Here is a 63,555-nt window from a genome sequence, read left to right on the forward strand (position 1 = left end):
AGTATATTTTTTGAGATTCTTGGTGGACTATTAACCTTATTTGTGATATTATTTTGATCGTTTTGCATATTTGCTTGTACACATATAAAATTACTTGTAGAAGGTTCAAATTCATTACTGGTTTAAAATTGTAAATGTAATTCAGTATTTGTTTTAGATTGTAAATGCTGCTGTATGTCAGTTGTATCATTTATTTCTGTATTTGCATTATTTATTTTTGTATTTGCATCATTTATTTCTGTATTTGCATTATTTATTTCTGTATTTGCATCATTTATTTCTGTATTTGCATCATTTATTTCTGTACCTACCTTTTCTACAATTTGATTACTACCTGTAACTATCTGCATATTACATATATTTACACTAGATACTGCATTATGTTTCAGTCTTCGACGATTTTGAGTATAAATATAATCTTCAGGCAAAAAATGCAAGTGACATACTCTGTATTTTCTTGATCCTTCTGATGAGACATTTAAAATTGTACTATTATTTACAGCTTCTTTCCACTTTTCTGATAATATTGGACTCTTGGGGAAAAAATGACCAGGAGTCCTTGAATTTGATTTACAGCCTGGTACAATGCAGATCCATTCAACTTTTACCATCATTAAAATTAAAAACTGCAAAGTAAAAGTAAAAAAAACTTAAAAATATGAATGCATTTTGTTGTTAGTATGATGCATCATGCATAAAATGGAGTACACCCTTTGTGTATTTTTATTATCTCTAACAATTAATGTAATGTGTGCAGAGTATATAATCCTACATATTCTCATTATATAGGATATAAAATCCTGTATAATGTTATTTACATAAATTAATAAGTTACTCGTAAAATTAATATTAAATGTATAGGTTCTTGTTTTATAAAATTGTAGGTAAATATTCAAGCTAAAGAACCTGAGTTGGAAGTCAATTGTTCAATTGTTTATCATTCTCATAACACAATACAAACGTTTCGACCTTTGGTTTAGGTCTTTTTCAATGTAATAACATTTAAAAAACGTCATTATTCGCAAATACAATATTCATTATAACAAGAGTTTTTTTTATTTAATAATTGAGCGGTGTAAACTTATTATCTGACTATATTCTCATTCGGGCATGGCAGGAAATTGAATTATATAAGATTTGAACACATATGAAATTAGAAGTTAAATTAATAAATTAAAAATTAGATAAAAGAGAAAAATTAATTAACATACCATATCGATGGTGTTGTGTGTCAAAAGACTACAACGAGATATTTTAATTTAGCAACGCTATTGTTTAAAGAATTAGCAAATAAAACTTTCAATTCGAAACACGTTCTTAGAAAGACGAATAAGGTATTTAAAATTAACAAAGATATTGACCAATGCTATTCTTTAAACAAGTAATTAAACGCTGAGGCGTTAACCGTATGAGGAAACGATCGGCGGATTGCCTCACAAACAAGCGAAGCAGATCAGCATTCAAGGAAAAGCAGACGTTGCTAACCTAGATACTGATCTGTATAAAAGAAGGTGACTCCATTGTCACCACGGGTTTTTTAAGTTTGATCTAAACACGAGCTGCACGTCGGTATCGCGAACTCCGAGTTTGTATTTTACGCGATCGTAGCGACTGTGAGGAAGCCGTTAAATAAAGTGTACGCGAGTGCTAAGTGAATAAAGATATTTTATTTCTCATTGAACATCGTTCAATAATTATCTCCCTTGGATCAACCCCCTTGGCCCTACACGACGGATCCCGAATCCTGCGTTGGCCCGCGACGAGATCTTTGAGTCACGGGCACGGCGTAACAATTTTGGTGGCAGCGGTGGGATCCGTCTTCTTCACCGTAGTCCGGTTGTTGGTGGACACCCTGGTGGCCTGGGCACGGCAGCAGGACCAAGACGATCAACCCAAGGGAACAGCGTGGCCGAAAACAACGCAGAAACTAGAAGTGCGAAAAGTGAAAGTGAGAAGAGAAAATAAAACCTCCACGAGGAAGCGGTCCAGTCAAGGCAGTTCGAGAAATAAGCAGCTGAGAAAGTCCGACGGAGCACAACGACCAAGCAGAGTCAGCAAAATCCGAGCAAGGGCCACTGCACAGCGAGAACGAGACGTGACCTACCTCACCACGAAGCACTGGGCAGCGAGCAACGCAACACCATGCGAGCGAGCGTATTAATGTAAGTCGAAATAAAGACACATTAGTAAAATAAGAGCGAATGTCCGAAAGACGCGAAGGACACGGTTTTTCATATTGGCTAGGCAGTAATCCGAGTCAAAACGACCCCAGTTTACAACCGAATCAATCCTGGTTGTTAAGCGACCAAGGACGACGCGCAATAAACACCTTGAGTAACCCCGAGAGGGAACCGCGCGAAACACCGCGAGAATTCGTAGTAAACGATAGAGACGAAAGCGTCGCGAACGTCGACGAAAACGTTGAAACAACGCGAGAATATTCTTTCCGCGAATTAGATAACAGCTTAATATCCGGAGTAAGCGAGGATTCGCGCCAGGATAGGCCTACAACCACGAGGCCATTGAGTAGAATATCGGAGCGCACTGAGACTGCATTGACTACGTACGATAGTAGTATTTTTGATCCGCGAGAATTAAACAACGAAATAACAATGGCACAACCGCCAAACGACGTAACCGCACGAATTGAGGACGGAGAGCCTCCGCGGCGACAGATCAACATAGACGGGAATGTGACCAATGCCACAAACGACATACAAGAGAATTTAATAGAGACACAGATCGGAGTGCTAGCAGACGCGATAAACGAGATGCGAGCGCAAACGCAAGTGCTGCAAGAACATTTACACCAACAGATACTTAACTTGCACGAACGATTTAACGCACAAATATACGGTATACAAGGGCAGCAACAAGGATCAACTAGTAACCGTGAACTAAATAACGCGTCACGTGGAGCGATGAACGCACCAGAAGTAAACGTATCGTACGGCCAAGGCCCCGCTGACGTAAGGAATAGGCCAACCCATTCTAACAATTATATGCAGTTGAAAGAAGCCCGAAGCCTAATACCGGAAATCGACGGGACAGCACCAAATAGAATACAGGAGTTTTTAAGTGCTAGTACCTACGCGATGGAAAGCATAGATCCAACAGAGGAGCTACAATTACTCAAGGCTATACTGTGCACAAAACTGAAAGGGAAAATCTTACTTGATTTCCAAACGAGAAATATTCAATCGTTCGCCCAATTAAAATAGGAAATAAAAAGGGGTTATACTACACATAAGAGTGTTACGCACCTACAATTAGAGTTTAATACCCTGAAGCAAAAACAAGGTGAAAGTGCTCAAAACTTTGGTTCGAGAATGGACCAACTCGCTATGAAACTCTATGAATCAATGATAGAGGGAAAAACTCACACGATTATGGAGAAAAACACTATTAAAAACACCGTACAAAACTTGGCGTTACAAAATTTCCAGATAGGATTACAAGATAATATTAAAACTATTGTACGCGCAAGGAACTACGGAACGCTACAAGAGGCTATTGCTGTGGCAACGGCTGAGGAAAAATTACAAGGATCAAGCCCAGCGTTAAATAAATATAATGCCTATTATAAAACTACGAATAAAGCGCGGGAAAAGACACCGCAATGTGCAAAGTGCGGAAAATGGGGGCATATCGGGCGTGAGTGCCGTACAAGTTTTGCGAACCGATTCAGTTTACCGAAGGCTGACGGACACAGAGTAAACGCATTAGAAAAATATTGCAAATATTGCAAAAAGCCCGGACACTTTCAGGAGGAGTGCTGGCAATTAAACGGTCGACCCGAAAAAGGGAATGCGAAAGAGAACGCGCAACATAAAACAGTTAAAGAGAATAAGGCAAAGAAGGCCGACAACGACGAAGAAGATGACGCAGCAAACAAGAAAAAGACACGGCCCATAAAAGCGTTGTTAGCACATACAGATAAGACAGCTAAAATACACGCAAATCTAGATTTAATCGCGTTACCAATAGTGGAAGCGAAAAACGAACACGCAACAATGCTTGTGGATACTGGAGCTACACTAACTCTGATTAAAATAAAAAGTCTATTAGAAGAAACACCCGTATATGACGAAACGGTAACATTAGTCGGTGCCACGGGACAGAAAGCTGACACGTTAGGCGTGATAAAAGCGCATATAACATTAAAAGATAAAACAATAATGCATAAAATGCATGTAGTAAAAGACGACTTTCCGATAGGATACGAAGGTATTCTAGGAGCGGACTTTTTAAACAAATACGTCACGAAATGGGACTATCCCATAAAGAAATTGACGGTCGAGGGAACGACATTCAAACTATTTCAGCATAACAACATAAAACTAGCTCCCAGAAGCGAGACAATAATTAAAGCATCAACAAGCAAAAATGCGCTGGGAATAGTGCATGCAATGGAAACACAACCAGGGGTGATCATCGGTAGTTGCATAGTGGAAGCAGAGGACTACTGTTGCCCGGTTAGTGTCATTAATACCACGGACAAGGAAATAGACTTTCAAATGCCCTTCGTGAACATTGAAAAATTCGAGGAACTAAAAGAGGAAGTACACACGATTGGAACTGTTAAGGAAGAAACAACTCCAAGGTCACGTGAAAACAAGGTCAAAAATCTTTTAAGAATAGACCATTTGAATGAAGAAAAGAAAAAAGCAATACTGGAAATAAGCGAAAATTATTGCGATATTTTTCATCTCGACGGAGAACCACTGTCTAGCACACAGGCGATGAAACATGAGATCGCCACGCGAGCCGGAGCAGCGCCCGCGAATACGAGACCTTATCGGCTGCCGGAGAAACATAAGGAGGAGGTGAGCCGACAAGTGACAGAAATGCTAAATAACAAAATAATAAGGCCAAGTTCGAGTCAGTGGAACGCGCCACTTTTAGTAGTGCCTAAAAAACCAGATGCATCAGGAAAAGCCAAATTACGAGTTGTAGATTTTAGAAAACTGAACGACTTAACGATCGGAGATTCTTTCCCGTTACCAAACATTACTGACATATTAGATCAGTTGGGAAATTCAAAATATTTTACAACGTTAGATTTGGCATCTGGTTACCATCAAATTCCAATGGCGGAAAAAGACAGAGAAAAAACAGCATTTTCGACGCCGTATGGACACTACGAGTTCAACAGAATGCCGTTCGGACTTAAAAATGCTCCAGCGACATTTCAAAGATTAATGAATACAATATTGGCCGGAATTCAAGGTTTACGATGTCTAGTATATTTAGACGATATTGTCATTTACGGCACTAGTCTAGAAGACCATAATCGCCGCTTAACAGAAGTATTCGACAGAATTCGCGAAAATAATTTAAAATTACAGCCGGACAAGTGTGAATTTCTTCGAAAAGAAGTAGTTTACTTAGGCCACATAATAACAGAGGGAGGCATTAAACCTGACCCTGGAAAGATCCAAGCGGTAAAAAATTTTCCAACACCGAAAAAAGTAAAAGATATACAGTCATTCATTGGATTAGCCGGATATTATCGAAAATTCATAGAAAATTTTTCTAAAATAGTGAAACCTCTCACTAAATTGACAAAAAAAGGAGTAAAATTTGAATGGACGCAAGAGCAAGAAAACGCGTTCGAAAATCTAAAAAAGCAAGTTAATTACTGCACCGGTATTAAATTACCCTGATTTTAATAATGAATTTATAGTCACGACAGACGCATCTGATTTTGCGATAGGCGCAATATTATCTCAAGGAAAAATAGGACAAGATCGTCCAATAGCGTACGCTAGCCGACTTCTCTCAAAGGCGGAACAAAATTATAATACGACCGAAAAAGAATTACTGGCGATAGTATGGGCGGTCAAACATTTTCGTCCGTATATATATGGTACAAAGTTCAAGATCATAACCGACCATAAACCACTAGTATGGTTATTTAATGTAACCGACCCAGGCTCACGATTAATTCGATGGAGATTAAAATTGGAAGAATACGACTATGAGATCGTACATAAGGCCGGGAAGAGCAATACAAATGCTGACGCGTTAAGTCGCAACGTCGCGCACGGCATACACACGGTCGACGGAGAGAGAGAAAGCGAAGAAGAGGAAGAAGAAGAAGAGGAAGATAAGAAGGAAGAAAGAAAGATATATACAGAGGAAGAGAAACAACAAATATTATATGAATATCACGATGCACCGATCGGCGGGCATCAAGGAATCCAGCGCACTATCAAGCGCATACGATTAACGCATAATTGGAAAGGATTGACGAAAGACGTCGAGAAATACATCGCAAAATGCGAATATTGTCAAAAAAATAAATTAAAAATAAGGAATAAAGATATTTTATTTCTCATTGAACATCGTTCAATAATTATCTCCCTTGGATCAACCCCCTTGGCCCTACACGACGGATCCCGAATCCTGCGTTGGCCCGCGACGAGATCTTTGAGTCACGGGCACGCACAGTGGGCTAGGGTATCGAAAAAAGTGGCCATAATTTGAAACTTAATTAGATTGTTGCCAAAAATTATATTCAGTAATTTTTTGGCTCGATGATCACGAATATGAAGTCAGATATACAAAATTTAAAATGGCGAATTCAATATGGCGGACCAAATTACAAAAAATAGTCGTATTTTAATATTAACTCGTTTTTATGAGTTTTTGGGGTTGCAGAACACAAATTTAAGGTTCAAAATTACAAAATTGAAAATGGTGTATCAAACATTATTAACCAAGGTGCAAAAAATAATTGTATTTTAAATTGCTTTCTATTTATTTGTTTCTGCCGATCGGGTTTCAATATAGCACATCTAAAATTCAATAATTTATCCGAATTGCATACCAATTCATTTATAGTCCTTCTTCATACTAATTATAATGATTTTAAGATAAAAAATTATACATTTCTTGATAGATACAATATGCTTTATTTTATTGAATTCAAATGAAAAGACATATCGTTACGCCTGTGATTAGTCTACAAAATTGTAGTTACCAGAGTTTACCACGTGGAGGTAACAGTGCGATTTAAAACTCCTTTGGGGTGCTTTTTGGAATGAGTCCCCTTGCCTCTCATTTTTTGGGGTGCTTGATTATAGTGAGTCCCCTTGCCTCTCACTTTTTGGGGTGCTTGATTATAGTGAGTCCCCTTGCCTCTCACTCTTTGAGGTGCTTGATTATAGTGAGGCCCTTTACCTCTCACTTTTGTTAGGATATTTGATTATCAAGAGTTCCCTTGCCTCTCATTAATTATTCTTCGTCAGATAATTCTGTTTCATTCAAAAAATATACAACTTCAGAAAATCCGTTATCTTCACTTTCATTATTATTATCTGTAGAAGCACTAATATTTGGTTCTTTTTGAGGAATTTCAAAGAGTTCAACTACATTAGGCGGAAATGGCAGATGATTTTGTTTTTTAATCCGTTTGTCAAGATGGATACTTGAAATAACTACATCAGAGGAGTCCATCGCTCTAAGAAAAACATCTTCCAAATTTGCTTGGCGATTATGTTTTCTAGCATGACGTAGTCTGAAATTTTTATAATCCTTATTCCGAGCTTCTGATGCCTCTTCCCCAAGTGTTCCAACTGGTAAAACACTCATAGATATTATTTGACTTCCATGAATTAAAATTTTATGTATGGTAGATGGCATAGGGTACCAAGGATAACAACTATTATAAAGCTTAGCTGTGGAAGTACATAATTTCTTAAAACGTTGTTCATTAATTGGAAGATGACAAGACAAAGCAATTAAAATTGTTTTAAAATTTGAAATTAATTGCCGATTGAGTCCTATATAATCAGCAAAAAGATCAGTATTACTAAAAGCTCGACGAGCTGTGTTGCCATCATTACTAGTCCCACTTCCTCCCCATTTGGGTTTGTCGACTTTAAGTCCAAACTTTTCCCACATAACTGCTTGTATTATTTTTTTTCTTTCAGCAAATTTTTTTTTATTTTCTTCGGATCTTACTTGCCATTGCTTAAAAGTTATTCTATAAGAAATATGCAAGCAACATTCAAAAAATCGAATCCAAGCATGTAAAGGACTAATTCCGTACTGCAAGGAGTTTGGTTCAGGCACAAAAGATTCTCGAGTGATATTTTCTAGATTATTAAAATTTTTTGGAGTTGCATGACATATGGGACAAGTTTGCATGGATTTGGTGTTGGTGATAATATTTAAAATTTTGCCATCTATCAATGTTAAAAGTAACGAAAAATGAATCTTGACGTTACATTTTTCTACTAACTCCTCGAAAATCTCCAAACTTTGGATTTGATTTTCGATATTTTCTTTTTGTTTCAGAATAACTTCAGGTGATTCTTTTACATATTCTATTTTCACCGGGCGACAAAATCTATTCGATTGAGGAGTTCGATTATTCCATAAAATAACCCCAGTTGAAGTTGATAATCGGAGCGGAATAAGGGTGGTCACAAATAAACTTTCATCGCTTATATTTGCCGACTCTTTGTATTTTTGTTGATAAGTTGAATGACCGGTACTACCATCAAAACCCCAACTACAAGTTAGCACAGCTTCGATTTCTGTGCAATTATATTGTCGCGCAGTATGAACCACTACTTCAGCTTGCAAGTTTAAAATTCTTTTAGCAGTATGGTTAAGAAGATTTTGAAGTTTTACTTCAACTACATTTTCATTTATTAATATTGTTTCTTTTTCTGGTCTACACAATGCTTTAACATTTCTTACAGCATCATAAGATGGCCAGATATCTGCTCCTGAAGATTTTGATTCCAAACGCATATTTATGTATGTATTTTTTGTTATAGAGTTGTCTATGATAAAAGATAATGCTTCCTCAGGAGTTTTCTTGATGATAGAAGGTACTGTAGCAGCTAATATTTTTCGCATTTTTGTGGGACGTGTTGGTGTTTTCAAACCTTCACTCAGAATCGCATGTAAATCTTTCTGTCCTGACAGCCTAGCAGCATATTTACCTGCCATCAAAATTCTTAATGGATCATGTTGGTATCGAGCACTTATTACAGCAACCTCTCGTCGCTGAGACCGTAAAGATTTTTCAGCGAACAGCTTACTTGGACGACCACGATTTGAAGAAGAACACGATTTTTGTGCAATAGTTTCCAGAGCAGGAACTTTAAATATTCCTTTCAACCATTTCGAATTTTTGTTTCTGAATCGATCATTATTTCTATTACATGTTGCGTATCTTTCATTTCTTCTTGTCCTGAGAGCCGAAACAGCGCTACTAACACGTTTCAAATCCTCTGACTTTACTTTTGTAATGTCAAGATTCATTTTGTCAAAAATATATTTAACACCTAAATCCCTGTGATCATCATCAGGAATTTGATCTAGAATTTCCTCTTTTGTAAAAGAAGCCATAATAAATCTCTCATTAATCTTAACAGTCACTTAAGGCACTTTAAATATGACAAAATGTGTTAAAAATCGAATTTGAGACACAATCCTAAACTGAAACTGAGATAGTAACTGTAAATAAAATTTTACATAAAATACTCTTTATTGTAAAGTTAATTACAGTCAAGTTGCACAAGAGCCAGCAAGAAAAAAACTGAAACTGAAAACGGGCTCTCTTTTATAATCCGATCGGTTGTCTTGGTAATGCATAACAAAGAGTCGCTATTTTGTTAAAAATATTTGCGAATCGGAAGTACGCTATCGACAGTGCGCTCTGTCGAAACATCTTAAGGTCGCGGTAACCTTGAACAAGCTTACAATATACAAACAGTTTGATAATATTGATGTATCTTAAAATACTGTAAAAAATTTATTGCAAAAAATCTCATTCTAGCCGGAGTTTGAATCTGGACCTCATAATTAGTACTATTGTACTAATTTATAAATTTTGGAGAAGTATATGAAAATGAGCAAAAATGAGCAGGATTTTCTTAAAATATGTGTAAATGCGCATCTAATGATGCCTTACTTTCAGTAATATCTGCTGTTATCGCTTGTTATCGGATTTCGAAAAAGCTTTTATAGCTGCAAAACTACAGTATATTCGAAGATAATGAAGTACTATTTTACTATCAATTTATTGCCAAAGTTCTAATCTGTGATTTTAAAAGTAGCTTACATCTTAAAATAACAAAAAAATTAACAGGTATTTTATTCTTAGATGTATAACAAACTTAAGAATTTTCTTTGCAAAGAGAATTGATGATACAAAAACTATCTTTTAAAAATTCAAATGGCTGCTGCATGGACGGTAAATATCACTCAATTATCACAAAACATTGAAAAAAGTTGTAAGAAGAGCTGTATATTATAATAGAATACTTTTCCATGCTACTTTCCAAAATTGAATTTTGGCCATTTTTTTAGATTCGCCATCCCACTGTGGCACGGCGTAACAATTTTGGTGGCAGCGGTGGGATATACTCCATTCGAGCTAGTATACGGGCACCGCGCAACACTCCCTACGGCTCTGATGCAGCCAGCAAAGAACACGTACACGTACGATGATTACATAGCAGAATTAAAAGAAAAAATGCGCGCGGCACACCAAGTAGCAAAAGCTCATGCACAGGAAGAAAAAATAAAAGCGAAACAAACATACGATAAGAAGACTAAAGAAAATAGTTTTAGGGCAGGAGACAAAGTGCTGCTATACGACGAGGCTTTGCGACGAGGCAGGTCGAAAAAATTAGATGCGTTATGGAGAGGTCCGTACTTAAGGGGGAACACCAGGGTGACGGCCGAAAAAAAAGGCTATTTTCGTGAATTTTTTTTTCATTATCTAATAGTTTGTTTAATTTATAAACTATATATGTTAAAAGTACATACTTATATTATGTTACAAAAAAAATTTCATAAAATAATATTCATATTTATAATAACTATGATGATTGATGTGCACCTCGTCTGAAAAAACATGGGTGCACGGGCGCTCGTGCTGCATCTGAACGAGAGCTCTGAAATAAATTTTTTAAATTGTGATTTAAAGTATATGAATGTAGTTTTAGTTGCACGTACGGATTTTTTGATAAAATAATTTTTGACAAAATGGCACTGTTTAAAAAAAAAGTTTTCGATTTTTCAACAAAAATTCGTTACTTCTTTAATTGTTTTTCAAAAACTAATAATCCGATTGAAAAATCCGTACGTGCAACTGAAGACAATTTTGTTGTAAACATTCTGTCCAAATTTCAAGTTATTCGGATAAAAATTGGCCGAGATATGAGAGCGCCCAGTTACGAAAACGTGGTTTCGAGAAAAACGCATTTAAAGTTTTACAACTAATTGGTTCATATAAAACGATAAAATTTTGTAACGAACCAAAGTGCGTCCAATCCGGGTGCATATGAAGTGCCTTCTGAAGCAATAGAACTCAAGCACGTAGACAACAAAAGAATACCGGTAAAACTCCCTACAGACAGATCAAGGGGACTGCCGAATCTTTTTAGGTAGCGCGCGGCCGGTTCTACTAGCGGCATCTGACCAAGTTCTACTCTATGACATATTTACTATAGTTCCGTTACGAATTTCACCATAATATTATAGGGACATATTTTTAAGACTCCAAACATCACAAAAATGCAAAAAAAAAAAAATCGATTTTTTGAAACCGTCACCGTGGTGTTCCCCCTTAATAATTAAAAAGAATTCGGACGTAAATTATACAATAAAAGCAGCCAGAAAAAGCTTGGTCGTACATGCTAACAGATTAAAATTATTCATAGAAGAATAAACAATGCTATCAATACAGGATAATAATAATAACATATAATAATAAAAACACTCACTTATAAACCACCCCAATCCGTCCACATCTGCACAAAGTCATCCTCCTCAAGTAACACCAACGGAGGAGATTCCCGTCGAACAGTATAGGGAACTACCGTCGCGACCGGCTTCTCCACAGAGGTGGGAGGCTTGGGATTATTCGTAAAGCTAGGGGGCAAATCCCCCTCGAATTGTGCACCGCGCAGCTTGAACACGCGAGTTATAATTGGGAAACGCACGGCCAACACACGCCGTGTTTCGGAAGCTACGTCTAACGAGACTACGTACGAGTACGAAGGCATGGTCAAACACATAATGAATAACTTTCTTTCGGTAGCTTCGCGACAGGTAGAATAAAAAATGCTGCGCCTGCAGAAGATAATAAAATAAAGAGAATTTCGCTCGTAGGTATCTCGCGCTAAGCGGAACGTTGACTTCAGCGACGTAACCCGAAACGGGCCTGCCGGTGAGAATAGAGAGATTTTCGCAGGAACCCGGACTGTACTATGAAGAAATAGGCGATTTAAATTTAATAGATTCAAGTTGGAAATTAGTAATTAAGCTAGAAGCATCGTCACTAGGCCAACGCCACGACCAAATAAAAAACTGGATCAAATTAGCGGAATCCGCGCAGAAAACAATTCATCCGACGCGAGAGGAAAGTAGCAAATTCGCGAACCTTTTGTCAATAATTAAAAAAGACGAGAATAAATTAGGCTTGTTAATAAATAGAATAAGTAGAATCTACGGGGACACAGCGGACAAAAGACGCGGTTTGATAAATGGCTTAGGCACAGTAGCGAAGTCATTGTTCGGTACCATGGATGCCGACGATGAAAAACAAATTAACGAACAATTAGCATTAATACGAAATAACGAAAAAATGATTACACATATTACGCAAAATCAACTAAAGGTACTAAATACCACGATAGCGCACATTGGTGACGTAGAGGAAACCATCGAACAGAATAATAAAAGATTATATAACTTAGATGCACGAATTTGGAATGGCACATTGTTAGTTATTAAGAGCGAAGAAATAAATGAATATTACACCATTATTAGTAGGATGTTAACAGACTTACAACGCGACGTACAAGACGCCTATGATTTTATAACGTACGCAGGACACGGAATGTTGAATCCGAGAGTAACCCCAACAGAACAAATTCTTAACGAACTGCGAGCGATTACGCCAAAATTACCTCAGGGAACGCACTTTCCCTTCGTTTTAGAAAATAGCGGTTGGCATCTAATGGAGCAAGTTGTTACTGTAACTGCGTTTGTAGCAAATAATACTGTGTATTGTATAATAAAATTTCCATTGGTATCCTATCCTAGATACAAATTAATAAAGGTAATTCCTCTACCTATCTTTAATCACGGAACACTATTTACGTTTACCGAAGTAAACCAGCATATAATAGCTGTCAATCTAGAACTAGCTTCCTATGTAACTCTATCCGAACAAAATGTAGATAAATGTAAAATAATCGGAAAACAGTATATTTGTAAGTCAAATAGTCCAGTATATAACATAAATCAGAGAGCACTGTGCGAAGTGCAATTATATGCGAAGCTGGCTAAGAAAAACACGTGCGACATAAGATTCATAAGATCGAATCAAACGATTTGGATTGCTCTAAACACGGAAAACGCGTGGCTATACTCCGCGAATAAAGAACAGGAAATAACGGTACAATGCGAAAATCTTGAAGATGTACAAGTAGTAATAAGCCGCACAGGTAGAATAACATTAACAAAAAATTGTAAAATAATTACGACGGACATGACCATTAAAGCCTTTTCGAAAATGCGGGATACAAGCATTCAAGCCTTTTTACCGCAATTTAATTTAACATTAATAAAAGAGACGGCCACAAAGAAAGACAACGAAATAATAATGCGGCCGATAAAATTAAAGAAAATTATTCAAAATCCTAGTGAACTTATGGAATTAGGAGAAAAGGCAAAAGATATTTATAACGAACTAAAAGACAGTGAGACGATACAATTTAATAAACCAACGTTTATATATCCTATGGTCACAAGTTCAGTAGCCGTCATAATTATTATAATAAGCATAACAATAGGCGTAATCCTAGTGTTAATTAAGAAAAGAAATAAAAAATTAAATACATAAACTTATAAGAGATGCGAAAACTCCGTACCTTCGTTTTCTTTTCTAACGGGGGGAAGGATGTTGTGTGTCAAAAGACTACAACGAGATATTTTAATTTAGCAACGCTATTGTTTAAAGAATTAGCAAATAAAACTTTCAATTCGAAACACGTTCTTAGAAAGACGAATAAGGTATTTAAAATTAACAAAGATATTGACCAATGCTATTCTTTAAACAAGTAATTAAACGCTGAGGCGTTAACCGTATGAGGAAACGATCGGCGGATTGCCTCACAAACAAGCGAAGCAGATCAGCATTCAAGGAAAAGCAGACGTTGCTAACCTAGATACTGATCTGTATAAAAGAAGGTGACTCGATTGTCACCACGGGTTTTTTAAGTTTGATCTAAGCACGAGCTGCACGTCGGTATCGCGAACTCCGAGTTTGTATTTTACGCGATCGTAGCGACTGTGAGGAAGCCGTTAAATAAAGTGTACGCGAGTGCTAAGTGAATAAAGATATTTTATTTCTCATTGAACATCGTTCAATAATTATCTCCCTTGAATCAACCCCCTTGGCCCTACACGACGGATCCCGAATCCTGCGTTGGCCCGCGACGAGATCTTTGAGTCACGGGCACGGCGTAACAATGGTCAATGATTAAAGTTACTTGAGTTATAAGACGGAAACGATTGCATCACGAAAGACTTTTTCCTGTTCCGAGACGCATGAGAAAGTTTTTTTCTACAATTTGATGTTATTATATTATTCCTAATTTCATATGAGAATAATAAACAATTGAGCAATTGACTTCCAGCTCAGGTTCTTTAGCTTGAAAAGTTACTCTTAATTGTTAACTAATTAACTAGTAATTTATTAGTTATTATTATATATATATATATATATATATATATATATAAAAGTCTAATTTACCAGTAATTTCACAGTCGATGTCTTTAATGCAGCTACGGTGGTTTCGCTGACGAACGGATTGAACTTAATCTAGTGAGAATTTTCTTTTATAATAGAGATAATACAACTTTATAACAGATACGTAGTATACGTAGGACGTAACCGTTAATTGTGACAGAATAGGTTATCTAAGATGGCTGTTAACGATATAACTGCCACCTGGGCGAATATACGAAAATGAACTAACGTAGTCTGAAACCTCATATAGGAGTTGACCACGCATGATCTTTCATTTATAACTTTAGAGAAATATTTAGAGATAATTTTTGACTGTTTCTTGTCCTTTCTCACTGCCTTTTGCCTATAATTTTTAATAAATAAACTACTTTGCTTTGATTTTCTCTTTTTATCTAATATTTTGGTCTTTCGAGCCGGATTCGGCAGGCAGCTGGAAGGATGAGAGTCAGTCACATTGAAAATCGGTTAAAGCAACAGCTCACTCTCAAAGAGTTAATTGTTAATTCAGTTGATAACCTCTCAAAAATAGGATATTCAAATATTACCTCTTATCGAGTACACACTCGTTTATCAGCTCTAAAAGAATCTTAGGAGAAATTCTCTGTAATTCACAAAGCTATTAATTTATCTATGAAAAAAGTCAGTAGTTATACTATGCCGGTTCTAACCCAGGGGCAATGAGGGGGGTGCGGGTGAAGAGGGGAAGAGGGGTATCAGATAACAGTGGAGGGGGTAATGACGTCATCGTTTTGGAGGAGAGGGGGTAATTTAGGAGTGGTGGGGGGTATCAGATAACAATAATTCCTGGAAGTGGGGGATTTCCGGGATTCCCGGAAGAGATAAGATAAGGATTGTTAATACAAACATGAGTCGTCGAGAGATAAGGATTCCTGGAAGAGATAGGGATTCCGAGAACTGTTTAGATCCTTTGGTTTTTCTCTGCGCATCAAAGTGGAGCGCCATGTTGTCGGAATGTATCATTGTTAAAGGATTCCGAGAACTGTTTAGATCCTTTGGTTTTTCTCTGCGCATCAAAGTGGAGCGCCATGTTGTCGGAATGCATCATCGCAATGTTTATAGTATGCAGGTTCGTGCAGGTTTACGGATTGCATCATCGCTGTATTTTAGAACAAAAGCCCATAGCAACAGGCAGCCACGTCAGCATTTTCGGCGCCATGTTGTCAGATTTCAATTTTGTATACAACAAGCGGGTATATAAAGCGAGTGAAAAAGAATAGGAACCATCAGTCGTTCGAAATCATTGAAAAAATTACTAGTTCGCTGTGACGTTTACTAGTGTAAGGTCCGTTTATGTCAGGATAGAGATAGAACTTATTAACGTAACAGTAATTTATTAACAACGAATAATAGATTAAATAAAAATGTGATATAACGAAATGATTGTCCAAATAATTCACTTATCTTAACCGTGCTTTCCGGCGACACGTAACCAATTTGAAATTAAGCCAAAGTCCCTCTTGGCTAATAATTTTAACTTGCAAAAGTCCCTCTTTGCTTGTTAATGAAAATTCTGCAAAAGTCCCTCTTTGCGATATGAAAATGATGTCCCTTTGACAAAGTCCCTCTCGTCGTTGGATACACACACTTAAAAATATACTGACTTTATCTCTTAACTGTTCAGAGCCTAAAAGCCTCGTTGCCTGTTCGGGCCCTCTTATATATCCTTTTCGAAAGAACGTTCTCGTTCTTTCTCGAACATTCTGAAAATCTGTTCCCTCCCGGCGACGCCGGAGCGCTTTGCGCATATACAACATAGGCTAGCGCTTTCATACATAAAATAGACACTAATTGATCCGCCGTTATCTACATTATCATAAGAGATTCTTACAGATTCGGCCGTTCTGACCATGCAGTTCGTCCTCGAACTGTTCACACTAAAATAATTCTTTTTTTTTTTTTTTTTAAAAAAACTCTATAATAATAAGAAAATATTCTATCGTAATCTAAAACATAATTGATTTTAAACAAAACAAACTCTTATTCTAAATTATATCATCTATATAAGTTTAACAATTAATCGGATTCTATATTAGAGAAATCGCTTTCTATATTTTCTGGCTCAATATTAGCGTCTGTCTTATTACTATCTGTTATGCGAATCCAAGGCTTTAATTTGTCTGGGGATAGAATAGTATTAAATGGTTTGGAAGATAGGTTATACCCAGGAATGTCTGTAACCACATATCTATTTTTATTTAAAACCGCTTTTATCCGATAAGGACCTTTGAATTTTGGAACTAATTTTTGATTCGTTCCTGGTTTAAAATGTAAAGATTTTATCAGAACCAAATCATTCACAGCGTACTTAGTACACTTTTTATGGTGTTCATCATATATCTTTTTGTTATACTCCTGTAATTGTTTATTAACCGTTCGCGCCATATCTTGATTATTAGATCTTTCTATATCGATATCGCGATCTATGCCACATAATACGTCGAGAAAATCGCGAAGATCTTTATCTGATTTATTATTTTGTTCATATCCCAAAAGAATTTTGCTCGTTGTAGACCCCACAGCTTTATTAAGCGTATTATTAATGACAAATTGAACTTTACTTAATGCATTCTTCCAATTAAACACGTCATCCGTAGTTTTAGCTAATGTCGATCTCAAAAACCGATTTACCCTTTCAACAATACCATTTGCCCAAGGTGAAGCTACTGCGGTCATTGTATGATTAATTTCATTCTCTTTCACAAATTGAGCGAAAACATGTGAAGAAAAAGCAGTGCCCCGGTCACTAATTAGTCTTTTCGGGAAGCCAAACAAATAAAACAACGAGTTTAAATGTTCTATTACCTCTAATGTGCCAGTGGATTTAGTAGGAAATAACCAGACAAAACGAGAAAAAGCATCAACTATTACTAATATATATTTATATTTATTTATTGTTAATTCTAAAGGACCATAGTGATCTAAATGCAATGTTTGTAAAGGAGACTGATCTCTTTCTACTAATTGCATTTCTCCTTCCGTTTTACCTGCAGAAACTGAAAAAGTTAAACATTTAATACAATTTTCAATATACTGTCGAACTCTCAATTTTAAACAGGGGAACCAATAATGAGTCAGAATTCCAAAAATTATTTTTTCAATACCAACATGACCTATATCATCGTGATGAATGCGTATCACATTATTGACCATATGATCTGGTATGACAAATAAAGTTTTATCTTTATACAAGCGAAAAAGCAGACCGTTAATCAAAGAAAAATGTTTACTCCCTTTTAGTTCAACAATATCAGCAAGTTCTTTAAGTTTAGGATCTGTAAGCTGTTTATACATCAGCTCATCTTCTAACGTAATCGCATTTATTATCATGACATTTCTGCTTAGACAATCAACATGAGTCATTCGATCAGCTGTTCGATGTATCAATTCAAACCGATAATTTTGTAGAGCCAATGACCATCGGGCTATTTTTGGATTAATATTAATTTTCTTCATTGCGAGTACAAGTGCATTACAATCGGTCACAATGCGAAAAGTGATTCCCTGCACGTACACATGGAATCTTTCAATAGCTTTGACAATGGCTAAAGTTTCGAGCTCGTAACTGTGGAATTTTCTCTCAGCCTCAGTGGTAGCTTTACTAAAATACGCAATAGGTGCCCACAAATTATTTTTCTGTTTTTGTAGTAGAATGGCCCCAAAACCATGTAAACTGGCGTCAGTATGCAATTCCGTTTCTGCCGCTGGATTATAAATATGGAGTACTGGTGCAGATGTTAATTCTTTTTTAAGATTTTCAAAAGACACAATACAATTTTTATCAAAATTAAATTTTACATCTTTTCTTGTCAATACTGCTAATGGTCGTGATTTAAGTGCATAATCCTTAATAAATCTACGAAAATAATTAGTTAATCCTAAATATCCTTGTACCTGTTTAACATTATTTGGTTGGGGATAATCCAAAATAGCTTGTACATGACGATTGCTCATGCTAATACCTTTTTCCGATACAACATAACCAAGGAATTCAATTTCTTTTTTCAAAAATAAGCATTTTGCTAAATTTAATTCTAATTTATAACTTTTCAATAAAAATAGTACCTCACGTAAAATTTGCAAATTTTCATCCATAGTTATCGTGGGTATAAGAATATCATCTATATATAACAAAATTTTACTATCTTTCAATAAATTTCTTAGTATAAACAAAAGTCTCTTTTGAAATTCAGCTGGTGCCTCTGAATATCCGAAAGGCATTTTTACATATTCGTATTGAGCTCTGTGTGTTGCAAAACTAAAATATTTTGTATCTTCTGAATTAATTTTAATTTGATGAAAACCATCTCGCAAGTCAAGTTTCGTAAATACTTTTTTACCATAGAGTTGATCCAATTGATCATCTATCAAAGGAAAAGGAAACTTTTGAGGATATATACGTTGATTAAGCGGACGAAGATCAATGCACATACGTTTGACTCCATTTCTTTTAGTTACTAAAACTATACGCGAACAATAGGGTGAAATACTAGGTTGTATAATGCCCCTTTTCAACAAATCATCAGTAATATCTTCAATTTCCTTTTTTTCAGTAAATGAAAATCGTCTAGGCGCGTATCTAAATATTGAGTTGTCTTTTAAATGTACTTGAATGTAGTAATCATCATCAATCGCTTCTACTTGCGTCACACTTATTTCATTTAAGAGATTAATTAATTCTTTTTTATTTTTTAGAGGTAAATCTTTATCTAAATTTTCAAAAATATCATCAAACGGTTCCTTAGTAACTACTGCGTTAACTGACAAAATTGATTCTAACTGATCATTTGTTTCTGTTAAGTATACAAATTCATATACTCCTTTTTCATATATCAATTTCAAATTCGATTTGGAAAGAAATTCTCGGCCAATTAATATATCATGTATCATTTTTTGTTCGATCCTCTACCACATATAAAATTATATCGAACCAATGACCTGGTAATTTTACAAAAGAAACCTGCGTAAAAACTTTTCCACAAACAGAAATTATCGAATCATTCACCCCCCTTAGATGTAGATTCTCTTTAACCTTAAATAAAGTATTATTATTACAAAAATTCTCAAATATTGATTTTTTAATCAAGTTCACAGGACTTCCTGTATCAATTAGCGCATTAAAGATATTGTCATTTGAAATACTGCGTAACGCCACACAAGGATTATCTTTATTTATTAGTGAGGATTGAGTAATTTTATTGATTGTTGCCTTATCAAGCTCTTCGGTTGTGGAATCTTCTTGCACGACATGGTTGAGGGCTGTTCCCGAAATTCCCGTTTTCTTTGGGCAATTTGGACTAACATGTCCAAGTTCTCCACACTTAAAGCAAGTCAGTTTACCATGACGGCAGTCCTTGGCATCATGACCCGGCTTCTTGCAAGTAAAACATGTTTTTATATTCGAGTCAGTATTGCCTTTTGTATTGTTTGATACCCTTGCTCCGTACCCAGCAAAATGTTTTTGTAACACACGATCCTCGGTGATAATTCTTACGTGATCTATAAATTCAGGTACCGTATTCACCCACGTACCAAGTACTTGACGTCGCAAAATTGGATCTCGAATTCCGTCAGCTAACAATTCAATCTGCTCTCTTTCTGATAAATTCAGTAATTGCATTAGTTGTAATTTGCTTTCAGCATAATCGACAAATCGTTCCACGCTCGGTCTCCATATTCGGCTGCTAATTCGGCCCATTGTAACCGTATATGATTCTCTGCGATCGAAATATTGACAAATTCGGTCTCTAAAGTCATTCCATGATGATACAGATTCGATGGATTGCCTATGGTACCAATTCAAAGCTCTGTCCTTGAGTTGCCCCGCAGCCGCCAATACCAACGATTCATGCGGAATATTATAGATCCTTGCAACAGCTGTTACACGTTCGACCCATTTCTCAATACTTTCGTTATCTTTTCCAGAAAACGGTGGAATTGTGTTCTTTAAAAATTTTACTTGTTTCCAATCATATGACGAGTTTGACGATGTCTCACGAGAAACACGCGTGCTTATACCTGAGGCATGCCGCGGTAAATTATTATCCAAATTTGAACGCGCGTGTCGAGATTCCTCGTATGCTTGAATTGCACGCCGAATTATTTCTTGCAAATCCGACGGGTATCTCGAATCGCGAGGCGCATTATCGCGTGAACTTCCCGGTTGGTCAAGTCGCGCATCTCCTCCAGAATTTAATTGATTCCCATCGAGAAATGAAGACGGATCCGCAGTAAACGTAGGAGTTACCGCGCCATCTGATCCACTTGGTGGTCTAACGCCAATACGATCAGGCCATCCAATTTTTTCACAGTGCATTGTAATTCGGTCTATCAATACTGCTTTTACTCCGACTGCGTCCAATGCTAGCGATCGCGCCAATTCCCGCAATCCGTCTAGGGTAAGTTGGTCTAATTGTACTCTGTTCATTGTCCGTAATTTATCAGATTACTGTCTATAACACTCGCGAATTCAAGCCTACTCTGCGATAATGCACGATCAATAATTTATAGATCAATTATCAATCAATAGTTCTAGTCGATAATCGCAGTCGATAACCTCAGCCGATAATTCTGGTCGATAATCACAGTCGATAATGATTTTATGTGACTTTAATAGGCGCACTCACAGTACTCATAATGAAAATTATTCACGCTTATACCGAAAAAGTCAAAGTAGAATAGAACAATAAGGCAATCTGTTAATCGCAGGGATAAACAGTTGTTAAAAAGTCAATGTTCAAAAGATTCGTTGAAACAGTATGTAACGTATTACATATAACATATAGCACATGCGCAGTCTTCACATAGACTCATCGAAGGTGATCAAGAAAAATATTTTGCCCGTTGCAAACACGAAAAAGAAAAGAAAAACCGTTAACACAATAAGGTTTATACTTAATGTTCAAAAAGAAAGAGAAAAAAAAAATTTACGTTAATGTTCAATCTCACACGGCGAATTCTATCCCGCTTCTGAGAAATTGTAAGGTCCGTTTATGTCAGGATAGAGATAGAACTTATTAACGTAACAGTAATTTATTAACAACGAATAATAGATTAAATAAAAATGTAATATAACGAAATGATTGTCCAAATAATTCACTTATCTTAACCGTGCTTTCCGGCGACACGTAACCAATTTGAAATTAAGCCAAAGTCCCTCTTGGCTAATAATTTTAACTTGCAAAAGTCCCTCTTTGCTTGTTAATGAAAATTCTGCAAAAGTCCCTCTTTGCGATATGAAAATGATGTCCCTTTGACAAAGTCCCTCTCGTCGTTGGATACACACACTTAAAAATATACTGACTTTATCTCTTAACTGTTCAGAGCCTAAAAGCCTCGTTGCCTGTTCGGGCCCTCTTATATATCCTTTTCGAAAGAACGTTCTCGTTCTTTCTCGAACATTCTGAAAATCTGTTCCCTCCCGGCGACGCCGGAGCGCTTTGCGCATATACAACATAGGCTAGCGCCTTCATACATAAAATAGACACTAATTGATCCGCCGTTATCTACATTATCATAAGAGATTCTTACACTAGCAACGATGTTTTGCACCATGTCAACCGTGAAGTAAGTTGTTTCTTTAGCTACATCTTTAAACTTAATTGTTATACTTTTAAACTCACAATTTATTTTTTTTTCATAGAAAACAAAAAAGTAATATGTCAAAGATGGAAAAAGAATCATCTAGGATCTTGGTTAGAAGATACGCGTTGACAAAAACCAGTTACAAATATCTCGACATCGGAATCAACGTCTCAACGTCGAGCCGTGTGGAAATCGCTCTCGGTGACAACCATAGTAAGGAGCTACGTCTATCATACGACGTATGGAAAGAACTCATGAATCAACGGGACATCATCACCAGCTTCTTTAAGAACGATGTGGACGAAGTACCGTCTCAGACCGTTGGACACTGCACGTTAAGTTTTGGAAAAATGAACAACCTAAAAGTAATGCGCCTGGCAACATCAGCGTTATGTTTAATCATGTCAAACCGAACCGTGTGTAACATGTTTGCACTTGAATATTGCGTAGACTGTATCAATCATTCGTTGAACAACATCACCGGTACGGTTGATGTCAAGTTCGCACACTTTTCAGAAATCGCGAGGAATGCGAAGGACCCCGATCACGTGGCGATTCGCAAAAGCGATTTATTCGATAAGAATAATATAATTGATTGTGAACTGGTGACTCAGGTCTTTGCGGAGTTGTAACATCACATATTAATAAATATTATTTCAACTGTAATTAAAATTTTTTATTATTGTTCCGTGTCATCTTATTCGCTATACCGACTTATTCTACAACGCGCGCATCAAAGTAGAGCGCCTGTTTAAATTGCGTCATCATGTTTGGAGGAGAGGGGGTAAATTCGGAGTGGTGGGGATTTCATATTACAATAATTCTCGGAAGAGAAAAAATACGGATTGTTTATACAAATTGTAGACAGCACCATGTTGTTGGAATGCATCATCGTTATGCTTATAGTTGGTGTCGTGTGCAACAAACGGGTATATAAAACGAGTGAGAAAAAAAACGACTAATCACAGTTGTTCAAAATGGAAAAGGAGCGCGATTTGACCGTACGAGCAGCGAATATCAAAACGACGGGAGAGTTTCTTCCATGGGACTACGAGTGCAACGAGTACCTCGATTCTCTCAAGGAACAATGTCGCAAGAGGCAACGCACCGGAGTAGTCAACTCTCTGGTGGCGCAAATTGCGCGTCTGGAGGGTGTGAGGGACGCCCTGCACGAGCGTTTCGTGCCCGTCGGTGCCGGATACGGTGGATACGAGAAGAAGGGCTACACGTGGAAGGAGATCGAGACGGCGTTTAGGAACCGTGTGCTGACGGGTATGGTTGTCAATCAAAACTATATAGATCCACACGAGTTTTTGAAAAACGTGAGAAATATGGTTATCGAGCGGATCCAGGGCGTCATGGTGGAACACAACAGCGTCAAGATTAACACCGCGTTCAACGGGGAATTCGTCGCGGGCGACAAGAATGCCGTGAAGACCATCGCCACCAAAAATTGCGAGTTGTTTCCCACATCCGATCTCCACGAGTGGTACACGCGGCACGTGGAGAATGATATTCTGGCGGCTCTGGAGGAGTTTCAGGAACGCGATAGCGGATGGGCGTTGTCGCGTATCCTGAATCTCACCGTCAATGTGAACAAGTTCAATCCTCTGCACGCGGGATGCCACATCGAGTTATCGCGGAAAATTATGCTAAAAAGGGCGGTGGTCAACGTGCAATCGACGGACAATGCGTGTTTCGCGTGGGCAGTCGTCGCCGCTCTATATCCAGCGGAAAAACATCCGGAAAGAACGATAGAATACCCACATTACTCGACGGTGTTGAATCTGTACGACATCGAGTTCCCCGTGACGCTGTCACAAATATCAAAGTTCGAGAAACTAAACGCCATCTCCGTCAACGTCTTTACCACCCAAGACTCCAAAATCGTCCCTCTGCGGCTCACCGACGACAAAAAAGAGAAGCACGTCAACCTGCTATACGTGCGTAAAAACAACGATGCACACTTTGCGTGCATAAAGAACCTGCCGCGGTTGGTGAGTTCACAACTGAGCAAGCACACACATAAAATGTACATTTGCGATCGGTAAGTAAAAAGATGCGTATAAAATAAAATAAATCAATATTTTTATTCATAGTTTTAATCAAATAAATTATTACAGGTGTCTACACTACTTTTATACACGGGAGAAGTTGTCAGTCCACAGCGTCGACTGCGGGAAAATGAACGACTGCGCCGTCGTTCTCCCCAGCGAGGACGACAAGTGGCTGACGTTCCGGAATTACAATCGGAAGGAGCGGGTTCCGTTTGTAGTTTACGCCGATCTCGAATGTACGCTCGAGAAAAAGGAGGATCAGGACGGTACTACTTACGCCTATCAACATCACAGAGCCTTTAGCGTAGGATATTATGTAAGTTGCGCTTACGATAATTCGCTCTCTAGTTATAAGTCATATCGCGGTGAGAATTGCACAGCGTGGTTCGTCAACGAACTGCACGATTTGACGCACCGCGTGAAAGCGATCCGCACCACCGTCGTCCCCATGGCGGATCTTACGCGGGAGGAATCGGAGGAATTCCGTAGCGCCGTAACGTGTCACGTGTGCGAGAAACCCTTAACAGCGGACGACACGCGGGTGCGCGATCATTGTCATCTGACCGGGCGTTACCGCGGTGCCGCGCACTCGTCGTGCAATCTAAATTACATAGACTAGAAAATTTTCGAAACATGTCTATAAAGAGTTACGGTTTAGATCCCGCTCATTATTACACTCTACCGGGATACACGTGGGACGCTATGTTGAAGTACACGCGTGTAAAATTCGAGTTGCTCACGGACATCGATATGGTACTGTTTGTCGAGCGCGGTATACGCGGTGGTCTCAGCCAATGCTCCATCGACGTTATCCCGGTGATATTTCACAATTTATCCGGTTACGACGCGCATTTCATTATTAAAGACGTTGCCAATGCTTTCGAAGGCAACGTCGAATTGTTACCGCTGACGAAAGAGCGTTACATTTCATTTACAAAAAATGTTAAAGATACCATGGATCAAAAATCAAAATTGTGTATAAAATTACGGTTTATTGATTCGTTTAAATTTCTCAGTACGAGTCTCGACAAATTGGCATCTTATTTAACTGTGGATGAATTAAAAATTTCACGATCGGAATTCAAACATTTATCCGCGGAAAATTTCAATCTGCTTACTCGGAAAGGCGTGTTTCCCTACGAGTACGTCGACAGCGTCGACAAGCTCCGGGACACAAGCCTGCCATCGCGCGAATCGTTTTACAGCTCGCTCACCGGAGAAACGGTATCCGAGAGCAATTACGCGCACGCGACAAACGTCTGGCAAACTTTTTCGATCGAAGATCTAGGCCAATACAGCAATTTGTATTTGAAAACAGACGTTCTTTTGTTGGCGGATATTTTCGAAAATTTTCGAAACATGTCTATAAAGAGTTACGGTTTAGATCCCGCTCATTATTACACTCTACCGGGATACACGTGGGACGCTATGTTGAAGTACACGCGTGTAAAATTCGAGTTGCTCACGGAAATCGATATGGTACTGTTTGTCGAGCGCGGTATACGCGGTGGTCTCAGCCAATGCTCCAACCGATACGCCGCCGCCAACAACAAATACATGCCATCCTACGACCCATCGGAACCGTCATCGTACCTAATGTACTATGATGTAAACAATTTGTACGGGTGGGCGATGTATCAACCGTTGCCCTACGCCAAATTTCGATGGGTCGATGATGTCGCGAGCTTTGACGTAATGTCCGTTGCATCCGATTCGGCTACCGGTTACGTGCTGGAAGTCGATCTCGAGTATCCGGTGAATCTTCACGACGCGCACGCCGACCTGCCGTTCTGCCCGACGTGCGATAAGCCGCCCGGCAAGCGGGAGCTCAAGTTACTCGCAACGCTGTACGATAAGCAGCGTTATGTCATCCACTATCGTAATCTGCAACAATGCGTGCGACATGGTCTGCGAATTGCAAAGATTCACCGCGTACTGCAATTCGCGCAATCTCCGTGGCTCCGCGGATACATAGAACTGAATACACAGTTTCGGACACGGGCGAAAAATGATTTCGAAAAAAATTTGTACAAATTGATGAACAACGCGGTTTTCGGCAAAACCATGGAGAATGTGCGAAATCACACGGATGTCCGGCTCGTTACACAGTGGGATGGTCGGTACGGAGCGGAGGCTATGATCGCGAAACCGAATTTCCACAGCCGAAGCGTGTTCTCGGAGGATCTGATCGCCGTAGAGTTGCGAAAACTCGAAGTGAAATTCGACAAGCCGATCTACGTGGGTATGTGCATCCTCGACATATCCAAGACCTGCTTGTACGAGTTTCACTACGAGTACATGGCGCCTCTCTACCGCGACAATTGCAAAATTATGTACACCGATACCGACAGTCTGATATACTTTCTGCACTGCGAGGACGCGTATCGGGATATGAAACGCGATATATCCAAATTCGACACGAGCGACTACTCCGAGGACAACGCTTACGGTATGCCGCGCGCCAACAAGAAAGTACCCGGTCTGATGAAAGACGAGAATAACGGCGCGATCATGACGGAATTTGTCGGACTGAGAGCGAAGATGTACGCGTTGAGAGTCACCGGACAAAAAGACACCAAAAAGGTTAAAGGTGTAAAAAAGAGTGTAGTCGCTAGAACGATAACGTTCGACGACTACACTCGGTGCCTCAATGCCGAAATCGAGCTGACGCGGCGTCAATCGTGCATCCGCTCAAAGATGCACGAGGTGTACACCGTGTCGGAGTCGAAGCTCGCGCTCAGTCCGTACGACGATAAGCGGCACGTCGTATCCGGTTCCACCGACACTCTACCATGGGGACATCGCGAGATACATTTGTAAATAATGCTTAGTAATATACATAGTGTTTAATTTATATAGTTTAATATTTTATGTATTATTAGTTTTTTTTTAAATGTATATATTGTAACATATTGTAGTAATAATAAAGAACACCATTGTATATATGTATAATAGTTTATTATAATACAATGTATAATATACACAGTTTATTACAATACATCGTCTTTATTTATCCAAGAGTTGTGCGAATTGTCGAATCCCAACCACTTTACAAACACCTTGTCGTCCTTTCGACGCAACACCTTCTCCACGAGATAAACGTCGGGTTGAGCGGTCTTGAGCAATTCGTGCTCGTAAAAGCCTCCCGCGACCGGATCTCTGCGGTAATCTTTAATCAGATACGTCACAGGATTGGTACGTTGCACCGCGGCGATCTTAAACACCTCCGTCGACCAATTCGGCGTGTATCCTTTCTCGAATACAGTTTTGAATTTGCTCACGCGCACCGGATCACCCACCCTGAATTTCGCCGGCGCGGCAATTTTTATTCTACTGTACACGGTGCTCAAGAGTCCCTTTGCGATCTCGGGAGTGACATCGATCGGGCGCATACCGATCGTACGATGTTTACGACCGTTGTATTCCGAGACCAATCGCGGTAAATCGTCGATCCACTTGTACGATCCCGCGAGCGTGAAAAACTTCCACATTTCGTTCTTCAACGTGCGATTCAATCGTTCCACCACCGAAGCCTTCATGACCGAGTATGTCGAATAATGATTGATGCCGTGTTTCTTGACAAGATTTTAGAAATCTCTGTTGTAAAATTCTTTTCCACGGTCGGTCTGCAAATTTTTCGGAATTCTCTCCCTAAATATCGCGGAAAATGCTTTGGACGTTTTGATTCCACCTTTGGTCTTTAAGGGCACGGCCCACGCGTACTTGCTCAACACATCGATAACGGTTAAAATGTAGTTGTAACCGCCGTTGGATCGCGAGTACGGTCTCATCTCGACAATGTCAGCCTGCCACAAATCATCGTATCCTTTCACGACGACTGGCCGACGCGTAAAGTTTCTTCTCGCCGGTGCGTGGAGCTCGTCCACGAGCGATCTCCTCTCCAGGCTCATTGCGATTCGTTTTGCTTCTTTTTCATCGCCTCATCGTAGTATTTGATGAAATTTTTTCTCACAGTTCTACGAAGATTGTGAATCTCTCGCTCGACAAGACTCTTCGTCTCTCGCTCGCGATCGACGAGTTTTCCATCGAGTAGCGCCACACTCTCGTCGAGGAGACCTCTCAGATCGTGAATCTGGCGTTCCAACGTCACGTATCTGGTCTCGATGTAATCGTCGTGGTCCCTCTTCCAGGTCCGCTCGGTATTCTCCGAATCTTCGAGTCGCGAAAGTACTTCTCGCTTAAAATTTTCATGGAGCATACGATCTCGATTCGCACGATCGCTCATAAGCTGGAAGTGATGATCCAGATGCAGCTTGTTGACGGCGTCGGTGTCCGCTTCAGGGTCGGCGAGATGTCTGATTACGCGTGACTTGGCGTTGAAAACCCCACCATCCTTGCAGAGACAATTCTCGCGCACGTAATTCTTCGAGACTCCACCGCTTTGTCTCGTCACCCTGGCGCTTCCTCCTCCTAGCTGTAGTCCGAATTTGTTGATAGACATTCCCGTAGCATCGCACGAACAATACTGGCTACAGCGATGACAACGACGATCAATTTATAATCAGACCGGCTTCGCGCAGTTCCTCGATAATCGAGAGAAACTCGTTGTCGTGCGCGTTGTTTCCCGCCTGACGGGAGGCGTCCAGCAATCGAAGGCGATCCACCAATTCGTTCGGATCATCCCAGTGCACGTAATCGACCGCGTTGTCGGTCACAGTCATGGTCTGTGGTACGTTACACTTGGGTAACGTGCGACCCGCACCTCTCTTGTCGAGATGTGCGACACCTCCACCTTTCTTAGATATCAGAGGTGTGATGATATGTTTGTATTTGTATCCTTTGTTTCCCAAAACAGGTAAATGCGCGTTATGACCGCGTCTGTGAGCGTTAGTAGCTAGTAGTATGCTCTTGTACTTTTGTTTGTCAGCCTCCGTACACAGCGTATCGTCGGGAAGTCTTTTGAATATTAATTCAAACATGCCGGGCGTGCCAGCGTATTTCACACCGTCCACGATCAAATTGTCGTCTCGATCGATGTCGAAGGTCTTGTCCCCGAGAAACGTTTCCGCATCGTTGAAGTATACGCCGTACACGTTGTCGATCCCTCTCTTCTTGTCACCGCTCAAGAGCTCCCCGATGTACTCTTGGCCCAGCGGGCCCATTTGACCGTACAGCGCTTCCCGACCATCGGACGTTTGCATCGTCTGTCTCACGGATGTCGCGAAAGACGGGTCCGTGGTTTCGAACACGTTTTCAATAGGTAAATTTATCGACGATTCAAACGCCAATTTTTGCGGCTGGAACGGCGTCGAGGCTTGTATCGGTGTCGTCAACGGGGTACGCTTGATTTTCTTCTTCCTCTTCTCGAAGCTCGACCGCTTTCGTTTGATATCCGGCTCGTTTGTAATCTCGAGATCGTCAACCGAATCATCGTCACTCTTGATGTTCTCGACGATTCGTTTCAACGGCTCTACGATCGGTTTCAACCGTTTCTCCAATTGCGCCTCTTGCTCCACTCTACCCGTCTTCAACGTCCGGTGCTTCTTGCGAATCGACTCGCTCGTACGAGCGATTTCCTTCGCGATCTTCTCCCTCTCGTCGATATCTTTCGTGTCGAGCGTCATCGTCAACGTCTCGAGAACGACTAACCATTCCGCGGTACCGCAAACTCGTTAAAACCACGTCTGTATTGTCCATCGTTAATCGCACTATCCTTGTCTATCACTAAAAAACCGTACTTGTATCGCCAACATGCGTAACACAATGTACCGAAATCTTTGTACGTCATGTCCGTATTCACATGATCGTTGTAGACGTGCTTAAGGTTTGTTCCATCTTGCTTGAATATTACGAGTAAATTCGCGTTGTCGCGCACGAGATGTTTAGATATTTTCGCGTACGTTTGGCACAGATAGAAACAATCGACCTTCGAATGTCGACCCATAGCAAAGTACTCGCGTATCGCATTCTGCTTGTCGCACGCTATATCGTCGAAAACGAATACGGAATTCGGTAACGCCTCGCTGTGCGGTACAATTGTATCGTTGTCCGAGAACGTAAAGTAGCCGATTTCATCGATCGATCCGAGCAATCTTTCGAGATACCGATACTTTGGTTGATTCAACGATTTCGAGTACACGTACACGTTTTTGAAACGTACACCGTTCGGACTTTCCAGCAGACTGATCATTACATTGGTTTTACCGCAATTCGAGGGACCGCAAATGATACCGCGTATTGTGTTTGGCAGCATTTTACCGTGTCTGCACGCCTTCTCACAAACCCCTTGCGTCTTATCATCCATGTTTTTCACACGGATCGTGTACGGTTGTTGTACAAATTTCATTTTTTACCAGACTCTTTCTCATCCTTGTTATTACGCGACGAGTGCGTGGTATCGGATGTCGGAAAGAGCGGTGCTCGGATATTCGTCGCTAGATCTAAAATATCTCTATTTCCATACATGATTCGGACATTATCCTGAAAAAAAAATATTGTTTCAAACACACGATTAGCGATGCACGTTTGCGATATTCACCTCCTTCCGTTCCTTCTTATTATCCCGGTTATTCATTGTACGTCGTCGTCCGACAAACTTTGATATTCCACTAGTTAGCGATCGATACGCGCCTCCTATTTATAGGTGATCGCTGTCGAAACACACCTCAGTTGGAAATGTGATTTACACGCAATACGTTAGAATTCGCGTTCTATGAAACGATACAAGGGTGCCGGTTTACTGAACAGTGTGATAAATCAACTACCGTTGGAGCTGCATATACCCGGCTACCAATTTTGCGGGCCAGGGACTCGTCTGCGGAAACGACTCGCGCGAGGGGATCGAGGTATCAATCCGTTGGACGCGGCGTGTCGCGATCACGACGTCGCGTACTCGCAAAACCGCGAATCAGCGGACCGCCACGCGGCTGATCGCGTTCTCGCCGATAAAGCGCGGGAGCGGATTACCGCTGCGGACGCGACTCTCGGTGAGAGGGCCGCCGCTACCGCCGTATGGGCTGCTATGAAAGCAAAGACGAAATTGGGGATTGGTATGACAAAGGGAAAGAAGAAGAAGAAGAAGATCAAGAAGAGGAGAACGCTTCCGACGGCGAAACGCGGTGGTATGTTACCGTTGTTACCGCTCTTGGGAGTCATCGGTTCGCTTGACGGTGGAGCAGCGGGTGTTGCAAAGGCGGTGAACGACTCCAAGGCCGCGCGACGACAACTCGAAGAGATGAAACGTCACAATAAAGCTTATGGAAGGACGGGGGATTTATCTCGCTCCGTACAAGCGGGGCAAAGAATTGAAGAAGAAGAAGAAGAAGAAAAAAAAAAAACGTCGAAAAAACGATAGAGATGCCCGCGGGTGCCACCACCAATCTACAGTTGTCACGAATAGCGAAGCGTATGCGAATACCGTATTTCCGAGGTGTCTACATGCGTAACGCTTTACCCGACGAGATACACCGAAACGCGAGCGGTATCGTGAATTTGGACGATGTCGACGGGCCGGGCACGCATTGGGTGGCGTACGCCAAGAGAGGTGATCGCGCCGTATACTTTGACAGCTTTGGCAATTTGCAACCGCCGAAGGAGCTTACACGCTACCTCGGAGACACCGATACAACGATAACGTACAATCGCACGGTCCACCAGACGTACGATCAAACGATCTGTGGACAATTGTGTCTCCTGTTCCTCCAGAAAATAGATATAAAAATCGATCAGCCATCGATCGACATCAGTCGTCGATGGAATCTCGGCAATGTCGCTGACGCTCACTCTAAGCGGTAAAAGCAGCGTTCTCACGGTGGATTATTTTCCACCGATAGACTTGAGCGATGGGGACTACGAGCTCGGCCTAACCACGATGGAGACCTACAACACGATTCCGAACGTGACGGTAGCGAACGATAAATTTTATTTCGACGACAATGACGAAGAAATTACAATTCCCGAAGGATCGTACGAATTGGACGCCATTGCTTCTTATCTGAAACGCGCGATACTGCAAAAACGAGGAAAAGGCGAAGAGCAGGATTATCCATTGTCACTTCGTCCCAACATTAATACCATGAGGAGTGAAATCATGTGCGCTTTTCGGATAAATTTCACCAAACCGAATACTATCGGACCATTGTTGGGATTTTCGACGGGTCGTATACTGGAACCGAGAAAGTGGTACGAATCAGACTCCTCGGTAAACATCATCAACGTAAACATTATTCGAGTGGAATGCAGCATTACCGCGGGTGCGTACGCCAACGACAAGTCGGTGCACACGATACACGAATTTTCACCGAACGTGCCTCCGGGATATAAAGTCTCGGAAACACCGGCGCAAATCATTTACCTTCCGGTCATCGCGAGGAGTGTTACCGATATCACCTTGCGTGTGGTGGATCAAGACGGACGATTGATCGACTTTCGCGGAGAGGAGATTACCATCAGACTGCACTTGCGGCGACGCGGTGCGAGGAAATGCTCGTATTGAACGAACAGCGAGTGATTGAGAGAACAACAAAAATTGTGAAAAAATCGCCATTCAAGAAACTCAGTACGACGAACGTAAACTTTTTACAATCGTTGGGATTCGTTGTGAGAAACGCTTAAAGAGATGGATATACTCGACATTGTTGACGAGCCCGTCTTCGACGAGCGTATCGTGAAATATGAGATGCACACGTACAATCCGTACGCTAACACGACGTTGGGACACAGCGACGAGATACGAATACCTATACAACAACAGGATTTGTACACGTTGCCGTGTGAGAGTTTTCTCTACGTTGAAGGAAAACTCGTTATGAATCCTACCGGTGAGAATAGAGATGTCCTGTGTATTATGGGAAATAATTGTGTCGCGTTCATGTTTGAAGAAATGCGATACGAGCTCGACGGAGTTGAAATCGATCGTAACAGAAACGCTGGAATAACAACGACGATCAAAAATTATATATCGCTGACGACGGAGAAGAGCAAGATGCTGAAATACGCATCGTGGAATCCAAATGGATATTCGTTGATCGATGGAAACTTTAATTTTTGCGTTCCGCTCAATGCTCTGTTTGGATTCTGCGAGGACTACAAGCGCATCGTGATCAACGCTCGTCACGAACTTGTATTGATACGATCGCGCAACGATAACAATTGTCTCGTAGGACGAGCCGGTGCGAATCCGACGATCGAGCTACTCAAGATACAGTGGCGAATGCCTCACGTATCTCTGAGCGAAGTCAACAAGCTGTCTCTTCTTCGAACTTTGGAAAGCGGACGATATCTGAGCGTGTGCTTCCGTTCGTGGGATCTGTACGAGTTTCCTCTGCTGCAAAACACGACCAAGCATTCCTGGGCGATCAAAGCCGCGACGCAATTGGAAAAACCGCGATACGTAATCTACGCTCTCCAAACCGGTCGAAAAAACGTACTGTCTGAAAACGCTGCGCAATTTGACGATTGTAAACTCACCAATGTGAGACTGCATCTGAATTCAGATTTTTATCCGTACGACGACATGAACTTGGATTTCGACAGAAATCGATACGTTATACTGTACAACATGTATGCGCGTTTCCGCAAAGCCTATTACGGACAGGACGATACGTATTTGGATATCGATGATTTCTTGATAACCGGTCCGTTCGTAGTCATAGATTGTTCGCGACAAAACGACTCTGTCAAGAACGCCACCGTCGACGTGCGAATAGAATTTGATTGTAAGGAAAATATACCGGCCAACATCACCGCCTATTGTCTCGTTATACACGATCGAATGGTCGAATATAATCCACTGAACAACATTGTGCGCAGACTCGTGTGAAAAGTTATAAATTAGACGTGTGCGTACGCGGACATGTCAGTTTTCCGACGATCGACGACGATGTCGAATGTACCAATTTTCGTCGACTTGCAAGGTTACGCGTTCAACATTTTTATCGTGAAAGAAGCAGCGGTACTTCGAGATGGCGAAACGCTGTCTCATTACGTATTTCGTGAACACGTACCGTGGTATCTGTTGACGAAATCGGAAAAATCGCTGGTGTGTTGGTTATACGGATACACCATCACGGCTTCCGATGGGAAGATGGACACGTCTCGTACAGTTGGATGAAAAGCCTCATCAACAACGCCATTGGTACGGAACCGCCTCTGATATACGTAAAAGGACTCGAGAAGAAAAAGTGGCTGTGCGAGATTTTGGAAGATGATGTAGAGATCGAAACGATCGATGCGGATTACGAAGATATCGCACGCCTGACGAACTTGGATGTAATCGGAACCTTGTGCTGCGCGTATCACACGAAACATTGCGCTATGCGGAATGTTTGCAAATTGTACAAGTGGTGGTTTGAGCGTAACAAACGTGTAACATAACAATGATTTATATTAATAAAATGATTTATATTAATAAAATAATTTATATCGTACGACTTTTATTCCACCACAGTTATACGATCCTCGTGACATATGATCTGTCGCTTATCTCGCAGTAGGATAGGTCAGTGAATAGGATGGGAAAAGAGTCTGGTAAAAAAAATAAAAAATTTATTTATTTAATATGAATAATATTTATTAAAAAAACAATAAAAAAAAATATATGTATATTTAAGCAAACAGAATTTTTTTTTTAATTGCAAAAAAAAGTTCTTTCCTCGCGAGGAATCGACTGGTGAAACCGACGACTTCGAAAGCGTGTCGCAGGAACCTCGCCCGACCAAGTTTCCTCCGACTCTTCTTCTCTACCACCTGTTTGAACTGCAAAAAGTCAAAATTAAAAAAAAAAATTAATGAATTAATTAAAAAGTTTGAGTATGAAAATACTCACCTCTCGATTTTCTTCTTTTTATTTTACTCCCCCGTTTGAAAATTCTAATCGAAAAAGTAAGACATCACAGGGGGGCTGCATCCTGTGAAAATTTTAATGTTTAAAAAAAAAATAAAATTCAAACATAAAAGTAACTGTAAAAATTTTCAATCTTTCTTACCTCTGTCACCCATTCCCCATCCGTCTTGCGTGTAGCCTTCCTCATCCCCTCCTTCATAAGTCCTCTCCTCTTCCTCTTCCTGCTCTTCTTCCTCTTCCTGCTCTTCTTCCTCGCGAAGTGAGCTCATCGATTCGTCGCTCACGAGATCGACGAGCTCAGGCGTTAGAACAATTCGAGCGCGAGCTGAAACATTAAATTTTTTTTTTTGTAAAATTTCCTACTATAAAAATCGATGCTGTTATTTCATATAAATAATGTATACAGCGACTTACACGAGGGTCCGGCCTTAGGCGAGGTATCCGCTCGACGTCTTACCCCGAGACGTCGAGTAGCTCGCTCGTCGTGGTTTCGACGCGTACCACGCACCACACCCTCCACCACCATAGTTTTTTTAGATGTTGGATGTTGTAGCGTTCCTAAAAAATAATGATTTTAATTTTTTAAAACTTTGTTTTAATATTCATAATAAAAAAAAAAACTTACCATTTTTTACAGCATCATTATAGCAATGCGACAGCCAGGTGATATAACCTCCCGCATTTTCTTCAGCATCGCTGTAAATACGTCTCATTTCGACAATTTCCCCAGCAATAATCAAGAGCTGAGGATAATTCGAAAAATGTCCCAACCGAAATAACACAGCGAGCACCGCGCTAGGGCACGCACCCGCAAACTTTGCGAATACCGTATAATTATCATCGTCGTTGTCGGACAACGACGATAAATAATTATCAACGCATAGCCCGTTTAAGCTATGCGTCAATCGCAAACACGAATCGATTATTTTCCGACAACTAGACATTTTTTTAAACGAATAACTACGTTACGAACTTTGTGAACAACGAAGGTCTATTATGGATGCAGTACTTAATCCCGACTTATATACCCTTACATCAAAGATGCCGCTAAATCTTATTATAATCTTATTATATTCGCTTATTATAGTCGCTAACTAACATTCGTATCGATATCCACTATAGTTTACAATAATATAGTTCTTTATAATATGCCGAAGACGAGATGACTCGCTCGACAGTAGCATCTCCTTTTCGAGGAATAGTAATCGCGGATCTAAGGTTTCGCCAGGACGATAGGTGCTAAGCTATTCGTATCGATATCCGCTGATAGTTTACAACAATAAAATTCTTTATAATATGTCGAAGACGAGATGACTCGCTCGACAGTAGCATCTCCTTTTCGAGGAATAGTAATCGCGGATCTAAGGTTTCGCCAGGACGATAGGTGCTAAGCTATTCGTCGCTAACTAACATTCGTATCGATATCCGCTGATAGTTTACAACAATAAAATTCTTTATAATATGTCGAAGACGAGATGACTCGCTCGACAGTAGCATCTCCTTTTCGAGGAATAGTAATCGCGGATCTAAGGTTTCGCTAGGACGATAGGCCAGCGTATGATATTTCCATCTATTCAACGTCTATCGTACGTCTTTTAACGTCAATCGAACTACTTTTAACATCTATGTAACATCTTTTAACGTATTGTTGAACGTCTTACGTACAACTTTTAACATCTATTGTACGTCTTTGAACGTCAATCGAACTACTTTTAACATCTATTGAACGTCTATCGTACGCCTCTCGTACATCTTTGAACGTCTATCGTACGTCTTTGAACGTCTATCGAACGTCTTTCGTACGTCTATCGAACGTCTATTGTACGTCTTTGAACGTCTATCGTACGTCTTTGAACGTCTTTGAACATCTATGGAACGTCTATCGTACATCTTTGAACATCTCTCGTATGATTTTTATTCCACCTCAGTTATACGATCCTCGTGATATATGCTCTGTCGCTTATCTCGCGAAGAGATTATTCGTAAGAACATCTATCGTACGTCTTTTTGAACGTCTATCGAACGTCTTTGAACGTCTATCGAACGTCTTTTAACGTATTGTTGAACATCTTACGTACATCTTTTGTACATCTTTTCAACATTACTTAAACCACTTTTAACATCTATCGAACGTATTTTAACGTTTATTACTACAGCGAAATTGACGTTTTTTTTTGCGTCGAGCTGTATATAAGGTGTGCGGAAGAGAGTAATTTATCAGTTCAAAGTGTGCACGCGGTGGAGAAAAAAGTATAGAAAATGGAGCGTGATCAGAATAGAAAAAATTCCGAATACAAGAAGTGTAAAGATTGCGGAGTGTACCACAAACCGATAGCTGTAGTCGAGCCTCGTCCGAGGACGACTCAAGCGCCTCCCCCCGTTCCCCCTCGTAATCGTGAAAGGCGTTAGAGGCTCAGTTGAAACAATTTTTTTTTTTTATCTATGTAACATCTTTTACAAAAATATGAATAAAATTTGCTAATATTAATCTTATTGCGATTTTTTCTCCTTTCACTTCCCATCCTTAAATTACATATTAAGTTTAGATTAAAGTTCCTATTAAATTTATATTTTACCGCGGATAATTTGTATTAAAAAGAAAACTTGAAGTATATTATTGGTGTTTAGAATAAATGTATAACTTAATTATTTCACTCTATATCATTCGTCGTAAATAAAAGAAAAAAAAAAAATGATTTATATCGTACGACTTTTATTCCACCTCAGTTATACGATCCTCGTGACATATGATCTGTCGCTTATCTCGCGGTAGGATAGGTCAGTGAATAAGATGAGGCACAGGAATAATAATTTAAATTATTTTTATTTAATATGAATAAGTTTATTTTAATAAAACTTTTGAAATTGTTTATTTAAATGGTCCGCTACAACGGTGTAACTTAACTCGCGATAAGTCGGTACAATCGACGCGTTCTCTTATATTACTACTGCGGGATGATAATAAAAAAAAGACTTACATTTTAAATATAAAAATTTTTTATTTCAATATTCGCATACAAACATTTCCGACATTTCGTCGGCATCGACACAACACATCAACTGTACGATGCCTAAGTACTCGACTTGCGTCTTACATTTTGATAACAATTTTTCGAAGCGATCCCGACCATACGTCTGATACAATTGTCGAATATACTTCTCCGGAAGCGGTAGATCGCTCAATAGGTATCTGCTTGCGACGTTCTGGTTTATGACCTTCCTGGCGAGTTCGACGAGACTCCTCGGCTGTCGCATCGTGGTGATCCTGAAACATTTTACAATACACCTAAATATCTACTCGCTGAATATTTCTCACTTTCTATTTTTAGAGATATTTTTCTCACCTAATTCGCACAGAGTGCAATCTTTAACGTATGGCGCGGGTCCGTCGATGTGGTCGCGCTGCCACGGTTGATTGTGATGTTTCTTGCACCGACGGTAACCCTGCACTTCCGGGTCCACTCTTACGTGTTCCAGAAGTTTCTCCCACACTTGGTCCACGAACCGAGCAAACTTGCTTAATAAAATCACCTTTGGCACAAATTCTAACTCCGCTGCTGTTAAATTGAGAATATCGCGTTCATCCGAGAGTGCGATGAACATTTCGACTGTTATACCACTCGTTCTTCGCGGGCCGTATATACTCTTATTGTATAAACATTGCGATGATGCATTCCGACAACATGGCGCTCCACTTTGATGCGCAGAGAAAAACCAAAGGATCTAAACAGTTCTCGGAATCCCTATCTCTTCCAGAAATCCTTATCTCTCGACGACTCATGTTTGTATTAACAATCCTTATCTTATCTCTTCCGGGAATCCCGGAAATCCCCCACTTCCAGGAATTATTGTTATCTGATACCCCCCACCACTCCTAAATTACCCCCTCTCCTCCAAAACGATGACGTCATTACCCCCTCCACTGTTATCTGATACCCCTCTTTCCCTCTTCACCCGCACCCCCCTCATTGCCCCTGGGTTAGAACCGGCATAGTATAACTACTAAAGTCACAATAAAAGAACGGTTACAATTACTACATATTCATATTTTTCGGACAATTTATTTTCGACTACGTACGAATGTTATCTCGAATCGGTAGAAAGGATGAATTCTTTCCTTGATAAAGACTCGGAAGAAACTCTTGAAATTCCCTCAACTCAATTTACATCTCAGAATTCTAATTTCCCTGTTTTTTTTCATCATACTCGACTTCCTCGATTATTCCAAAATTCAACGGCTCTCCTTCCGAATGGCTATCTTTCAAGGATCTTTTTACTTCTCTCATTTCAGCCAACCCAACATTGTCATCAGTAAAAAAACTTCAATATCTTAAAACAAGTTTAACAGGATCGGCTTCTCATTTATTAAAAAATACAACACTCACTGGTGATAATTTTCAGATAACGTGGGAGACGTTAATTTCTTTTTATGCAAATAAACAACTTTTCGTAAACTTAGTTCTACATTCTTTTACGACTTTTAAACGTAGGTCAAAGGAATCAGCCGTTATGGAACAGCTTTACACTAATATTATTCAAATTTATCGCACACTCGAAACATTAAAAAGGCCTGTACGTACATGGGATGACATTTTTGTATTTATTGCAGTTCAGAGGCTCGATTCAGAGTCAGTTAAAGCTTGGGAACATTATTTAGGCTCTTCAGAGGAGCTTCCTACGTGACGTCAACTGAACGAATTTTTGCTGTCAAGGCTTCTCTCTCTCCAAGCTTTCGAAAAATTTCGAACAGGAAAACCTTCTACTTTCTCACACTCTAATACTACTAAGTCTCATTTTTAAGGAAAGGCGAAAGATGCTCACTCTCATAAACCTGGTTCATGCGCCCTATGTTCTTCAAATCACTACATTACAAATTGTCCTCAGTACAGCTCAAAATCAATACAACAACGATTGACTATTATTAACAAAAGTAAACTCTGTTATAATTGTCTCGGATCTCATAAAGTATCTAAATGTCGGATAACTAAACTGCCTTAAATGCGGGCATAAACATTACACAACAATACATCAAAATAATAATAGGATAACAAATAAAACAAATCAAAAATAGAACATCGACTTCTGCAACCTCATCATTGAAAGACAACCGCTACAGAAGGAAAATCCACTGAAACTCATGTGCTCCATTCGTCGATGGAACCAAAACCATTCAATTCAGTTGTTCTACTTGCTACTGCTCAAATCTTCGTTATATCAGATAGTAGGGGAAAAAACAAAGGTGAGAGCATTAATTGATCAAGGTTCTGAAATTTCTCTTATCTCAGAACATATAGTTCAGCTACTTCACCTTCCAAGAATTCATTCTTCTGTTTCGTTATATGGCATAAGAGGTCAGAAGGCGAATAAGACTAAAGGCTTGACTCATGTCACTCTAAGATCTCACTTTTATGCTAGCTCTGAAATCTCCATATCTACACATATTTTACCTAAATTAATCACGTCTCTTCTGTCAATGTTCAAAAACAAGTTTGGCCTCATTTAGAAAAACTTCCATTAACTGATCCTAATTACAAGTCTCCTGGATCCATTGATATAATACTAGGAGCCGATGTTTATTCTCAGATTATTGAGGACGGAATCGCTAAAGAAGAAGCAAACTTACCAATTGCACAGCGATTATCGCAGAACTATATTTGGCTAGGTGATTTCAGGTCCTGCTAACAACACCTCAATAAAATCGTCACATGGATATCATATATCAGTTGATAGAGAACTTCATGATCTTCTTCAACGTTTTTGGAAGCTCGAGGAAGTATCATCTTTAACTTCATCATCTCTATCAAACGACGACCAGAAATGTGAGCGACATTATAAACTATCTCATTCGCGAGATCAACAAGGAAGATACACAGTAAGGCTTCCATTCAAACAATCCGCAGCTAAATTAGGAGATTCTCGTTCAAGAGCCCGCCGTATAATCATAAATCTATCAAAAAAATTCGCAAATAATTCAAATTATGAACACATTTATTCAGAATTTTTAGTTGAATACGAGATATTAGGTCACATGAGACTTGTACCTAATTCTCAGCCAGAACCTGAGTTAATCTATTATCTTCCACATCATAGAATTATTCGAGAAACCAGTTCGACCACGAGACTTACAAGGAAAACACCAGAGATTGTTCTCTCCGATTTGGCTGACTTTTATATACAGGGTGTCCCATTTTAAAAACCCCACGTGAATAACTTTTCAGAGAAACATTTTCAAGAAAAATGATTTAGATTAAAGTTATTGGGTTTAGAGGGGGACATTTGATGATGACATTGGTTTAACCTAGGGTGTACATGCCAAGGTCATATGGAGGTCAACTTTGTTTTTTTAAATAGAACACCCTATTTTTGATTCCAAAATCTAATAGCTGGTGTCAAGAGCTTCTCAAAACACTATAATGAAGTTGAAACAATCCGTTTATCTGCGCGGAATAGTTTGCCGGGATCAGGAGTTCGGTCGGTTGGGGGCGCGTTAAAAGAATGCGCTGTTTTGTATTAATAAAATATAATGAGGTTTATTACGTAAATTAATGTTAGATATATACAGCCGTGTGGATACGGAGAGTATTAATGTGGTGTCTGAACGCGTGTTGCAAAATTATAATAGTTACGGCGGCGTAAGGCGGCGTGTAGCGGTGGTCGTATGGAAGCGTCGGCGCAAGCGCGGGTGCCGCGGTTGTCTCTAGATCGCTACGGGCGTGTGGATCGATATGGGCGCGCGGTATCGACTATCGATCGAACTGATCGATGGTTCGGGCGCGTGCGCGGTGATTCGATGATCGCTCAAATCGACTAATCGCGATTGTCTGCCGGATGTAAGGACCCGATTTGAAGGGATGAAGACGGGATCGAGGACACACGTATTGCCCGTGTCCTACGGTGATCGGAAGTCGGAAGCGGAGCCGAGTATTCTCAGCGGTATACGAGTATGCTCGTATGTAAGAAGCGAAGCCGAGTATGCTCGGCGATATACGAGTATGCTCGTATGCGAGGATCGAGGCCGAGTATTCTCGGTGACGTACGAGTATGCTCGCACTGAGGAACGGAGGACGGTTCCTGGGGCCGAGTACGCTCGGTCGGAATATGAGTATCCTCGTATCGATGCATGCTGCATCGTTACAAAGTTATTTTTCATTAAGTACTTTTCGAGTTACATATGAGGCTTGAAAGTTACAGCATCTTGACATAAAATACAAAATATCTTGTAAAACATTGAATTTTCGGGAATCTTACCTTAATATTTTTATGCACAAAATAATGAGACGAATCAATTGGTATAAAGAAAACACATAGTTGCTTTCAAGAAAAAATATGTAATTTGCAACATGCAACTGCATACTTTTTTTTAAAACCAATGTGTTTTCTTTATACCAATTCATTTGTCTTATTATTTTGTGCATAAAAGTATTAAGGTAACATTCTCAAAAACTGAATGTTTTACAAGATATTATATAGCACAAAAATTCATAAATGATAAGATCAGGCCAAGTTCCAAAAAAGACACTCCAATATGTTTATATTTTAATAATAATCTGAATTTTTAATATATTACCAACATGAAAAGTAACTGATATATTGTTCAAGGTGCAAATTCAAAATAAACATACATAAAATATACATAAAATGTATAAATAAAACTGATCATAATTTGATTCTAGAAAGTAAGTGATATATTATTCTTAGTGCACATACAAAATTTTTTAAAATTTAATTAAAATAACAAAATATTTATTAAAAAATACAAAAACACTTGGCGCTGCCAACGGGCTTCACCATCCCCCCTCCCCCTAGCGCAACCCCTTTACGCCATTTCCCCCTTTCCTCCCCTCCCCCCCCCCCGTCAAGAGGCTCCACCACCCCTCCACCCCTTTACATCTTTACACCTATAGTATTATGAAACAACGAAAATGAGTAATAATGTAATAATAGCATGATTAACTGACATCATGTAATTAATTGACATTATGTAAGTTAACATGTTGTTCGGTGTGGCAGCGCCAAGTGTTTTTGTATTTTTTAATAAATATTTTGTTATTTTAATTAAATTTTAAAAAATTTTGTATGTGCACTAAGAATAATATATCACTTACTTTCTAGAATCAAATTATGATCAGTTTTATTTATACATTTTATGTATATTTTATGTATGTTTATTTTGAATTTGCACCTTGAACAATATATCAGTTACTTTTCATGTTGGTAATATATTAAAAATTCAGATTATTATTAAAATATAAACATATTGGAGTGTCTTTTTTGGAACTTGGCCTGATCTTATCATTTATGAATTTTTGTGCTATATCACCTACTTTTTTACATTTTGTGCACAGAATTCTATCCCAGATTTTTCTAATTGACCGCCTAGGGCAAGCCTGAATTCAACGCTATTGCAGCCGTAAACGCTATAATTGCGAAAATAATTTTTGTTTGGGGCCCAAAAATAATTTTTTTAATTTGGCACCTAGGACAAGTCTAAACTCAGCGCTATGGCAGCCGATGTTTTAGTTCAGCGCCTACGGCAGCTTTTATGAAGCGCCAGAGCAGCCGATTAATTGTTATAATTTTCCGGATCTAAAAAATTCACGTAAATTTACTATAAAGAAATTCCGACACTTACATTCGAGGAAAGTGTCATTAAATGCAGTTATTTCCAAAATCACTTAATCTGCTCCAAGAACAATATGTACGCCCCTTGTGCTCCTTTGGGCCAGTTTTTCTTAATGACTTTCATGTCATTAGAGCAATACCATTCTGATTTTTTTTCTGCTCTCAACATACACGTGTAGTGACCACGATTCATTTCTTCGCCTTCGTGAAATATAGCGCTTATTACCTTGTACTTTTTTTTATCTATCGTGATATTATTCGTCGGTACGGCGTTAATCCGATTGTTGATAATTTTTTTGCAAACACCGTTCACAAAAGTGTATAAATTGAGCTGTATCACTAAGATGGATAAAGTCGATTCGATTACGGTTTTCTTTTTCAGAACGGAACCTTTACATGCGTTACAACTGCCGTCTATCGTTTCCCATTTGGAAAATTCCGAATCAATCAAAGTTTGTAGCGTGACACCTCTTTTTCTTTTTAATGTCGATTGTATAGGTAATATTAGCAAACAACTTTTTTCCAACGTAGTTACCGTGTAATTACATTTGGCATTTGAGCAACATGTTACGTGCTTCAATTCGTGTTCCAATATATCATTGATTTCAGAATACGTCGACATTAGAGCCATGAAAAATTGCGAAGCATCTTGTTGTATTCGTTCTTCGAAGCATTCTCCGACAGATCTTCTAACCGCTTGAACGTTGCAATATTTACGCTCAGTATACGCGCATATAGCATCAGTCAATGCGTTCGATGCTTTATATTTTAGTATTTGTTGCCTGATACGCACGCAATGAAATACACACTGCAATATTACATTAGCGTAACACGAAACATTATCGTCATTAAGAAGGCCGTATATTTTCCACGTAATTACACTTTTTGATTCCTCGCAACCATGATTCTGTACATTATCAATGATACTAGGTATGGTCCATCGACGATCGTAAACTTTTATAGCCTTTTTCTTGGATAAATCGATTTGTGGCAGCTGAGATTTGAACAAAGATCTTAGTCGATTATATTCCGAAATGGCTCCTGAGTGTGCTTGAACTGATGCCGGATTGAAGTTTATCAAATGTAGGCCTTCCAATGTACTCACTCGAGACAAACCTACATAGGCTTGACCATCACTGAATACAGTCGTTCCCAGATCCATCATTGCATTTTTACACGTAACGCCTTGACTTTTGTGTATAGTTATTCCATAACTGAGGGACAATGGAAATTGTTTGCGATGTACCACTATTTTGTGAAATATCTCGAATTTAATGTCTACTCTCGTTATTGCGAATTCTTTGTTATCCGAAGTAACTAATGTGACGGAATAAATATTTCTATCAGCAGCACGATTAACCGCAACTACATTGCCTATTGTTCCGTTGACAAGTCCCAGAGTTACGTCAATGTTTCGTCGAATCATCACTTTAGCACCAATTTTAATCATTATTACTCTTTCAATGCCTGCCGTTTCTGAAACTTTGTCATCTTTATCTTCCAAGGTTTTTTGCACTTTTTTTCTCATTGCTGGAGCACAGTCGACATCATCTTCTGCTATTAGTAGAATTTCCTCGCCGTCGATTTTATTAAGCATTGCCGTGTTCAAAACCTTGCACAAATAACACGTAGGTAATAAACATATTGTATCGGTCGGTAATTGATTCATATAAGTGTAAAGTTCATTCAATCTTTCGTCGCAACTATTTTCTTTGAAAATGATTTTTCTTGATTCAAGTACATTGATGTCAGAATCCGTTATGAGACCTATTCGTATTCTAGAAAGTATATCGCGATATCTGTTGTCGCCTCTTTGTCGCATATTTATCAAGAGTTCGTCGTAATCAAACAATCTCCACAAGTCAAATCCACCCATGGTACCTAAATACTTCTGAACATCTGATCGAGACATTTTAACGAACGGAGGATGTCCTTTTACAGGAGGAAGCTGCAACAAGTCTCCAAACAAGAGAATGTGTTTTCTACCAAAGAAACCATCATTTGTATCTGTCGTATCAAAAATTTCACATAATCGTAGATTGATAAACATAAGTGTCACATTCGAAATCATGGATACTTCATCGATTATGAATAGTTCGACATTCTTCAATTTGTCTCTCAAAATTTTCAAGATTACGTCTGACAATTGCACGTACTTAGGCGTAGATTCATGAGTGACGGGTAGCTGAAACATTCTATGGATTGTCAGGCCATCGATATTGAATGCTGCAATACCCGTGGGAGCAGATATCGCAGTCGTTTTTTTCAAATTTATTTTGATCCAATGTTTGATCGTTTCAATAAGAAAACTTTTTCCTGTACCACCCTCACCGCTTACGTACAATCGTAGAATATGATTTTTATTTTGTAAAACTTGGCATACCCTGTCGAAGACTCTTTTCTGATCTTTGTTCAATTGCGACATCATTTGCGATAAATTAATCGGGGCGTCAATCTTACCAAAATCTTCCAGATTTTTCATCGCGTCGTCAGCTTGTACTGGATTGCAATCCAGTTCATCGTCATCAGATTTGTCTCCGTCTGCTATTTTTAAATCATTTTCACGCTTCTCGATCAATTCAGTAACATCCTCAAAAGCTTTCTGTATTTCTTCGAGCCTTTCGTGATATTTCATTGCCTTCGTCAATCCAGTCTCTGAATTCTTAAAGGCATCCGTGTAAGTTTCGTACGCACCTTTGAGTTCACTCGAATCTCTCCATGGTTTGAACAGAAGAAGCAGCGAGTAAAAGTACTTTTCGGGTTCAGTTTTTACATTGAATCGGTAATGGTTTATTAAACTACCCTTTTTTCGTTTCTTTACAAATAAACGCGATACCAGTTCGTAATATTCGACCTCGTCACTTTTTGGCATCTGTTTTACAATGTCCCAGAATCTAGTAAAATCGTACAAATTCAATGATTCTAGTTCTTTAGGTCTGTTTGGATAATGATCATCGATGAGCGACGGACAATAGATATTCGTAGAATTTTTATCGAGAGCTGTAATTTCATTGAATGTTTTAACTTTTCTGTTTCTCACTTCATTGACGTCGATCCATTTGATAATGGTATCACAATCCGTACCATACAAGGGATGCCCTAATAGTGTATCCGCAGCTTCTAAAGCACCGCATTCTCTGTTATTCAAACGACGCATCGCAAAATTCCACAATTTCGATGCCAAAGGCTTATTGGAATCTATCATTTCAAAGTCTATGTTACATTTTTCCGACTTTGTCGTGTATTTTGTTAAATACGAGTTTAAAAACTCTGATTTTTCTCCAACAAATTGTATGTCCATATTTCCCTCCCAAGCCAATTTGATAGCCGGATTATAATCATTAATAAACCTCTCCGACTTCTTGCGAGGAAGATCGTACAACCTGCTTCTACTGCGTAAATTTTTTCTACCCACTATTGAAGTGACAACGTCTCTTAAAACGAAATTTGTCGTAACTGATCGCGGAAAATCAAACCGACACTTTCTGTAAATATTTGTTTCGGTTTTCTTTGTACGCATGCAATACGAGTTATGTTTATGATTCTGATCACTTGTAACCGTTTCGTACAATGTTGGCGAAACGTTTTTATCTGGAATTTCGCACGTCACGTATTTTTGAATAAACGAAACAACTTCTTCATCCGGCGATTTTCCTAGCACAGGAGCATCTCTTATCCAAATCAAGCAATGCATGTGCTGGATACCTCTAGTTTGATATTCTAATCGCCAGAAGTAGTGGATTACTTCCCCTATTGGGTTATCAACTGAACGAATAAAATCAATCATGGCTTTGAATTTTATGCACATGAATCTAGACGTGCTAACAGGGTCATATGCGATTAGTTCGTTAATGCTTAACTTCTCTTTATCGGGATTCATGTCTCGTAAATATTCACCCAAATCGGACCATTTCCATTCACTAGGACTCAAAGTCAAAAACCACGTTGCTGGGCCGTAATGCAGAGTCATGCATTTCACATTATTGGATGGTTGTCGCCAAAATTGATCCGTATTTCTCAGTTTTCCGAAAATACTCATTAAATTCGATTCCAATTGTTCGTCTTTCAATTCGTTCAAGTATCTATCAGCAGTATATCTCTCTCGTGCGTTAGCAACCATCATCGTATAATATATACCGTTTTTCAATTGTCGGTTGTTAGTATCATGAAGAAGGAAAAACAAGTACTGCGGATTCAATCTGAATCTATTGTGTTTCGACATCAATCGCGTTCTGATGAATAAATATTCCGGTAATGCAAAATTTCTATCTTCTCGTTGTCCATTGATACCCTCTGGATATAAATCGGGGAAACACATGACATCCAGATATTTATAACGATTATCCATTGGAACATCTTCGATTTTTAACATTTGATAAAGTTTGAGTGCAGATTCGTTATCAATCCTTTTCACGCGCATTGGGTATATCGTATACTGATCATTAATACCCGAGTCTTTGGTAATTTGCGTCAGGAAAGCCTTACGTTTCAAAACGATTTGATCATTATCTTTAATCTGCTGTACGGTGTCCTCAACCACCTCATCTATTTCGTCATTATTGCTCTCCTCGCCCCCATCATCGACGATCTGATATTCTGTTTCTTGCAACTTCTCATTTAATAAATCATCAGATGACGCTGGAAGACGAATTTCCGAATAGTGCGGATTATTTTCTTTTAACCATTGCAAAGCCTTAAACACTTTATTAATATCCACCAAATTTTCCCAAACAACTTTTGATTTTTTAGGCATACCTCGAACGAGAATGTGCAACTCGTGTTTCAAATTTATAGGATTTTCCGGAGGACATATCTTATCCAATGTTTCTTGTAAAGGAAGTGGCAAATGAAATGTTCTACCTTTTACTTTACGGATCATTTGTCTGTGCGGCAAATGTTTGTTCGAAACAGCGCCCATTGTTTGCACTACTTGGAAGCTGCTCATTCTCTTGATTAACATTTTTTCGTAATCATTGAAATCCGACAAAACATCCGGTAATGGTTTTACGGCAAGATTATTCAAAACGCAAGTAGAAGGCAACATGCCTTTCCGAAATTTGCCCAAACAAAACTTACAAATTAATCCAGTATCGCTATTGTGTTCTGTTACGTAAGTCATCAAGTTTTTCCAAAAAGGTCCCTCTACTGGTTTTTTCAGCTTTTTTAGCTCAGAAACGTCACTATTCACACATAGTTTTTCGCAAGAGACACAAGGGAAACGTGGTGTATCCAACAATCTCTTTTTCATAACTGTAAACGCTTCGTAATTTTGCGACAAAATTTTTTCCTCGTCCAAACTAACGGTCAAATTGTTTTTGTAAAATCTTGCTTTAACCTTTGCATCATTGGAAATTTCCAGCAATTTATCCATATTGACAAATCTCAAAGCTGAAAACAAATGATGAAATTTTTTATAATTGCCTATCAATTTGTAGACATTTATTCGAATATTTCTCACGAGAGGAAAATGAGGCGATAAAGTGCTTATCGTTGCAATGTATGATTCGCAAATATTTGGATTCGCATAACAGTCCGGAGGATGTCCCAATCTGCTACTCATATGTGAAACAGAACAATTTTTGAGCCGCGCCATGAATTTAGCATTCATTATCTTCTTTATAGTAGCTCCTTCAAACTCTTCCAACAATTTCACATACTTTTCCAAGGAAATATCACTTATGCGGCATCGTTTCTCGTCACAGTGCCATATTTTTGACTTTTTATCATTGTTATCCATTAACGGTAAAACATTTATCACTCCATGAGAAGAGGACTGTCCTATTATAAGTGGTTGCTCAAACTTTTTCCTTTGCTCGTAAGCAGTTTCAAAAAAGTATGCTTCGGAAGACGAAGTATGTTTGGATGAGCCACAAAGAGCTCTAATTCGATCGCTTTTTGGATATTTCAAAGTCTTACATTCATTGAATCGCAATAGTGCGGTTTCAGCAGCATTTTTCAAATACAAAAACACTTTTCTTGCTGCATTGACGTACGATTTTTTTGCTATCATGCACCACTTGAATATATATTCGGCTTCCAATCGAGCACATATCGCCGGTTTATTAATTTTCCTCGATATCCGTCGAATATAGAACTCTGACCATTTTGGAAAGTTAAAACACTTTTGCCAAGATCGGACAGTACTGAATTTTTCTTTTACTCTCTCGATCGTCTTTGATCTTTGTACGATAGACTTGTTACCACGTTTTGCATAATACTTTTTGTTGTACAGTTTTTTTGAGTCAGAATGTTTGTGTTTAAATTTTCTTCGGCGATCTCTTTCACGTGCAGCATTTTTAAAATAATTTTTTCTTTTGATTTGCCGATTGTACAGCAATTGGTGTGAGTAATTATGGCGTTTTTGAGCTCGTTTATTTTCTAAATCTTTTTGGTACTCGTCGCGTTTTCTTTTACATTGTTCCTCAGGATTTTTTTTGTACTGATTACGCACTCTCTGACGTTGTGTTTCGGGATCTTGTATGTACTGATCACACATTATCTGGCGTTTCGGTTTGGGGTTTTTTTTATATACCTCACACATTTTATAACATTTTATTTTAGGGTCCTGTTTATATTTATTGCGCTTTTGAGTGCATAAAAAATCAGCGTTTTTGGCATATTGTTGTTTGTGAGAAAAAGCATCTTTCTCGAGTCGTTTTGAACGCTGTTCTTCAGTTTCCTTGCTACGTGCAAGCCTTTTTCTCAGTGCATCCGCCTCTCGTATTTTCAATGTCTCCAACGGTAATAACATTAATGGAGCAGTTGAATTACAGAGGTACGGAAAATGAGTGATTGTTTGTCCTGCAAACATTGCAGACAAATGAGGTCTTAGCAAAGATCGATCGTACGTCACAATACAAGGATTTATGCCAAACAGAATCGATGTAGCAAACGCAATCGCCATAGGACCACAATTACAACCGTCGACTTGCGACTGGACTGTAGGAAAGACTATCGGATTGTTTTGAAAATCATGAAAAGGAAATAATCTCTCCACAAAAATTCGAATTTCTCCATTCAAATTTTGCTTATTAGCATTACGACTGCCTTCATGAGAATCATATATAATAACAGACTTTGCGTCGTAATGACAAGTAACCCAATGTCCGCCCGCGAAATTACTGTGCAGTATTTGCAAATGCTTCTTTTTTAGATTTTCGAGTGGAACAATCTGATCAGGAAATATCGTCAACCATACAGGTCGAGGTGCATATTCAGAATTTCTTTCGAGTAACGCATGGAAACTATCTATCATCGTTTCTGTCAACCATTCTTTGGAAATCAAAATGTCTTTTTCCTTATTGCCATAATAGAACTTGTGACACTGATGATGCATTTTGAGCTGGCGCTCGGGGCAGCCTTATACAGATATATGGCGCTTAGGGCAGTCTTTTAGTCATGCAAGTGTCACAATCACCTTAAACGAATAATTAAAGTTACAGAATTCTATATCAGATTTTTTAATTTGGCGCCTAGGACAAGCCAGCCAGGGCCAAAACTCAGCGCTATTGCAGCCGATATTTTAATTCAGCGCTTACGGCAGCCGTTATACAGCGCCAGAGCAGCCGATTATTTTTTCTAATTTTTTTCTGGATCTGAAAAATAAAAAAAGTGTATTAATACATAAAACAAACAAGTTATAAATTTTAGATTAATAATTGTAAACTTTGTACAAGTTTTTTTGCAATAAGCAAGCGAACAGTTTAAAATAATTTTAATAAACATATGCAGAGATTTAAAATTATTATACTAAATAAAATATTGCAGAAAATTTGCTTATAAAGAAGTGAAGCTACATTTATCTTCTGTATAGTATTTCTGAATAGTTGAAAATCAAGTAATCACATTAACATTTAAAAATAGTATTTATTTATTATCACTAAATCATCAATGCAATCTCCTAAAAATTTTTGCTGCTTTCTATTCTATATAAATAAATCCTGTTTATAAACCTTGCTTATAAAAAAAAATTATTCCATAAATTCTACACTTATATTAAATATCTCGAAAATAAAACATTTTATAGGAAAATGTGTTAGACAAAAGATGTTTGGTTCGAAAAAGGAAAAAAGATGGACATATTAATTTGGATGAAAGCGCTTCGGAGATTTGAAAGTCAATCTAGTTTTTTTAAATGGAACTCTATCTTAATTTTTTTATAAATCGATTCCTCGCAATATTCGGTGTTAAAAGTTATATAGGTAGAATGGCCACAAATTAAATAGTTTATGAGATATTTTATACGTTGACATAATTTTACTAAAACAATAAAATATCTCATAAAATAGTCATTTTTCCATTACCTTATCTGCATACTTGTATGCACAAAATAATGAAAAGAATCAATTAGTGTAAAGAAATAAATAGTTGTTTAGAAAAAAAATATGTACCTGCTTGTTGCAAATTCATGCTTTTTCTTAAAAACAACTATATGTTTCCTTTACACCAATTTGTTCCTCTCATTATTTTGTGCTTATAAATATTCAGGTAGAAATATTATGTCAAATGAAAATAAACATATGCATATAATATATCTTGAAAACTATTCCATTTTTGACCATCCTACCCTTATAACTTTTAACAGCGTATATTGCAAGGAATCTATTTATATAAAAAAATTAGAGCGCTTCCATTTAAAAAAATGAGGTTTACCTTCAAATCGTCGAAGCGCCTTCACTCATAGTCAAACTAATATCCTTTTCCTTGCTTCCTCTTCAAAGCGAACAAGTTTTTTCTAAAACATTTTCCTATAAATAAAAAAATGTTTTATTTTCGAGATATTTAACAGTTTTTGAACTTTTGGGACACACTGTATATACAACCTACAGGGTGCGGCATTTAAATTGAAACGTCTAAATGCCACCCTAATTTTTTTAAATAAATCGATTCCTCGCGATATTCGATGTAAAAAGTTATAACGATAGAATCTCGTTAAATATTCATTTTTCGATTATCTTATCTCAATACTTTTATGCACAAAATGATGAGAGGAATCAATGTTTAAAAAAAATATGTTACTGCTTGTTGCAAATTATCATACTTTTTCTTAAAAATAACTGTGTTTTTTATATACCAATTGATTCCTCTCATTATTTTGTGCAGAAGAGTATATAGATAAGATAATTGAAAAATGATTATATTACGAAATATTTCATACTTTATGTAAAATTATGTCAAATTAAAGTATAAAAATTCTCCTAAACTATTCAATTTTTGGCCATCCTATCATTACAACTTCTTACGTCGAATATGGTGAAGAATCGATTTATAAAAAAATTAGAAGAGTTCCATTTAAGAAAACTTGATTGATCTTTAAATCTTTGAAGCATCTCCACCCAAGGTGTAACTAATATCTCTATCTCTTTTTCTTTTATGAAGCAAACAACTTTTGTTTAAAACATTTCTTTTCATTTTTATTTTTTATACATGATTCTGAAAGGTTTCCTCAAACTTCAACGGCGTATTCTAGCGGTCCTGATGAAAACAATTCCTATAAACATATGTCCTGCAATGTTTCCTTTTCAAGATACAATCATTTTTTAATTTTTAATGAAATTTTTAATTTTATTGGAAAGTGCAGTATTAAATCCAAAAAACAATCAAAGTAAATGTTCGAAATGTTCGCCAGCCGCAATTCAGCGCCCAAGAACAGTATTGTCGAGAAAAAAAGGTATCTCGAAAAGAAAGCGTTGTAGGACACGTTCATAAGAACTTTTTTCATCCTTATGACCGCTAGAATACGCCTTTGAAATTTGAGAAGACCTTTCAGAAACACCTTGTATATTTTGGAGTCTGAATTAAAATGCCGCACCCTATATATGTATATATATTAATAATAAATAAAATTTTATTAACTAAACAACTGCAATAATTGTTCAATAATAAATTCAACAAATGAATAATAGAAATATGTTCCAAGAAATATGTTCCAAGAAATATGTAAGAAGGCAGTAGACCGTTATATTACAACGATCTCGTTTGTCTAATGCAGTGCTCGAAATTGGTTGAACATTTGAGCCGATTTCCGCGGTAAACGCCTCCTTTCCTCTCCTTACCGCGCGCGCCGCAGCCGCTAGGGCCAGCACCGCCGAGCGTTAGGAGCGGCACTATCTGATTATGAGTGGGTTCTTCTCCCTATTTATTAAAATTTTAAAAAATGTATTAAAATTTAAATATAAATTTAAAAATAAATTTTTTATTTTTAAATTTAATAAGTGGAAATATTTCAATAGATTTCTACGTCACTCATGAGGTACTAATGCTGACGCGTTTTTTTAAAAGTGGTTTCTATCTACATTATTGCATCAATTGTTCATTCTCATAAAAGGCCAAGAAAATCTAATTAAGAAAATCTCTTTTATATATTTTTTTTAAATTAAGAATTTGTTATTTTTATCTTTAGTGGAATAGGCCTACGGGGGAAACCACTTAAAAAAAAAAGCGTCAGCATTAGTACCTCATAGGTGACATGGAAATCTATTGAAATATTTCCACTTAATAAATTTAAAAATAAAAAATTAATTTTTAATAAATTTTAATACATTTTTTTTAATTTTAATAAATAGGGAGAAGAACCCACTTATAATCAGATAGTGCTGCTCCTAACGCTCGGCGGCGCTGGCCCTAGCGGCTGCGGCGCGCGCGGTAAGAAGAGGAAAGGAGGCGTATCCCGCGGAAATCGGCTCAAATGTTCAACTAATTCCGAGCACTGGTCTAATGCATAATATATTACATGGTAACGTAAGCGCGAGAAAATCATATCTACTCAATAAATACCTGTGATAGCTAAGAAAGCATATGTATACAATAATTATACAAGATAATACATAAATAGAATAAATAGAAATGTTAATAATAGTAATTATTTCTTACCTGATTTTAAACTCCAGACAGTATAGATAATATATAAGTAAGCTTCAGAAAGTCTGTACTATTACAGTTATTTGCGTAAAAATCTTCAAAGTAAAATAAAGCCGCAGATTTATTTTATTTTATAGCTCAGGCTTCTTCTATGTAATTCCCACAGAACAAATTCTAATGGATAGAAAAACAGAATATCAAAAATTGTTGCACATGTGTCTGTATATCTATAAATAAATCTAACTTTATTTATTGGTCAAGCAACGGTTTGTTGAATTTTTAAAGAAATATGTTTTCATCAATGATAAATAAATCGCAGAACTAATTTATTTCCTAAGACAATTGAATTGACTCGACGAACTGTATTTATGTAAGAAGGCAATAGACCATTATATTACAACGATTTCGTTTGTCTAATGTATAATATTAAATGGAAACGTAAGCGCAAGAAAATCATATCGACAAATACCTGTAAAAGTTAGGAAAACATATACAATAATTACAAGATAATACATAAAATAAATGGAAATGTAATGTAACAATAATAACTATGCATTACTTACTTATGTAGCCACTTCTTTATACCAAACACTACTTAAGCAGTTAACCTGGTACACTCTGTCGTCAATATTTACACTCACTGATCAATGAAGTACTGAACATTGACATCCCGAATTCATAGTCGCGACATATAGATCTACTTATATCGATAATCTCGATGATAACTAAATCCATAATGTACATTTACACGAACTTACTCCAAACTACATTACCAGCTGTCGAAGTGATGACAATATTATTGTGAAAGTTTCAAATCTGTACTAATTATCGATTCAATGATCTTCAATGATCTCTGCCCTGTGGGGACCTATGGCGGACCGCTTCGACATTTGTGAACGCATGAGGATGGAGGACGATGTAAGTAACTCCTTTAATATTGTTAATATTTTATTAACAAATAAAATTAATACAATAAAATTGCAGATACTAATGATGAACGAAGAATCGCTCCTCAACGGCGATGTCGACGTCGACGTCGATTTAATCACCGCCCATTCCGTCGCCGCCCGTTCCGTTGCCGTCCGGGACGTGGCTGCTGGTTCCGTCGCCGCCGGTCCCGTCGCCGCCGGTCCCGTCGCCGCCGGTCCCGTCGCCGCCGGTCCCGTCGCCGCCGGTTCCGTCGCCGCCCGTTCCGTCGCCGCCCGTTCCGTTGCCGTCCGGGACGTGGCCGCCGGTCTCGTCGCCGCCGGTCCCGTTGCCGCTGATTCCGTCGCCGCTGGTTCCGTCGCCGCCGGTTCCGTCGCCGCCGGTTCCGTCGCCGCCGGTCCCGTCGCCGCTGGTTCAATGTCGAAACAAAACAGACAAGGTAACATAATTTTAATCTATTAAAGATTGTACCATATATTAGTACTTACATAGTGTATAATTATTAGTACTTACGTACTGCATATTTTCCTACGCACTATTTTTTAGTAATTACGTAGAATATATTTTTCTTTGTACTATTATAAAAACACATATGTAATTAAATTAATTTTAATAATTACAGATTATAGACCGAGAGGTAGAGCCGCAGGAGCTCGCCGACAGCAGGAACGATTTATGAAATTTTTATATCAGCTATCCATGGCACCACATCACTGGGGCAGACACAGGGGAAGAGGCAGAGGAAGAAGGTAAGAAAGCATTAAAAAATTTCTAAAAATTACAAGTTATAGTTACATGTATAGTTATTACATTTATTTTACAGAAACAATTAAGTATTATCAAGTCATGGTGTTCAAGCGGCTCGTCGCATCGCTCAAGAAAAAATTTTTTTTAGTTATTTTCTAATATTACCAATAAAACATCTGTTTCACAGAATGTAAGTGTGATGTGACAAAATACTTGTGTTAGAATGCGAAATAATTTAGTTACTATGTAATTAAGTTAATATTAATGCACAAAATTAATTATGTGACAAAATTGAGATTATTTTTCAATTATTTTTGCACATTTTAGATGTAACATTTATATTAAGTCAGTTGTATATTAACTAAATTATCTTACATTCTAACACAAGTATTTTGTATCACACTTACATTTTGTGAAACAGATGTTTTATTTCGAATATTCAAACTAAACTATTTTTTGTTGTAACATGTCTTCGGTTTGACTGCCCCATTGATATAAAGCCGTGGATAGCTGATATAAAATATCTTTGGTTTGATATTACAGTTTTGTTAAAATTTTTACAAAATATACGAAATAAAACTATAATATCAAATCAAAGACATGTTAAACATAAAATAATTTAGTTAAAACATTCGAAACGACACTTATTATGTTTCATTTAGCGTAATTGTGATATCAAACGCAATACTTATGTTTTATTTCAAATATTCAAATTAAACTATTTTTAGTTGTAACATGTCTTTGATTTAACTGCCCCATTCATATAAAGTTATGGATAGCTGATATGAAATATATCTTTGGCTTCATATCACGGTTATGTTAAAATTTTTACAAAATATGCGAAAAAAACTATGATATGATATCAAAGACATGTTAAACATAAAATAATGTAGTTAGAACATTCAAATGACACTAATTATGTTTCATCTAGCGTAATTGTGATATATCAAACGCAATACTTATATTATTAGTTATTTTTTAATATTATCAATGAAACATCTGTTTCACATGACTTAAATGCTATATAAAACACAAGACGTGTTATAATGTAAAATAGTTTAGTTAATATGTAATTAAGTTAATATAAAAATGTACAGAAATGTACAAAATTAATTATGTGACAAAATTTAAATTATTTTTCTACATTTTGAATGTAACATTTATATTAACTTAATAACATATTAATTAAATTATTTAAATTATAAGTTTTGCGACTGGATCGATGTCAACGTCGATGAGATGTTCTTCGTTCATTAATACTAATAAAATTCTATTATATGGCAGTTTATTTGTTAATAAAATATTATTAACAAGATTAAAGAATATAATTTTTTTTTCATACTTTTCAGAAGTTTTTTTTAATACTTTTCGAGTTATTTTATATCTTAATCTGACATATTTTGATATAAAATTTAAATTAAAATATCTCTAAAAATATTAAGTTCTGGATAATCTTACCGTAATACTTTTATGATTAGAATAATGAGAATCAAGTGGTATAAAGAAAACGCATAATTGTTAAAAAAGTACATTGTAAATTGCATACTTTTTCTTCAAATAATGGGTTTTTTACACGTATTGATTTGTTTTATTATTCTGTGCATAAAAATATTACGGTAAGATTATCGATAACTAAATATTTTAAGAGATTTTAGATTTTATATCAAAATATGTCATATTTCTCTCTCTCTCTCTCTCTCTCTCTCTTTCGTGTTTGCGAAATTTTCGTAGTGCAACTTGGGGAAGTCGAATTTGTTGAACCTTGATACCTGGTGCAAGGAATTCCCGTAGCGCAACTCGGGGAAGTCGAATTCGTCGACTCTTTGCACCTAGTGCGAAAAATTCCTGTAGCGCAACTCACGAAAGTCAAATTCGTCGACCCTTGATACCTGGTGCGAGGAATTTTCGTAGCGCAACTCGGGGAAATTGAATTCGACGACCTTTGGCACCAGGTGCGAAAAATTCTCGTAGCGCAACTCGCAAAAGTCGAATTCGTCGACCCTTGACACCTGGTGCAAGGAATTCCCGTAGCGCAACTCGGGGAAGTCGAATTCGTCGACCCTTTGCACCTAGTGCGAAAAATTCCTGTAGCGCAACTCGCAAAAGTCGAATTCGTCGACCCTTGACACCTGGTGCGAGGAATTTTCGTAGCGCAACTCGGGGAAATTGAATTCGACGACCCTTGGCACCAGGTGCGAAAAATTCTCGTAGCGCAACTCGCAAAAGTCAAATTCGTCGAACCTTGACACCTGGTGCAAGGAATTCCCGTAGCGCAACTCGGGGAAGTCGAATTCGTCGACCCTTTGCACCTAGTGCGAAAAATTCCTGTAGCGCAACTCGCGAAAGTCGAATTCGTCGACCCTTGACACCTGGTGCGAGGAATTTTCGTAGCGCAACTCGGGGAAATTGAATTCGACGACCCTTGGCACCAGGTGCGAAAAATTCTCGTAGCGCAACTCGCAAAAGTCGAATTCGTCGAACCTTGACACCTGGTGCAAGGAATTCCCGTAGCGCAACTCGGGGAAATCGAATTCGTCGACCCTTTGCACCTAGTGCGAAAAATTCCTGTAGCGCAACTCGCGAAAGTCGAATTCGTCGACCCTTGACACCTGGTGCGAGGAATTTTCGTAGCGCAACTCGGGGAAATTGAATTCGACGACCCTTGGCACCAGGTGCGAAAAATTCTCGTAGCGCAACTCGCAAAAGTCGAATTCGTCGAACCTTGACACCTGGTGCAAGGAATTCCCGTAGCGCAACTCGGGGAAATCGAATTCGTCGACCCTTTGCACCTAGTGCGAAAAATTCCTGTAGCGCAACTCGCGAAAGTCGAATTCGTCGACCCTTGACACCTGGTGCGAGAAATTCCCGTAGCGCAACTCGGGGAAGTCGAAATCGTCGACTCTTGGCACCTGGTGCGAGAAATTCCCGTAAATTTTAATGATAATGATAATACTCTGGGCCCCGTAAATTCTTCATTCGTCCCTGCGGACAGAGGAGAAGAATAAGGAGACGACGTTTCTTAATTTTTTGCATTACCAACATCACTTTTTGACCGCTTGTATCTCTGAAACGGCTGGACCAATTTAAATTTTTTTTGGCTTAAATTAGTCGTGGCGATGCCGCCTTTAAGGATATACTATGTGTTTTTATAAAATTTTTTATATTTTAGTTGCTACAAACCCCCGAAAAGTCGACTTTGTGCGCGCAGGATAAGAGACTTAGTAGTGTCATTTTCCGAACTTTGCCAGAGATTCTTTTCCTGACTTAGTAGTGTCGTTTTTTGAACTTGGCCGGAGACACTACCGCGTCTCCTGATATTTTATGTCAAAATACTGTAATTTACAAGCCTCATAACTCGAAAAGTACTTAATAAAAAATAACTTTATTATAGTGTTTTGAAAAGCTCTTGACACCAGCTATTAGATTTTGGAATCAAAAATAGGGTGTTCCATTTAAAAAAACAAAGTTGACCTCCAAATGACTTTGGCATGTACACCCTAGGTTAAACCAATGTCATCGTCGGATGTCTCCCTCCGAACCCAACAACTTTTGTAAGGGTTATTTTCGGATTGGTGGTTCCCCTGACGAGATATTCAGGTGCGTAATTTAAAATGGGACACCCTGTATATACACACAGTGTATCAAAAGTTCCGGAACGGTAAAATATGTCGAAACAAACTTATTTTAGAGAAAAATGTTTGATACAAAAGTTGTAGGATTTAAAATGTACTATATACTGATATTATCAGTTTGATCTTGAATGGAGGCGCTTCGGAGATTGAAAGGTCATCTTCACTTTTTGAAATGGAACTATCCTAATTTTGTTATACAAATCGATTCCTTGCAATATTCGGCGAAAAATGTTATAGAGGTAGTATAGCCGAAAATTGAATAGTTTACGAGATATTTTATACTTTAATTTCACATAATTTTATAAAAACTAAAATATCTCGTTAAATAATAATTTTTCAATTATCTTACCTTGACACTTTCATGCACAAAATAATGAGAGGAATCGACAGATGTAAAAAAAACACATCGTTGTCTTGAAAAAAAAAAATTAGTTGTCAAAATAATCAATCATATATTTTTCTTAAAAATAACTATGTCTTTTTTACATCTATCAATTCCTTTCATTATTTTGTGCATAAAAGTGTTGAAGTAAGATAATTAAAAAATAAATATTTAACGAGATATTTTACAGTTTATGTAAAATTATGTGAAATAAAAGTATAAAATATCTCGTAAAGTATTCAATTTTCGGCTATACTACTTCTATAACTTTTTACGCCGAATATTGCAAGAAATCGATTTGTATTACAAAATTAGGATACTTCTATTTAAAAAAATTAAAATGACCTTCAAATCTCCGAAGCGCCTCCACTCAAGGTCAAACTGATAAGATCAGTATATAGATCTTTTGTAATCCTATGACTTTAGTATAAAACATTTTTCTGTAAAATGATATTTATTCCATAAATAACTGTTATTTTTATTTCGTTTGTTGTTTTATAAAGAGTGTCTCGTTTTAACTTTGGCATCGAAATATCATGTAAATAACATATTTTTATGGAAAATGTTTCACATAAAAGTACTTTGGTTTGAAGGGAAAGAAAAAATGAGGACATTATGTTCACTTTGGATGGAGACGCTTCCGAGATTGAAAGGTCCTTTTTAAATGGAGAATCATCCTAATTAGTTGTTATTAATCTATTCCTTGCAATATTCGGTATTAAATGTTATAAGAGTAGGGTGGCCAAAAATAGAATTGTGTATTTTATAGTTTAATTTGACATAATAAAGTATTTAATGTCTCGTTCAATATTAATTTTTAAATAATCTTACCAAAATACTTTTATGCACAAAATAAGGAGAGGAATCAATTCGTGTGAAAAAAAACATTGTTGTTTATGAAAAGAAAAAAGTAATAATATTTCAGCTGCATATTTATTAGACAACTGTGTTTTTTTCACACCAATTGATTCCTCTCATTATTTTGCGAATAAAAGTGTTCAGGTAAGATTATTGAAAAGTAAATATTGTTGTGCCCTTGGTGATAGGGCACGGGTTCGGGATCTGCCGAGGAGTTAGGCCGGGAATCCGAGAATAATCCTTTGACGTTTTTTTCAATAAAAAACAGTCTCCCATATATTTATTGGTTTCTTGTTCTATTACAAATTCCCTTACTTCTAGGTAGTCTAGGTTCCGTCAGGAATCCTTGTCTTAATGTGGTATCACGGAGCCCCAAGTTATTCTTATTCGCTTTTAGCGAATTGTTATAATTCGCGTTCTTCTAGATTTGTGGTCCCAACGGACATACGTCCGTTTCTTGTGACTGATAGTTTTAGACCCGCCGCGGCGGGTCTAAAATTTTTAGGATAGTCATGTTTTAAAAAATAAACAAGTATTCGATCCGACCAATATAGTTTCAAGTTTTATGACACGGTTCTTTTCAATTGATATACAATATTTGTTTTAGAAGAAATTAAAGTCTTCCAGAACAAGCATACAAAATTTTGTGTATGTGTAGTGTTAAGAATATAGAATTAAATTTTAAAACTTAATTGTTAAATGAAACTTTGTGCGGTGCACAATTTGCACATTTGCTTGCGACGGTTCATGACTATAGTCCTCTCAAATTATAGATGAAAAGATTATTTTTACTGTCTAGCTTGCATTCGTGTTTAATATACGAGTGTTTTTGCACCTATTATAGTTTACGTGTAAACGCCCAACCCTGGCTTTTAATATTTAAAATAAGTTATTGGTCATTACTGTATAAAATATTTATAAAAGTTTATCATCTTTTTAAATATTAACAAAAATGCAATACTTTATTTATATACACGCGCGCACGCACGCACACACACACACAAAGTTATAGAAGTAATTTATTAAAATAATTTAAATGTACATTTTCAAATTACACAGGTTATTGAAAATAACCGATCTTTTGCTAAATAAACTGTAAATGCAAAAGTAAATGCTACAATACATGTATTTACAATACGTGTGTATTTATATTTCAAATCTGATTGATATACATAATCAAGTTTTACAAGTATGCATTACCGACACTTTGTAGATATAGCACATATCGGAACCAAAAAGTCGTGAACGTAGCACGGAAGAGACCCAAATGATCGTGGACATTACCTACGGGATTCGTAGACATTGGCTACGTAGTTCAATGTGCACGTTTTGTGCATATAGAGGCGCTAGCCCACAGAAATACGTAAAATGCGGGCATGTCCAATGCTGCCAGAAACGAGCGGCGGCATCACACTAATACAACCGAGAACCGATGACGTCACCCTATCCGTGTGAGCTCGACCCGGTCGACCAATGGAAGAGAACGCCGTCTCCCTTCCACCGAGCCGACGCAACAGACGATAAATGCTAAGAAGTAAGTGTTTCTAAGGCATGTGGCTGGAATATGAAAAATCCCGTGTTCGAGATTTGCTTCTCGCAACTTTCTTTTCTTTTTTCCGCATTTGTTTCTAACAGTGTAAATTATCAAATAATCTTTTTTTTGCTTAAAAAATAATAGTTTATATTTATTAATAATATTCGCATATGTTAAAACTAACAATTTTTGAAATAATTCAGATTTGCTATTGTCAATAGAAAAATGAAGTTATTTTGCAATATTGCAACAAAGTGTAAATTTAACATATACTATGTTCTTGCCATTCGCCTTATTCGTTTAGCCATGCTTGCTTTGGCATTTATGTCTATCGACTCGAAAGATTTTACATACCTGTAAAACTTTTAATTATTTCCCAACTTACAATTAGTCACTCGCGTCCTGATATTTTTTCTCCCGTTCAATAATTTTCTATTCGTACATTCGGAGAATCCAAATAGTGAGATCAATAATGTACTTAATTTTCGTACACTCTAGTATCTCAATCTGAGATCGGTGTACATTTTAACGTGTCAAATGTAGACGAATTATTTCTATATAAAAGATAATTAAAATTTTCACACCAACAATCTATGATATATGCTCCATATGTCATATTATATTTTATTCCATTTTTAATCATTTATTTTAAACTACTGCATATTAGCAAAAGTTACTGTACTATGGAGATGAGTGGAGGAGACGGTAACATATATTATAAATGCAGTCAGATTTATTGTAC

General features: G+C 38.0%; 8 protein-coding genes across 10 annotated transcripts; 5 read left to right on the forward strand and 3 right to left on the reverse strand.

The window, feature by feature from the left end:
- Positions 1-21,889: 21,889 nt before the first annotated feature.
- Positions 21,890-23,643, forward strand: LOC137001722 (uncharacterized). Its single transcript, XM_067360833.1, has one exon. The coding sequence runs from the start codon at positions 22,465-22,467 to the stop codon at positions 23,020-23,022; it is 558 nt and encodes a 185-aa protein (XP_067216934.1). The 5' UTR covers positions 21,890-22,464; the 3' UTR covers positions 23,023-23,643.
- A 19-nt stretch (positions 23,644-23,662) lies between these two features.
- On the forward strand, positions 23,663-25,066 carry LOC105669653 (uncharacterized). Its single transcript, XM_067360834.1, has 2 exons — positions 23,663-24,437; positions 24,514-25,066. Exons 1-2 carry the CDS (start codon positions 23,665-23,667, stop codon positions 25,064-25,066), a joined length of 1,326 nt encoding a protein of 441 aa, XP_067216935.1. The 5' UTR covers positions 23,663-23,664.
- An 893-nt stretch (positions 25,067-25,959) lies between these two features.
- Positions 25,960-27,630, forward strand: LOC137001765 (uncharacterized). Its single transcript, XM_067360902.1, has one exon. The coding sequence runs from the start codon at positions 26,005-26,007 to the stop codon at positions 27,265-27,267; it is 1,263 nt and encodes a 420-aa protein (XP_067217003.1). The 5' UTR covers positions 25,960-26,004; the 3' UTR covers positions 27,268-27,630.
- Positions 27,438-28,358, reverse strand: LOC137001723 (uncharacterized). The gene is made up of 3 exons (XM_067360835.1): positions 28,119-28,358; positions 27,747-28,022; positions 27,438-27,662 (listed from the first exon to the last, which is right to left on the reverse strand). Exons 1-3 carry the CDS (start codon positions 28,356-28,358, stop codon positions 27,438-27,440), a joined length of 741 nt encoding a protein of 246 aa, XP_067216936.1.
- A 3,463-nt stretch (positions 28,359-31,821) lies between these two features.
- On the reverse strand, positions 31,822-37,050 carry LOC105680062 (uncharacterized). 2 transcript variants are annotated; one of them, XM_067360904.1, is made up of 4 exons: positions 35,666-37,050; positions 35,394-35,576; positions 35,234-35,315; positions 31,822-35,163 (listed from the first exon to the last, which is right to left on the reverse strand). In XM_067360904.1, exons 1-3 carry the CDS (start codon positions 35,775-35,777, stop codon positions 35,278-35,280), a joined length of 333 nt encoding a protein of 110 aa, XP_067217005.1. In that variant the 5' UTR covers positions 35,778-37,050; the 3' UTR covers positions 31,822-35,163; positions 35,234-35,277. The 2 variants fall into 2 exon arrangements, with proteins under 2 accessions (XP_067217005.1, XP_067217004.1); XM_067360903.1 differs by having other exon boundaries at positions 31,822-35,315.
- On the forward strand, positions 33,026-34,228 carry LOC137001724 (uncharacterized). The gene has a single exon (XM_067360836.1). The coding sequence runs from the start codon at positions 33,026-33,028 to the stop codon at positions 34,226-34,228; it is 1,203 nt and encodes a 400-aa protein (XP_067216937.1).
- Positions 37,051-43,922: 6,872 nt separating the features above from the next.
- LOC137001725 (uncharacterized) lies at positions 43,923-49,244 on the reverse strand. Its single transcript, XM_067360837.1, has one exon. It carries the CDS (start codon positions 49,242-49,244, stop codon positions 43,923-43,925), a length of 5,322 nt encoding a protein of 1,773 aa, XP_067216938.1.
- A 5,652-nt stretch (positions 49,245-54,896) lies between these two features.
- LOC137001766 (uncharacterized) lies at positions 54,897-57,690 on the forward strand. 2 transcript variants are annotated; one of them, XM_067360906.1, is made up of 4 exons: positions 54,897-55,651; positions 55,718-56,099; positions 56,283-56,409; positions 56,484-57,690. In XM_067360906.1, the coding sequence occupies exons 1-4, from the start codon at positions 55,580-55,582 to the stop codon at positions 56,491-56,493; spliced, it is 591 nt and encodes a 196-aa protein (XP_067217007.1). In that variant the 5' UTR covers positions 54,897-55,579; the 3' UTR covers positions 56,494-57,690. The 2 variants fall into 2 exon arrangements, with proteins under 2 accessions (XP_067217007.1, XP_067217006.1); XM_067360905.1 differs by having other exon boundaries at positions 54,897-56,099.
- Positions 57,691-63,555: the final 5,865 nt, after the last annotated feature.

The sequence above is a fragment of the Linepithema humile genome, chromosome 8 (assembly GCF_040581485.1).
Source record: "Linepithema humile isolate Giens D197 chromosome 8, Lhum_UNIL_v1.0, whole genome shotgun sequence".
Classification (NCBI taxonomy): domain Eukaryota; kingdom Metazoa; phylum Arthropoda; class Insecta; order Hymenoptera; family Formicidae; genus Linepithema; species Linepithema humile.

Coding starts and splice junctions, on each gene's coding strand:
- LOC137001722 (XM_067360833.1), top strand. CDS start 22,465: ATGTCAAAGATGGAAAAAGAATCATCTAGGATCTTGGTTAGAAGATAC.
- LOC105669653 (XM_067360834.1), top strand. CDS start 23,665: ATGGTTGTCAATCAAAACTATATAGATCCACACGAGTTTTTGAAAAAC. Junction 24,438..24,513: donor AAAATGTACATTTGCGATCG/GTAAGTAAAAAG, acceptor AAATTATTACAG/GTGTCTACACTACTTTTATA.
- LOC137001765 (XM_067360902.1), top strand. CDS start 26,005: ATGCCATCCTACGACCCATCGGAACCGTCATCGTACCTAATGTACTAT.
- LOC137001723 (XM_067360835.1), bottom strand. CDS start 28,358: ATGAGCCTGGAGAGGAGATCGCTCGTGGACGAGCTCCACGCACCGGCG. Junction 28,023..28,118: donor GTGGAATCAAAACGTCCAAA/GCATTTTCCGCG, acceptor AATCTTGTCAAG/AAACACGGCATCAATCATTA. Junction 27,663..27,746: donor CCGCGCCGGCGAAATTCAGG/GTGGGTGATCCG, acceptor GAGGTGTTTAAG/ATCGCCGCGGTGCAACGTAC.
- LOC137001724 (XM_067360836.1), top strand. CDS start 33,026: ATGGATATACTCGACATTGTTGACGAGCCCGTCTTCGACGAGCGTATC.
- LOC105680062 (XM_067360904.1), bottom strand. CDS start 35,777: ATGGTGGTGGAGGGTGTGGTGCGTGGTACGCGTCGAAACCACGACGAG. Junction 35,577..35,665: donor GCCTAAGGCCGGACCCTCGT/GTAAGTCGCTGT, acceptor TTAATGTTTCAG/CTCGCGCTCGAATTGTTCTA. Junction 35,316..35,393: donor ATGGGGAATGGGTGACAGAG/GTAAGAAAGATT, acceptor AAATTTTCACAG/GATGCAGCCCCCCTGTGATG.
- LOC137001725 (XM_067360837.1), bottom strand. CDS start 49,244: ATGGATAAATTGCTGGAAATTTCCAATGATGCAAAGGTTAAAGCAAGA.
- LOC137001766 (XM_067360905.1), top strand. CDS start 55,580: ATGATCTCTGCCCTGTGGGGACCTATGGCGGACCGCTTCGACATTTGT. Junction 56,100..56,282: donor GTCGAAACAAAACAGACAAG/GTAACATAATTT, acceptor TAATAATTACAG/ATTATAGACCGAGAGGTAGA.